The following is a 61,810-nucleotide window of genomic DNA, read 5'->3' as shown; positions in this document are numbered from 1 at the left end:
GTATGCGTGGTTCCTTTGTACATGGTGTGTTTGTGTGTTTGTGTTTGTGTTTGTGTGTGCGTGTGCGTGTGCGGTTGTGTGTGTATGTGTGTGTGCAAACATACCAATAAAGACAGCTGCCTTTATTCTGAACTGTAATGAACACAAGCAGACACACAAAAACACGGTCATGCTAAAAGAAGCACAACAGCCCTCACAATCAATCTTCAACTGAAAGTACATATAACTACGAATGTTCGTTTTTTTTTGTAAAGCAGCTCAAAAGACACAAGTACTGTTTGTGCAAGTATTTATATTTCTACTTTTTCTTCAGTTTTTGTTAATACGCTAGATCAATCACAGACTGAGAGGCACTTTTGTATGTTTCGTCTCGTCTCATCATCATCATCATCATCGTTTGTGAGGTAGTTTGTGATTAAAGAATTTAGTCCCAGAACTAAAAAAATGATGTAGACGGAAACTAAATTCCTGAAAGCACTGAGATAGAAATGCATGATGTAAAGAAACATTTTAGAAGATGTTTTTGTTTGTGGAAGAATGTCACTTCACCTGTGTGGGAAAAAAAAGAAACAATCTTTTTAATAATTTTTTAATATTTCAAATTGTTTTGATTTTATTTTATAAAACACTGGGATGTATGGTTTGTGTGTGAATGTGGACGTGTGTGTGTTTGATGATATAGATGTTGATCGGAAATCCAGAGAGAAACAATCTACACAGGCAACATGAAGCACTGTGAAAAAAAGTCTGGTAATAATAATGAACCACGGAACACCTTCACTTTTTTCATTTGAGAGAATTTAATAATAATAATAATAATAATAATGACAACAATAAAACGTCAAAATTCAAACAGTGTGCTTTAACTCGTTGGCATGAGCAGCTGAACACTCCATTCATATCAGAAACGTGTCACATGTCATCTGTGTGTACTCATTCTCTCACTGTCTGCCTGCCTTGAGATAAATGTCTGTTTTTACAATGAGTCCCAGTGGAGTGCTATGTTGTAGTATGTCTATGCATTGTAATGAAGGGGTTAAAAACAATAACTGTTGGATTCAGTCTGTGTTTTTATTGACAATTACAGTCAAACTGTCATTTTAACAAACAATGATTTAATTGAACTGACTTGTTAATTTCATGCCTATTAAAATATGTTTTCTTTCCCTTTAAATCGTACGTTTCTGTGACTTCTTCTTCATGTGGCACGCTGAGTTGAAACTGACTTACTGGAGTAACACAAGTGGGGGTACTTGGTTGGAAATGTTACACTTTTAATAGATAATGGGTGAATATGAATAACAAGTGAATATAAAACAACTGATTTCGCAAATATGTTCAACATTTCATTGCTGAACATATACATCGCCACCCTGTGGACAAAATGTCCTCAAAGATGCCATCACTTCAACAGTCTTTAGTTTATTGCTCCCCAATAAAATGCGTATATGAATGGTATGAATATGAAAGTGCACGTGTGTGTGTGTGTGTGTGTGTGTGTGTGTCAGCGTTACACATCAGTGCTCTCCCTCTCTGCGGTGTTGCCAGTTTCCCATTGGCTGTGGGAGCGCAGGTTGTGTTCAGGGGCCATGACTTGACCAATAGGAATGCGGTACGATGCTAAACTGCCGGTCAGCAGTAACATCAGTGTGGCTGTCAGAGTAGCTGCCCAGCTGCATGCTGGGACACCAATCTAGGGAAAGAGAGAGAGAGAGAGTTCTTAAGAAATATGAGTAACAAAAGAGAGTCAGTTTGAGTGAGAGCAAACTCTGTACAAAAAAAAAGGGTTGAAGAGTTTTAGCTTTAGCATCAGTCCAGTTTTGTTGAAGAAGGTATGCAAGATAAGTAAATGTAAATACTTGGAAATGAATACACTGGTTGGCAACTCCTGTTAATCTGCAGTATTTTATTTTTTGCTTTAGTAAGAATCGACTAAATCAAATGGACCTGTCCTCTGCATTGTGGATTGACACATCTGTGAAACGGTAGCGCCTCAGCCTTTTATGTCAAACGGCTGTATAAGTGACTAATCTCAAATAAACATGTAACACTGAAGTGTTGAAATACTGGTTAAAATCCTGATTTTTACTATAACCGGAATATGTTGAATATAGTAGTTTAGTATTTTTTTCCTAAATGTTGACTTTATGCTTAGGAGTTTTCAGTAAGTTCTGGGAGTGAACTACTGGCTGTGGCTCAGTCATAGAGTGAGTGGGCCTCCAATTGAGAGATCGGCGGTTCGTTCCCCCCCTTTCCCGGTCCACATGCCGAAGTGTCCTTGGGCAAGACACTGAACCTCGACTTGCTCAAATTGCTCCCCGTGCTGCGCATGGGTGTGTAAATGGTGTGTAAATGGGGTGTGAATGGGGTGTGAATGGTTAGATGAGATGGTATGTAGATGTCCACTGCTCTCTGTGTGAATGGGTGAATGTGACAAACACTGTGAAAGCACCTTGAGTAGACAGAAGACTAGAAAGGCGCTATATAAGTCCATTTCAACATACTTGCTCTAATGTCTTTTTGGTATGATTTCTTTTTATTCGTATATATGTTTTTTCATTGTTGATCTTTTTTTATTTTGGTTTAATCTAGTTCTTTGTAACCAATTTATTTAAATGTGTATATATTTAAATAATTTTTATTATCATTTATATTATATTATTTTTTTTACTCCAATGAGTCAATGAGTAATCGTGTTCAATAACTTTGATCTCAGTGTTGACCAAATAATTGTGATTATGATTCTTGCCATAATCAAGTATAGCCCTACACTACATATTTAAATAGGACATGACCTCTGAGTGCAGCAGACTTATCACTTTCAGCAAGATAGAAAAGTGCACCCAGGCTTTTCTGCCATGTCACCACTCTTTGGCATTTAGCATCTTGTTCCCCCCAACTGGAAGCTCTATATTGTTAAAAATCAGAGGCTAGAATTAAACCACCCCCAGCTTAAAGAATGGAAATAAACGGTGCACTTCATATACACATGTCTTGAGGTGTGTGTACTTACAGTTCCCAGCAGATTGCTCAGAGCGATGTCAGCATATGCAGAGAGGAAGGCTGCGTGCAGAGGAAAAGAAATTAAGCTAAATATATCCTCGCCACACTCACTCTGTATCTTTTTTCAGGTTGCTGACGTTCTGTGTAATCAGTGCTGGGTCAGAGGCTGGCTACACCTGGTCCTGATAGGAGACAGACTGAAAGCTCCAATTAAGACCAATTTACCTAATGTGAATAGATTAGCTCCCTGCCAAAGTGCTCAGCACTAATGTCAATGGTGCTTCAGCTGATATTTCAGGTGTGTTGTGAATGTGTTCATCAGTATTCAAGAAGGAGAGCAGAGGGAGGAAGGAGAACCCATTCTAAATCGATCCATTCAATCAAGCTTTTTATTGACAAATGACATGAATTATTAACCAATTAAAATACTTTGGTGCAGAGAAGTGTGCCTTGTTTGATTGGTTGGAGATAGTGAGTCTCCAGGAAGTCTTTATAGATCAAACAATATTGAGCTGAGTGTTTTTGTATGAGTTTATATGGAATCCAGTCAACAACCATAACGAGGGGCCTGCATTAGTGACTTTATTACGAAAACATTCTGAAAAATCACTAAAGCTATTTGAATTAAATATTTGAAAGTTCAATGTACTTGTTGAAAGGCTAAAGGTTAAGTTTGTAGGATTTCAAAGAGTGTTAGTTTAAAGATTCCGATACTATTATTGTCTATTTAATATGCATTGCATTGTTTTTCAGCTCCATGGACTGAGACAATGTGAAAGATTGCATTTGTTTCAGCACCATGGACAGAACATGTTGAAGCAGCTTATTGCTTTCTCTCGCCCTCCAGTGGTGAAGTACTTTTATGACAGAAGCAAAAAGATTTAACTCCTAACATCCATCACACTTCAACCGCTTCACTCTATCAGGGTCGTGCGGGGGTGGGGGGGTTGGGCTGGAGCCAGTCCCAGCTGACATCAGACGTGAGGTGGGGTACACCCTGGACAGGACGCCAGTCTAGAGACAAACAGAGACAGACAACCATTCACACTCACATTCACACCTATGGGCAATTTAGAGTCATCAATTGTCAACCTGCATGTCTTTGGACTGTGGGAGAACCCCGGAGAAAACCCACGCAGACACAGGGAGAACATACAGCCGGGAACTCCTAACATGCCTAAGGTAATTCATTTAAAGCAGATATTACACATATATGTATTTTTGCTGCTCTGAGCAAAGTATTTTTGATTTGGTGCTGTACTATCCCTTAAAATTCACCGTTGTCATAGACTCATTAACAATGTCATTATGCACAATAGATAGTCACTGCATGGGTGCTTGTGTTTTACCGCTGGCGATGGCAAAGAGGTGGGTCCTCCAGTTGAAGGTGAAGAAGAGTCCTCCAACAGCCATGCAACCCAGAGCTCCGTTAAACCCAGACAGACCTGAGTACAGAGAATCATGACGCACCGCCATGGATAAACCTGAGAGAGAGACACACACACACATACACACACACACACACACACACACACACACACAGCTTGATAAATCTAATTCCAAAAAACAATGAGTCACTGCTGGGAATCACACAGACCGACATACACTTGTGCTGATACAGGAACTTGAATCTGCTCTACTAGAAATATCCATGTGGTGGTGCTGGACACAAACTGTTGTATGGTTGCCTTCGGTACAAATGAATTGAATTAATTTGCGTGTAACCTAATAACATCCTAATAAGGAAATGTTGGTTTTCCCTTTCTATCCCCCTTTAACTACGTAGGAGGAATGTGAGAGTCTGATCCAACACAAAAGATGACCTTTTTGTTAAGTCCTACTAAAAACATAATTTGATCACAGGCCTGAGAATAGCTGTTAGTTTGGATGCTTGTGTAACAGTGTTTACAGGATATGGCGTGCCACTAAGGAGGAGCTAAGATGCCATTTTCAAGCGTCATATTAAGGTTTTTACAGCCCCCTCTGATCCTCTGTTCCCCTGTGGGGGTCTAATTCAGAGTTAATTCAAAAACTACAGCCAGTAGTCATGTGATGATGGTAAGAAGGGCTGGGTAGTGGAAGCGCTAACAAAAGCCCAGCATGTCTTCTCTCAGTGAGCCTGAAATAAATGCTTTCACTTTTCTTTTTTTTTCACTGTAAGGAGAGAATGAGACAGACTTCAGTTGAAATAAATCACACAGGACTAAGAACCTCTAATGGGACTTTAAGTGCATAATAAGATTAATTTTCACATTTCCTAAGTTTCAGTCAATAACATTTTAACAACCTTACAATAACAACTTCAGTATCAATGTTTTCTATTACATTTTTTATGATTCCATCACCGAGGCTCCGTGGTACTGCTGCAGTATTGATGTGGTAGGAGGGTGAACAGCAGGTCAATGTCTCACATCTGCACAAAACAAACACTACACTGAGAAGCTGAAGCTAGATGAAGACTGCGGGCTACGCATGTGGACCCAAATAAATCTCAGTGAGGCCAGAAGCATTGACCTTTTCTCCTCTGGCCTTCGGCAGCAGCTGCACCGTGTATTTCAGAACACACACGTGAGGGAGAACAACCATCAGAAAGAGTAGGGCCACTTCAGCTGCAAAGGCCAGTGAGCTTCATTCAGTATCTGCAGGCAGCATGATGCTGAGCAAAGGGAGATGGTTTGGCCCTCTGGTTGAAGGTTTCAAGCTTGTTTCCACCCAGTGTCACTGATGGGTGGGGTCAGAAGTGAGCTGTGTTGCACCTAACCGGCTGTTAAGTCGTAACGTAACGCCCTTTCAAAGTAAGATTTCCGGGTCCAAGCCGGTCCGAGCCTCGTATTTCTAAAACGTGGCAGTGCCTAATGTGTTTAAACAGATCTGAGTTTAAAAAAAAACAACGTAATTGTCAGCTTACCCCTTTCTTATCGATGAAAAAGAGGTCTAACTGTTATTGTTCACATGTGCAGCTGTTGTTGTCTGTTTTGTATCAACAGAGCGTTTGGACCCCAAATTCATATTTTTAAAGTTACGTCAGACTTGACAGCCTGATAACCTTGCCTGATATCAGATAGAACCTTCATCGTTTTACATTTCCATCTTCAGTCTGACATTGCCTGCACTCTTGTGATTGTTCCCCCATGGAAATAAGTTAGAGTTCAGCTATCACTGGTAACACTTTAATTAAGCTTACGTGTCAATAAGACTATATAATTGTTGATAAAAGCATCAAAAACATGCCCCTAACGATGAATGGCTAATCGTCAATCGAGGAACCACTGTTTCATATCACAATGCCATGTCTATAGACCTAAGCAACCTATGACCACACCAAACAGGGATGTCACAGTGTGCTGACACACCCTGGAGTCCACTTCTACTTCACTGCAGCAAGGTGGGAAGTTACACCACTGGAGGTTAGCAAACATATGATTTCCCGCAGCTGCTAATATGTAGGTTGCTCCTGAATATGTAGGTTTCCATTTTTTTGTGTGTGTGCATTTTCAATTTGCATGTTACCAAACCTGATTGGAAACACTGGAAACAATATATTGCAAAACTAGGGTTGACAAAATATTATATATACGGTATATATAAAACACCTTTACAAAGATTCTGACCACACCGGTTGAACCAACTCAGTGTCGACTCTAAATAACTAGTAGCCCTGTAAAGTTGCATTTTTGGCATTTCTGGGTGAGAAGTGAGAAGACTGCATCTGTGTGTGCATGTGTGTGTGTGTGTGTGTGTGTGTGTGTGTGTGTGTGTGTGCGTGCGTGTGTGTGTGTGTGTGTGTGGGAGTGTGTGCGTGTGTGTGTGCGTGTGTGTGTGCGTGTGTGTGTGTGTGTGCGTGATCAGTCCTGTAGCCCCACCCAGAGCAGCTGTCACTGCTCAGCTGTGAACAGAAATGAGCAATAAAGCTGCTCTCTCACTGTTTCATTGTTATATCCAGCACTTACATTTGTGGGAACATGACCTCTACAGCAGAAATGGTTTTTACCTTCAGATATTTTTACCTTTCTTGGTAAAAGCAATATCATAAGAAATTACTGAATGCTGCCTGACTGTGCAGAACAGTGACCGCGAGTAACCCCCCCCCCCCCCCCCCCCCCCCCCACACACACACACACACACACAGCAAGCTGAACGTGCTCCAGGGCGAGTTGGAAGGAATGAGCCTGGTTGCATTTATATATCACAATGTCGTCATTAGCACATAGAAGAAGCCCGTTCAGAGCCATTTAAAGCTAAAATGCATAGCAGTCAAGATGAAAATGTACGACCTAAAATATATATTAGCCCCTGCATCTTCCCTGTATTGATACTGCAGGATTTTCCAAAGAATTCAGCCGTAGTAAATTTTGGAAGCTCTCCTGAAGATATATGACCCTCGGGCGGTGCTGTGATTGATTTCCTTATTACCAGTGTGTTGCAGTTTGGCAGTCTGGTCCTGAAGCAGGCTGACCACACCCCAGCACTGTCTCCCCACTCTGTTTCTGCCTGGCTACTCTGCCGCTCCCTCACGCAGCTACCCTCTTCTGCAGCCTACCTTTAACGCGCTGGCTCCCTCTGCACTCATCTAGTCTCTTCCTCGTTCCACAATTAGTTGTCTTCCACTATTCTTCCTGTTAAGGTCACCATTTCCCCGTTGTTTCTCAATGCCAGTACTTCCCTTGTTCCCTTCCTTGATTCCTTCATCACACCCTCTCACTCTGCTACCCCTGTTCCCTCCCCACATAAGGGTGTTATTAAAGACTAACGACAATGTGGGAGGGAGGCCCCAGAGGATACTACAATTTCTTTTAAGGTTTTTTCCAATATGTGTGTATGTGTGTGTGAGTGAGTCTCTCCAGTGTGATATTTTCTATGCTAATAGAGTGAGTCAGGAAGCTCTTATCATATCAAACCCCATATCTCCTCTCCTCTCCTCCAGTTTGCTCTCTGCATCAAACCACAGTGACAAGCTGCAGAGTAAATGAAGGACAGGGCAATAGGTTGGAATAAACAAATGAAATGAACCGTACATAATGTCTTGTTTTCCGGTGTTAGTGCGTTAGTATCATGGCGAACTGTGCATTCAGGCCTTTGCTCTTCATTCAGCGGGTGCATCCATCATTCTGTCCTCTGATGGATTCGAGGGGAAACTGTTTGCGGATGCAGCTAAATGGATTGCTCTGTAGGTTACTGTATGGGGATATGAGCTTACTTCTACAACCCCCTGTCTATGTGAATGCTTCTAAAGCTTCTGATCTAATGTGTGCTTAGAATATTATTCTTTTTTTAAGTTAAGAAGTTTAATCTTTGCTGTAAAAAGCCCTATTAAACCAACTGTACAGAAAGTGGAATATGTTAAGATGAATAAGTGTCTACAGCGATGTGGTTCTATGAGCCAAATGCTAACATTAGCATGCTAACATGCTCGCAATGTTACAACAACATGCCGAGGCTGATGGCAATTCTATCCTCTCTGTGTCTTTGACTTTGAGGGGAATGACTGAAACAGCACTGTAGCTGCACTTTCTCCCCATATGTTGTATAGTTGTGACATCACAAACATACAGAAGTCCTGACGGCTCGTTTAAAGGCACCGTTGTTGCATGCATTTCTCTGAGGACTAAGTGTTTGGATGATTTACAATATCTTATCAGCACCATAACTTGCTTTATAATAATGATAAAACTTGGAAATCCACTTTTCTTATTCACAGAGAACTGTCAAGACTATAAGTGCTATGGTCTTATTTTGTATTATGACATTGTCTTTTAGAACAGGTCATAAATACAAATATTTTTTCACTAAACTCGGGGGCAGACAAAGTCGCCCGCTTCTTTTTCCTGTCTGATGCTTCACCTACATTATGTCAAACCAACGATGGCAGTTACATGAAAAACTTACTTTTATTTGTTATGCCACATCCTAAATACAAAGCTACTCAAAAAAAAAACCCCAGTAGAGTTCACTGACTGCCTCTCTTTCTCATCCCTCCCATATTTGATCCCCCTTTAATAAAATGAATGCAGCAGGAGGTGGAGGTTCTGGCCTAGATACAGCCACTTATTTCCTGCTCTGCAAACCCCTTATGGGAATAGTTCACGACACAGTGCTTTGACTTACAGCTCTAAATGTGGCCTCACGCCTGTTCCAGACCACCTCCTCGCCCTCTGACCCATGCCACTGTGTCTCTGTCATTCTCACTCCTCCTTACAGACAAAGCATGCAGCAGTAAGAGGTGATGAGGCAGATTACTCAGAGAGCCACAGTGATTCTTTTCATTTTTCATTTTCATTTTCATTTTCTTCCAAACAAAGTTTCAAAGAGCCTAACAACAACAAAACTATAAAGATAGGAATACGGATTATTAAAATATGATGTTAAAAACATGAAATTCCCTACGTATATAGCAGAATTTTTAATAAGTGATATAAAGTTAGTGAGCAACTTATGAGATGCTAATGTATGAACAGAGAAAGCTCTGTTGAAATGGCCCCAGAATGACACTGCCTGAGGATCTCAAGCTGCACAGTGCATCACAGAGGGCTCATGAACTGCATCTAAAATGTAGTTGCAAGCTTTTTCTTGCAAAGCCTTAAAGGGTGAGGTTAATGTTGAGTAATGCACTAACGATATTACTTGAAGAATAAAACAGATATTAATGTTTACTCAGTTCTGCATTTCGGCTGCTTTCGGTTAACTGCTGAAATACAACAAATTGCTTGTTGATAATCATCTCCAACAATATTTTATTGGAAACTGATGTGAACACATAAGGCACATTTAAAAGATGAATGATACATTTTAAAGTGCAGTTTTCCACTAATATACCCTAGCTAGTATTCTATATTTTCTTATTGCCAACAAATGCCATAAAAAGTCAGTCCCTTTAAATTTCACTTAATTAAGGATTTCCTAAAACATCTTATAGCAAATGCTGCAGGAGTACATAGTGCATTTGCTGGGGGCTATTTTCAGCTGTGGATAATATACGTTTGGTGCTCAAGTGAGTATATACAGCAAGCTTTTGTTTGTGAGTTTTACTCTTAATGAACTACAGTAAATTGCTAATGTTCATCGTAATGAGAGGGAGCATCACCTCATATGTGCCATGTGCTTTAATAACTCTGCAGAGAAACTCTAAGGTACAGAGTCATACGCTATAACAGCCTTTGGATACACAGACAATACTCAATAGGTTAGAATACAAAAGGCCTTGCAAGGCTTATCCATCATACATTCAAAGCAACAGCAACTAGATCAACACTCCAACTCTCAGGCAGCCAGAGCGGAGGAGGAGACTTAATGGAAAAGTTTACAGCAGCATTTTAGATTTGGGGAAGATAAAAGATTATATCTGGTGGAGCCCTGAATTACAAGCATCCAAATGAAAGAAATACAATTGTGGTTGGCCTTTTTCAAGATCAGTGACAGCTACAAATGGTTGAATTTGGGCTATTATAGTTAAAACGAAGCTCACTGGAGAAAACATGGAAAGACATGATAGGGAAGAAGAGAGAAAGAAGAGAGAATAAATGACAGCCATACAGAGAGCATGTTCTCTATATTTTTCTTTATTCTTCCTGTTGTTGCTTCCTCTCAGTTCTGGTGCCTACACAAGCTCATTAAAGTCACATCTCTTTGATCGCATTGTTTTTATAGCAGCATTGTGTGTGTGTGTGTGTGTGTGTGTGTGTGTATGTCCAAGGGTTTGTGCAAGTGTGTGTATGTACAAGCTCACTCCCACTTCTCAGTTTCTTACAAAATGACTCATAGCCCCCCCCCCCCCCCCCCCCCCCCCCCCCCCATACACACACACACACACCAAAGTATTTTAGAAAACTACTGTATATTTAGCAGCAGACAGAAGCAGGGCGCTGAAGTCTTTTAAACTTCTAGCATTTCTCATTCGCTCTCTCTGAATGGAGTCACAGTGATGCAGATGTGAAAGGCGCACAGAGCCACAGGCCTGTGCGTTTGTACAGAATCCAGTGAGTTTTAGTGCCCGGCTAATTGCTCGGTGTCTTTTACAGCTGCCCACAGGCTGCTGCTGCTGCTGCTGCTGCTGCTGCCTGTCTTACACTTCCATATTTACTGTAAATGCACTGCTGACATTCTGTCATACATACATACTGCCAGAAGGCTTTAACAAACCTTACTTTAACCTTGTTAAAACATACTGTCATTCAACATTTGCCATACAGGGAGCTGAGCTTGCAATCTATGTGAGGCCCTGACCTAATGGTTTGATAAATGGAAGGTTGATACTTCTACTAAGTCAAAGGTTTTCTGCATCCTGATAGCATTTTGATGTTGGCACAGGTGGGTGATGGTGGCTTGTGGCTGCAAGTATGGTGTTAGTTTTATGACCTGTTAAAAAGACTATATGTCCGGGATGGAGAAACAACATGAAACAATGCTATCTACTGTAATTGTATTTGTGCTGACAGCTCCCTGGTGACCAGCAGACCTTTTGTCTTTTAGAGGCTGTTGTGGGCTCCACTGGTACCAACCATGTCACACTAGCTAGTTGGGACGTGGGGCTAAATAACGCACCCAAAGTTAGATATGATTTTGGTGAAGAAAAAACTGGCACGACTATTTTCAAAGTGTCCCTTGTCTTATGACCTTAAAAATATAACAAGTACTCACTGTCCAATCACTGAAAAATGCACCTGCAGAAACCTTAAAATATTTTGATACCAAATCACATCTTCTCTAATGTGGTATTTTGGAGGGAGGTTTGACCACTTTTATTCATTATCAAGTGGTAACAAATGGTTAAATTTGGTAAAACAAATGATACTGGAGACATAATAGAAGAATGGGAATCTTAAAGGTGCGTTCAGACCAGACGCAATAGGCGCGATAGAAGCAGCGCGATGATTGGACTTGAAGTTGAAAAAATTTAACTTGCTGAGTAGTACTCTCCATTAATGCGTTAAATGTTTCCCACAGCCAAGGACAATTATTATATGTAGATATATAGAGATACTGGCACTGAAAATGTGTGGTGCCCCTAGACACTGAATAATGTGAAACTAGTTCAACCTATTAAACACCACCATCATAATATGCAGTCAGTACAGTACAGTATGAGTTACAAAATAATACAATAATATTCCCACTTTGCTAACTCTCCCACTCCTCCCACATACACGCACACACACACACACACACACACACACACACACACACACACACACACACACACACACACACACACACACAGACGGAGACTCACCGGCCAATGTTCCAACTGCTGATCCCAGCAGAGCATGGGCGGCCAGCAGGGGGGAGTAGAGCAGAACAGCTCCCAGGATGAGGAGGGAGGGCCCCATAGCTCCACAGGCAAAGATCTGACCCACACCCAGAGGGATGCCACGCATCACCTGAACAAGAGAGAGAAGTCAGGAGGGTTTTGAGAAGAGTTTACACTACGGAGCATATTGCAAATTATTATACCCAAGTTTTTAAATACAAATAAATATAAATACAGTTCCATGAGCAGAAACACACTCACGGAACATAATGACAAAATGTGTGTAATATACAGTCAGTGACAAGTGAAGAGTTTCCATGGCAACAGAATGGGTGCACCTGCTTGTCGCTGCTATTTACAAGTCATAAATGGTGTTTATTTATATCGGCACCAAACACAACTCTTGTGCATGCGTGCTTCTATGTAAGTGTACACGTGTGTGTGTATATGCACTATGCACGTGTGTGTTTGTCTGCAGAAAGATTAAATATGCCGTCTACTGTGGCAGTGCAGCCAGAGCGCCCTCTTTAGCAAAGTGAAAGCTGAAGACATTAAATATAAATAGGACCGACGTCATCGCCGTCTCCAGAGAGAACCAGAGGAAAGACAAAGAGGAGAAGAGGAGGAAGGTGGAAATGGAGATGGGTGGAGGAAAAGGAAGGCAATAGAGAAGAAAAATGGGACGAAAGGGGAAACTAGAAGGAGAGAAAGAGAAGAGATGGTTTCAAATCCCCCGTTATTCTGCTGTCCTTCAAATATTGCTTACCTTCACTAGTTATTTATTGTAAGTTGATATATGAGGAAGGAGAGCGAAGGAGGAAGTGATGAAAGAAGATGTAGAGAGTGGGAGACGGAGGAGGCAGAGCTGCATGGCAGAGCAGAGACATGGGTAGAGACAGGGGAGAACGATGCAGAGAGATAAAAAGAAGGATTAAGAGGTTTCAGATCGCCAAAGTAACAAACCAAAGGGAATTTCTGAAATGAAAAGGAGAGCATTTATAGGACGAGGGGCGGACAGATGGGAAGAGAAAAAAGAGAGAAACTCTGAAATAGTGGTAGAGAAAGAGAGAGAGAGAGACATAATTTGAGATGAAGGGCCTGAAACTTGTGGAAAGTAATTATTTAGTGTGAGGGACATACTGTGCCACAGGGTGTGATGCTTTTTCACAGAATACTGTGTAAATCTTGATTCTATATTCAGGACACCTAACAGCGCTGAGAGGGTTTAGTCAGTGTAACTAATGTAGTTATGACAGTGCAGGAATACGTTTCTATGACATCCTTCTGCACTCCTGGAGGAACAGAAACTTCTTAACTTATAGATCCTTTTCTGGAAGCCACGGGGTGTTAGAACCTAATTTAGAACAATGAACAGTTCTTAAATCGATGTTCTTATCGCAGCTTGAGAAAGGAAAAGTGTATTACACAAGCATCCTTACTACCAAAAATCTTAAATAAACTCTCCCAACTGTATGTTAACCGTTGAACTGTGCTAACTTTAAGTTAACTTTTTTCAATGGGGGCCTATGTGACACATGCAACACCACATGACATACTTTCCCCTGCGTGGTGATACGGTTGTGTAGTTCCGTAGAAAGAAAAATAGTTCCTACATGAAACTGCTCACAACAGGTCTGTGGATTATCTTGAGTAACTGGCTCAGGATTTCTCTGGTACCATTTAGCTCCATTATATAGTATATAGGCAAACATCTCTACAGCCAATATCTCCAACACTGAGCAACTCAGTATACTTTACGGGCGTGGGCTAACAAACTACTAATACGAATGAACTACTTTGCTAATGTACATCATAAGGAGAGGGAGCATCACCTCTTATGTGCCATGTGTTTTGAGTAACTCTCGTTACATTTGAAAGATGACATTGCTTTTTTTAAATTCGGATCACGTTACCAAACAAAATGTTTGGAACGCTTCAGCCACCAAATTGAAATAAAATTCAGTCGCTCCTCAAGCATTGTGATGCCAACTATCTCACAGAGATCAAAAGCAGCAGCTGGTGAATCTGGAATCTCGTGAGAAGCACCTCAAGCCCAATTTGGTGGCTGAAGCGTTCCAAACGTTTTTTTTCACAGGGCGACTGTGCAACTGCTTGCATCCTAAGTGGACTTTCATTGCCATAAATTTAGACCTAAAGGTTTTATTGGTTTGCAGTTTTCTCCTTGGCTTTGTAAAGGTAACCGCAGCTATAAAATCCCCCTCGACCTGACTGAAACACACGCTCCACACAAATGGAACAAAATAACACTTTATCTCGAATGCAACAACCTTACTTCCACTATGACTTCAAATCACCAAGAATTGTTAATTAAAACAGTTTGGGCTGATTATAATTTCCAAGCAGAAGCTCCATCAGTTAACTGTTGCTAAGTAACTGTGAGTCATAGCTGGCAGGTATTATACATATTGTGCTCCTATCAGTTACTTGTTCGCTCTGGCTGCAACAAAGCTAAGAAACACAGAGGATAACTGGTCTTAATTCAGCTCTCTTTTTGTTTGTCTTCCTTCATCATATATCCTGTCACTCCTAATAGTCCCCTTTGAGACTGCTAATGATCTGCACCTGTTTGCTAACAGGTGTGACTTGATGGGCTTTCTCTGTTCAAATATCTCTGCAAGTGGTGGAATGCTGATGAAGACAAAATGCAAATTGAGTGCTCTTTCCAATCTGAGCAGGCAAAAGTGCTGCAAACATATAAGCGAACTGATAGAAATCATTATAATACTTGTTATAATAACCTCCAATGAATGAAGTTAAGACATCTTAAATCCAACAACTGACTAATTCCCAAACCCAGGTACAGATGATACTTTGGTGTGGCTATAGATACCATACATGGGTTGCAGTATATAAATAGGCATGTGAATATGAATTTGCACACATAAACAGCTGAAGCTAAGTACTGTCTTATGTGGAATAAGCTCACTGGCCATTTACTGCCAAGCTCCAACACGTTCTAAATGTCTCATTTTAATTTCTACAGGTGGACCAGCGACAACCTTACCCAGCGTCTATGGGGCGTCTACTCTACCACTGAGCCACTAGGTGCCCCATATAAATAATAATACATTTTATTTATGGGCACCTTTCATGACACTCAAGGTCACCTAACATATACAAAAAAATAATAATAAAACAACGAAACAGAAGTAGAAAAAAACAAACCGTGGGTTACAACCGGGCAGGAGCTGTGGTGAGGGGCATGGAGGAGGAAGAGCGGAGAGTGTGGGTAGGTGTGTAGTTGTGGAGCAGGTCAGAGAGGTGAGGAGGTGCTTTGTTGTGGAGAGCTTTAAAGGTGTGGAGGAGAATCTTGAAGTCATTGTAGTTGTTGGAGGACAGGGATGATGTATTTAATGGTTCGGGTTCTGCAGATGATCCGGGCAGCTGCGTTCTGGTTCAGTTTAAAGTTTATGGAGGAGTTTGAGTGGGAGATCGGAGAGGAGAGAGTTGCAATAGTCAAAATGGGAGGTGTGCTGGTGAGATGGACGGAGGCAGTAAATATTGCGTAGGTGGAAATATGCAGACTGAGAAATGTCATCGATATGGGATTCAAATGATAGAGTGCTGTCAAGGACGTTGCGGAGACAAGGAGATATTATGTTTTACTGCAGTTAAGTTGAGGAAATTTTTTAGTGAACCAAGATTTGATTTCTAAGAGGCAATCAGAGAGAAGATGGTGGGAGGGTGGTGTTGGGGTGGGCGGACAGATAGAGCTGGGTGAAGTCTGCATAGCAGTGTAAATGAAAACCAAATTTCTTAAAGATGTGATCAAGTGGAAGGAGTTATGATGAAGAGGAGAGGGCCTAGAACTGAACCATGAGGAATGCCGTTTGTAACTGGGGAAAGCTGTGATTGAAGTTTTTGAGTTGAACAAACTGGTAGCTGCCCGAAATAAATGATTTGATCCAGGTGAGTGAAGTGCCAGTGAAACTGATGGAAACTAACCTGTGAAGGGAGGATGTGATGAGAAATGGTATGAAATGCTGCGCTGAGGTCGGGGAGGATGAGTAGTGTTAATATCCAGAGTCTGCAGCCATCAATAGATCATCAGTAATTTTTTACCAGGGCTGAAAATCCTAAAAAGTTTATCTATTATCTATTAACCAAGGTGTTATATTGTGGGTACCCAGATGTCCCCGAGTCTTTTACTCTTTTACCAAATATTGGTAGAAGCCACTAGATCCAGTGGATGTGTTCCTTTAGAGCTTGAGTTCCTACTGATAGAAGAGTGGCTCCTGGCTTTCATATCAATGAACTCAACCAAAAAACTATGGATCAGACACGAGACGGTCCAACTGGCAGTCATTTCCTCTGTGTCACATGCGATTGGTCACATGTGACCCTTAGCCACATAATCACTGAAGTAAATACTGGACTCATTTTTCACAAGCCACATCCGTACTGAACATTCTAAACACACCAAAACTTTTCAGACGGTCGATCAAGAGAAAGTTAACTTTGTTTGAAACCTGTTTCTGTCTCGTGAGATTGGCAAACAAAGCAAAGTTAATGTCTACTTACGTTTGTGAATGCCTCAGATAAATACGCCTTGCAGTGTTTAACATGGCTCTGTGAATATCTAATGTCAGTGAAAAAAAAAAAAAACTATGTACATATAACTTTTCATCCTTTCACATGAAGTTCACTACACTTTCAAACAAGGCTGCGGCCACTTAGGAGACAGGAAGTGATTACCATTTTGTTACATTGGTGCTGTCTGATGTGCGCTAACTGCTGTGTAGAGAATATTTGACTCAACATACGGACGTTAAATTAAATGTTGGATCGGCTCACCTCTACTGCAATGAGCCCGGTGCCATTGGGCTCCAGCGCCCCCGGTGGTATAGACGAGTGGTGTGGAAAGTAGGGGTTGTTTGGGCCAGTACAAAGGAGGTAGAGGAAAATGGTGATGTTGAAGGGGAACACAGCGACGGGCAAGTCCCAGCGGTCCAACACTGGGGAGAGACCACTAGACAGAAAGACACTGGAGATGGGGGACAGGGGTGGGGGTGGGGGGGAGTGGAGGTGATGATCATTTTTTAACGAAATGCACTTTATTTACACGTTGCAATAAATGGTATGCAGACTGTTTATATTCACACTGAATGTGTTGGCAATAGTGTCTTTTGGTTCCCTTGGAGACAGGAGTGATCGCTACTGTAAATGACTCACACTACTGTTGCAAAATCTGCAAAACCTAAAAAAGAAATATGATTACTTATATGAATTCACTTTTTTCAATCAAGAGAAATAGGCTGCAACTAATCATTTTTCTAATTAATTAGAAGTCTGTTTATCTTGATTAACTATTGAGAGTGTTGTTCCAACCCCGTCACAGTGTTAACTATTTTACACTTTCAAAAAGTGTTGTTTTAACTCGATCTAGAAAGGACCAATATAGACACTTTGAAAGTGTTGAATTTAACTCCCAGGGAGATGAATTAACACTTCCAAATTTGCTGTGTGAAGTGTTTGTAATATTATGGCATACAATATTACCAGAGACTGTCCTCACGGTTAACAGCATTGGTGAGTTGTTTAAAATGACCTACATTGTGTTCCATAAAAGCACCCCGTGTCCTTGTGTCTCACCATGTAGCTGACCCCAAGCAGACAGGCAACAGCAGCCACCAGTACCAGTCTCCAGCTGAGCTGAACACTCCCATCAGCAAACTCACCAACATGCCGTTAAAACCATGGAGACCTCCTGACACCTCCGTGCTAAACACACACACACACACACACACACACACACGCACACACACACACACACACACACACACACACACACACACACACACACACACACACACACACACACACACACACACACACACACACACACACACACACACAAAATCACACTAATGTCTTTCATTTTGTATTCTAAAGATATACACAGTAAGATGTATTTCATGATCAAAACACACATTTGTGTATTGTTTATGGATCCTCCTTAAAAAAAAAAACAATTCCGTTTTAATGAGCAGAGGCTCCAGGGTGACATCTATTCAACATGTCAAACTTCAACACATTAGGAGCCCCAGTTCAGCTGGAATTATTTTTAAAACCTTAAAACAAGGTTATGTATTAGCACATCATAGGCTGCTGTGCATGGCTTACAGTAAGTATTGGGACATTAACCAAAGTAAGAATTGCCTGGTGTAGGTGAACACAGCAGTCATGAAGTTGTTCTCATGAATTTTAAGATCCCTCAATCAACCTCAGTCATAAGGTCGAGCAAATTATAGGCTTGAGTTACAGGGTCTGCTTCCAAGCAACAGGCAGGTTTTTAATGAGGGTTCGGTTATCTACAAGGTACATTCTTCTGTTGTGTGGTTTCAAGATACACAGATCATTAAATATGTACATACAAATGTACACTTTATGAGCTTCTGTGTCATTTCTGTGTGTGTTTATGAATATATTAATATCGTTCCACCTGTCTTGCCCCATTATAACTGCTGTTAGTGTAGAGGCCAGTACACCCAGAGTTCCCAGCAGGGCCTGCCAGGGGGAGGCCCAGTACAGAGCTGCCATAATGAGAGCACCGCTCAGCGGGTTGTTGGCTAGGATCACTCTGGTCACCCCTCTCAGGCCCCACACGGCCAGCTGCAGCACATACAGCTTGTCTGAAGACACAGAAAGAACATTTTTGACACATTTTTTTCTCGCCAGCATTTTTCCCCAGACCTTGCTTTGGAAAATGTACATTTCTCAAATGTAGTAAAAGTGAAAATAAAGACGCAAACTGCAACGCAAAGCATATTCCTCGGCTGGATATCTGGATGGCGATACATGGTTTTAAATAAGATTCAAGATGGGAGTTTAATGATGATTATGTTTTATGTTGGAGGAAGAGTGCAGCGTGGGAGTTGTGTGATGATTGCGTCTGCATATTTTAATGGCAACATAAGCATTTCAGTTATTTATTTATGATTATGGCATAAACAATTTCCAGGTGTATTTTAAAAGCTTAATTAAGTTTTGTCTCACATTCTGAGACAACTCATACTTGACTAACTCCCAGACTAATTCTACAGAGGTCATACAATATGATAAAAACAATAAAATGTTATACTTGGGTTCAAGATTAGAAGTAAGAACATGTTTTGAGGTGTAGCAGTGTATTGTGAGAGTTTTCCTACCCTGCATGTACTTATCCAAGTGCTCCATGTCCCCAGTACACGAGAGCAGACCGTTCAGCACACGCCGGCTGAGGCTGGCCCCATTCCTGCTGGCCTCCTTCACCTCTGTTCTGGTATCCATCCACATCCCTGCAGCTGCTGGACTACACCACTACAGAAGTGATAAATATGTTGTAGCAATGTTGGAAAACCCCAGAATTCCACTTGACTTTTTTGCTTCTTTTTTGTTCTTCTTACTCCTCTGTTTGTTCTCCTGTTGCCTCTTCCTCCCCTTTCTCCTCAGTCATCTCTTCTCCCCCTTTTCCTCCTCTCCTCTTCCTCCCTGGTGAGGTTTAAGGGGATGACTTATAAACTTCCCTCCGCTTTCGACCGGCCGTGCCACATATGAACAAAGTCCAACACCTTCAGGACTAATGAAGAAGAGGAAGGTTGATGAACCCCTGGCCCCAGCTCTTTTTCTTTTCTTTTTTACCCAATTCACAATCACATTGTCCCTCTGTCCTCTCTTTGCGCTTTCTCTCCAAGCCTCACTGTGACATCTCTTTACCTATTGTTTGTCCATTTAAGCCACTCATCTACTTTTTACTGCAGGGAGCGCATGAATTGTTTGTCTTTCCTTCATTCGTAAAGCCATTAGTGCGTGTCGTGTTATCTCAAGTCTTTCCCAAAGGTGTAATATATAACCCAGCTATCTCTGCCGCTCAGAACAAAACAGATGCACTAAAAGAAGAATACTGACACCAGGTTCTTCTTAAACTTCTCAGAGGCAATTCTTTTGCTTTTGACTTTCTTTTGACGTCAGTCTTTACAAGCTCCTCACACTGCTTGTGCCTTTGAAAGATTTTTTCTGTTTATTTTGTTCCCGCTTGAAGAAAAGTTGCGAGTTCTTCTTCCTGTCACCTTCCTCCAGTTTTTAGTGCGCACATCTTTGTTTGTTACATCCAATAGAGAATCTTTTGGGGATCAGTGGGGATTCAAAAGCCTTGTTTTTGCAGGTGAAAATTGGGGTGCCATTCAAGAGCCCCTGACAACTCATCTCTCTCTCTCTCTCTCTCTCTCTCTCTCTCTCTCTCTCTCTCTCTCTCTCTCTCTCTCTCTCTCTCTCTCTCTCTCTCTCTCTTTTTCTCTCTCTCTATCTCTCTCACTTCCTCGGTCTCCCTCGCTCTATCCATCTTTTACTGTATTTGCTTCAATAAATACATCCGCGTCCCTCTGTTGGTGCTCAGCTCCTTCCATCAATCACAGACTGTGAAGCAAGGGAAGAGAGCTACAGATGGACATGCACGCCAGAGTGGCCTTTAATAAGAGGAAGAGATGCAGGTAAATGTTCGCAGATTACACCTCGACCTGCAAATGTTTTGTTAAGGGGAAACACACAGACACACGCAGCTGCACATGAACACCACATCAGTGCAAGTCAGCGTACAGATGCTACGTTAAATTGAGATATTCATGTTCAATATTCACAGAGGGCTAATTTACAACAATTTAGTAACACGTACTACTTAAAATATTCAGTAAAGGATGTTGGTTTGTATTGCAATGAGAGTCAAAAAAGACAAAAACAAACTCTCATTATTACCCTGTAAAGCACATTGAATCAGCCCGGTGCAGGAACCTGACATGTACTAATGAACTACATACCCACAATAATTCACAGTTAAACTCACATTATATGAGCTAAATCAATGCATTTACAGTGTCTTTAGAGCCACAATGATACACTAGACTTGATGATTGCTACCTGGTTCCAGATATAGCAATCCCAATAGTACTCCTGTCACATTAAAATCCACAGACAATAGAGGAACACAGAAGTATCAGCAACTGTCCAGAACTTCAAATGGATACAATGTTATTTACAAATATTATTGTATTAACCTCAGGCAGAGTTTAAATTTAAAATAAACTAGATGACAATCAAAACTAATGTGAGTATTTGGATCGGTTCACAGAAACTCCCCAAAGCAACTAAAATATCTAATTACTGGAGCGGCTGAAGAATCCAATCTCCACCGCAAATGAAGCATGAGGCCCTCATAACATCACAGATGAGGTGCTGAAACTACAGCCCATCTGGACACCAAGACGTACTGATCATACTGTTCATCCAACACTTAAATGCTGCTCATATTGACACACTTCACATTTAACCCATTGATAAAAGGCAGGATAAAGGATTATTGTGTTATTTAGTAGAGAGACTTCCTTACAATGATGATGGACATTTTTCTCTTTGCTCTTTCGCTCACTCCCTCTCTTTCCTCTCCTGTTATGAATCGCATTGTGGAAGAGGGAAAATTGTGACACACTGCATTTATTCTATTTTCATTTGAGGTTATGTTTCGTTTGTCCTGGGCACAAAGAGATATTTGAAATAATAAAAACGTAACATTTTCAATTCAGGGCAAAATGTCAGCATCTTTAACACTGGCTTATGTGCACGAGTATCATTGCAATAGGCTCTTCTTCTTCTTCACAGTCTACTGGAAAAAGGTAAGAAGAGTAAACAGGCTGATTGATCATGTTTGCCACCATAATTATTATCATTTTCATATTCTGTCACCTTAGCTGTGCTTGTTTCTACTATTCTGTTGTATTAACTGTCTTAACATATACGTTATATTCACATTACTATAAATATTATAGTTACTCTTAGGCTTTGCTTGCATCTCTGGAAGTGTGTCTGTCTGTCTCTCTCTGTCCATCTGTACGTCTTTTCTCTCTCTCTCTCTCTCCTTTTCTTCCTCCCCAACCGGTGCAGACAGATGTCCGTCCTCCACAGAGCTGGGTCTGTCTGACGTTCCTGCCTGTTATAGTGAAGGTTTTCGTTGCCACTGTACTCTACAGAGGAATTGTTGGGTCTATGTAAATCATAAAAAGTCATTGAGTGTGGTCTTTACCTACTCTGTAAAGTGTCCTGAGATAACTTTTGTTATGATTCGACACTATAAATAAAATTGAATTGAATTGAATTGAATTGATTGGCTGCAGGTATTATGAGGCCTCATTTCACTGCAAAAAGCTAAAATACCCCCAACTTTTAGTTTTGCTGCCTTTTCATTACCAGTCCTCTCAGCTCCTTAAAGGAGAAAATGTTAAGCTGAATGAGGCTCTGCTGTCACGCACAGCAGAAAGAGAGGGTTCAGAAAGAGAGGGTTCAGAAAGGCCTGAAAAATCACACTGAAGGTAAAAGTTCCTGAGTGAAAGCTGAAGTTACAGCTGGATGATCCATTATGACCATGTCAATAAGAAGAATGTTAGCTGGACACACTCGCTTCTATAGGGAATGTGAATGTCAAATAGCTAGGCGTCATCGTGTGAGTTTTAAGTGATTTTAACAACTATTTAACAAATAAATCCAAAGGTTAGCAGTAACTACTGTAGAAGGCACAGGGAAACGGAGTGGATCCTCACAAAATTGCGAACCGAAAAAAAAATTCAACAAAGACTGATGTCAGCTTTACATTCTCCAAATTCTGTAATACTGCATTTTGGGTGTGCCATAAATTATACTAGCAAAAACAAACAAAAAAAAAGAGCATTGGGGCAGTCTGGTGTTCCATATCTTCCCTAGCAGACTGCACAGAATATATCCCTGTTCTGATAGGCAGAAGTGGTTTATTCAAACCATGCCTAATTTCCTGGGTGGATATGGAGAAATGACTATTTTCCAAGCTAAAGCTAGAAGGTGATACAAACTCAGTAACACTGCATTCCAGTCTGCAACAAACCATCCTACAGTGCGAAAAAAAATTGAAGCAATTTGTTGCTCCATATTTTGCCGTAGAAAATGTAGATCACAGAGCCAGGGGAATGAACCACCAACCTTCTCCATCAATGTCTGACTTCTCTTTTTCCTGAGCCCCTATACAACTGAGGATCTACTGGGAAATCAAATTGGCTGTGGCACAGTCGCAGAGTAGATCGTCCTCCATGAGAGGGATGGGCGTTTGATCCCCAGCTCCCCAGGTCCGCATGTCGGAGCGTCCTTGGGCAAGACACTGAACCCCGAATTGCTCTCTGTGCTGCGTATGGGTGTGTAAATGTGGTGTGAATGGTTAGATAAGATGGTGTGTAAATGTTCACTACCATCAGTGTGAATGTGACAAGTGTGAAAGTGCCTTCAGTTGTCAGAAGACTAGAAAGGTACTGTACAAGTCCAAAACATTCCTAAATAAATTGAGGGATACATATTCTGCCAGATTGTATTGTTCAACCTGCCATTTAATGTCTCCCACCTCTATAATGCACAATCTCTGCCCTACCCTCAAGAGTATTTATTTTGCATTCTGGTAATGTCCTTGGTGAATATGGAGAAGTGTCTTCTTTCCTATCAAAAGTTATACGGGGGATACAAATTCTATCATGCTGCAATTTCAACCTGCCACAAAATATATCCCCGTTCTAAAATGCAGAGACATCGCTCTATCAAGTGGTTTATTTCAACCGTGCCTAATATCCTGAGTGAATATGGAGAAGTGACTACTTTCCTAGCTAAAGATAAAAGGAGATACAAATTCTGTAATACTGCTTTTCCAGTCTGCCACAAACCATCCTACAATGCTAAATCATTGGAGCAATTTGTTGCTCCATATCTGGCCATAGAAAATGTAGACCACAGTGTTAGGGGATTGAACCACCAACCTTCTACATCGATTAGTGGTGTCAGTGTTTAAATCATAAATGTAAACTATAATGCGACATCGATGTTCTAAATAGTTCTGATCAAGTTAAGTTGTTTGACTTGCTTTGACATTTAACGTCATAATCACTAAGAATTGAGATATGTTGTGGGGCAAGCTCTCCATCTTGTCATTTGCCGTTGCTCTGCGTGTTGAGTTTTTTTTCTTTTTTTTGCTCTTTTGTAAACCTTTTTGATGCACATTCACCTCTCTACTGTCCGGTCCGTCCTCTATTTGTTTCCCTCTTGAATCCATACACACACACGTTCCTATTACACTTGACATGCCGCCATGTTAGTGATGCTGCTGAGCATTTGGTTTTCAAGTGGATCTTGTCACTGCTGGTTATGCCGTGTGTCATTATTATTGGATATCGGGAACTTCCAACTTCTGAGTCAGGCTTGTAGGGAGGGAATGTCGCCACAGACACAGACTGGAATGCTCGGCAAAAAGGCAACAAGTGCTTTCATTAGTGGGTCTTATCATCAGTCACCATTGTTTGAACTCACTTGTTGGTAGATAGTAATTTAAAAGACAATTAACTTGATGAAAGTCTCATGGATTATATCTTTAAAGAAGAATATGCAAGGTGTCCCGATGGTTCATTCTTTCACTTTATGAATCCCACAGTGGGTTCAGTTTCCGTCCCTTTGAACATGACACCCGTCTAAGGTACCCTGACCTCACCACGGAAGCTCATCAAAGTTTGAAGCTCTGTAGAATTCAGAACATACTCCAATCTGTTGATTTACACACATGTGCTCAGCAGAAAGACCTCAAATATTTAAAACCTTTATTTACCACTTCTTTAGCGTTCTTTCATTTTGTTTGACTTCAAGTTGTTGTTTATTTTTTTATTTATTTTTTTGAAAGATTGTTCTTTGGTAGCAGTGGCAGGTGCATAGCCTGTAGAGTATTGAGAATTTCGTCCTTGTATTGCAGGTATAGCAGGTCAAGGTCATCTCCACCATTTCTTTCTCTATAGTTCGGACAGACTGGTATTTTCACAGTATTTGTCCTTTAAAAAACGCAATAAAACATGTGCCACAGTATCTGTGCTGTGAGGAATTTCTGCTCTGCTGAGTCTTAACTGTATTTTGCATAAAAAAATAATTGTCTGTAGCTTTTCAAGACTCAAACCTTCAATATGAAGTCCTGAATCTTACTTTATTTTTTTTATTTATTAAATTTATGTCAGCTATTTGATCTCAGGCTGCGAAACCAGCAGTTTTCAGTGAAAGCCTGACAGGGAGTTTGGGATGCTCGTCCCCAGAAGACACACACATTTGATCAGCATTTTATCTTCCTTCCTCTGCTGAAAAATGAAGCTGAATGGAAATAAATGAATAACCTGAAGCCTCTCTCGAGAGAAATTTCTCATTTTGGCTTTCACTTTATGTTTTCTTGTGTTTCCAGCTTGTTTATTAATTTCAGAAGCAATTCAAATCCTAACAGGTGAGATGCTCTTGCCTCGAAAAAAAAACATTTTTTATATATATATATATATATATATATATATATATATATATATATATATATATCACTTTTTAATGACCGAAAGAACGAGGTCTGTGGTCCCCTGCTAAAGCTGCTGCCCTCGCGACCCGACCCCGGATAAGAGGCTGAAGATGAGATGAGATGAGATATATCACTAAGTGCTTTCCGAATTTAAAAGAGAGAAGTTAACTGGTGGAAGATTACCAGAAGAAGTTTGCACATTTACACCCAAAGTGGAAATGTAGGTGGTGCTGTCATGAAACATACAATGGAGATCAAAATTAGAGAACAAATTAAAAATAATTGAATAATTCCGTTCAGAATTTGATAGAATATCAGTTGTGTCTATACAACTGCTTTACTAGCATGTTTTTTTTAATAAACAAGGCACTTCAACAAAAACCTTTATTTTGTGAAAAAAAAAAACAGTGAGCAAAAATTAGAGAACAGTGACCATTGTAGAGAATCTCTGGAAAATCCTTGGCTACAAAGTAATGTCTAAGAAACCCACTACAGTTACTTAATTGTGAAAGAGACTGAAGAAGAATAGGCCAAGATCAAACCAGAGCAGTGTGAGAAACTAGTGATGTCCTGTGGGTGCAGATGTGCGGAAGTCATTCAAAGCTGTGGCCTCTACACTTCCTGTTCACTTTTGAATCCTATAGACGAAAACAGTGTTGAAATATTCTCTTCTGACACAATGGTTACTGTTCTCTCATTTTGCTCACTGTTTTTTCACAAATAAATAAATAAAAATATCCGTATTTCATAATAAATCAAGTTTTTATAATGTGTTCTCTAATTTTGATCTCCAGTGTAAATAATCAAATTGTTCCCCAATGAATAATAATGAAAAAATGAAGGAAAAAAATGAGCTTTTACTCCCCTTAATTAACTGCACATCCGACCAACCCCATCTTCTGTTACAGTATCTACCCACATATCCTCTTTCAGCTACAAATATCACAGAAACAACATGCTCTTGAAATTCATTTCATTTTCTTGAGACCAGGTTTCATAGCCTAAACTGCTCATCCAAAAACATGATGCACTCCCTCAGCAGCTTTAAAAAGGCATTGCCACATGATAAAACATCGTTACTTTAGATACCCATGGCAATTTCTTCAGAACACCATGAAGATATGTTTTAATCTTGCATGGCCCAACCTTTTTCTAAGAGAGTGATCGAGATTAGATACTGTTGTGTCAAGCCGGTCGATAACCTTCAGTCATCCCTCCAGTGGCTGAGCAATTAAGCAGCAGCAGCAGATGAAGACAAGGGATCATTACGGAGGCTAAGCCCTAACGATCAACTCTGCATGTGTGTGTGTGTGTGTGTGTGTGAGTGAGTGTTTGTCTGCTTGCTGTCTGTGTTTGTGTATCTCTATGTCAGTAAATGTGTAGGTGAAGCAGCCGTTTACACAGAAAATCATTAAACCCTGCTGTGCTTCTCTAACTCCAGATCATATATTCTCCATATATATGCAAGGCTGGATTTAATACAATGTCAAGTTGGACATTGATTTAAAGTGTAGCATTTAAAGTGGCAGATATAACGCCATACGACTGCATGAGAAAAGGTTGAGAAAATATGCTCATTCCATGAAAATTTCATAAGAAAATGCAGATTTCGTCTTGTCAATGCCAGACAAACCAGCCCTGGCCCTTCATTAAGTCAGCACTGACCCTTCACAAAAGCTGCCTGTCTCTGGGGTTCCCGGCGCAGACTTACCCCCTCAAATCCAGGTTGTCTCTGCTAAATCTGGAGAACACGAAGTGGAGGAGGATGGATTAGTGGTGTCAGTGTGAGAGTCCCCGGAAACCTCAAAAGAACTCAATTTGTAGCCTCAATTTACATCCACTCAGACTGAGGATTTTGTTTTTGTTTTTGTTTAGCTTCACTGAGAATCTGTTGCCTGTTTCTGTGTCTCAGCTGCTTAAACTGAAAGACTGAAAGGGCACGACAGTGTTCACTTCTACTTTTATGCAAATCAAGGTTGTGGCACAAACAACTGCCTGCAAACAGCTTCTTCAACACCGAATGCAATAGCATGCTTCAGCTGCTAGTCCACTGTACCCAGCACCGGTGAACTCCAAAGAGCCTTTTATAACTGAAGTGTTCTGTGATTTGATCCGACCTCCACAATGTCAGACATCCCAGCAGTCACTCTGATGGTTGTTCATTGTGCTGCGTGTGAAAAGACAGGAAGTCTTTTAAGGATGAAGTGAAAGAAAAAGAGACTAATATCCATGAGTCTGTTACCCCAGTGAATGCTAGGAGGCTGGGATGCTACAATACAAACGCGTACAAACTTTGATGGCAAGTTGATGAAGGAGAATTACATATTTTGTAGAAATGTATATGTGAAGTACCAGTCAAACGTTTGGACACGTTTTCTCAATGAAAAACTATAATGTTGTAAACTACAGTCAGCCTCTATGGCTTTTTAAAAACTTCATTAATATTGTGTTTGTTTGAAGCTACATAATTATCAATGAAGGTTTTCCTGTGATGGGATATCACTGTAGACAATAACGGAAGACATGTATGAACGGTTTTATGACCATTTGATCTGTGTGGGAAAAGTATTCCAGCTTATACTGTTACTGTAATATAGTACGCCTAGACTGACTCATCGGGTGGGGACTGTTAGGTTAAAGCCTGCCTTTGGCCACCTGTTTCAGCAAGCATTCTCCTTTTTTTAAATATCCCCTTCTATCTATTTTGCAAGGGCACTGTTGCTGCATCCAGTTCTTAGTGCAGCCAAGGACGACTGTGATTGTTTTAAAGAAATGCAAAGAAACCATAAAAAAAGTTTCCCTGAGGATACAGGAGATAGGTCTGTGGAGATAGATCTGGCAATGAAAGACTATTGATAGGGAGCCAAGAACATGCTACAGGTGATTACACTGAGCTGTGTGTATGTCTGTGTGTGTGTGTGTGTGTGTGTGTGTGTGTGTGTGTGTGTGTATGTCTGTGTGTGTGTGTGTGTGTGTGTGCTCGCGTGTGTGTGTGTGTGTGTGTGTGTGTGTGTGTGTGTGTGTGTTTGTGTGTGTGTGTGTGTGTGTGTGTCCTGCCTGTGTGTTGATTTCTTTCTGGTTGTAATGCACAGTAGTTTGTGTGTATTTCATGTATTTTATTTGTGTTTGTTTCACATATTCATTACTAAAGAAATCAATGCCTTGTAATTCATGTGTATTCCATGTATCTTTTTTAGGAGTATTTCTTAGTGCAGTATTTAAAAAGGGGGATGCATGAGGCAGCTGATCTCTGCTTAACAAGGAAGTGTGGGGTGGTTCATGAGTCCCAAAACACAGGACTTTCACCTGAATGACCAGGGTTCATGTTCGAGAGAGACTAAACCAAACCACGACCTTTCTTTCTAATCCTAACAAAGTTGTTTTGATGCCTAACCCTAACAGTCACCATTTGTTGCCTAAACTTAACCGCTAACGTAATGGTAGTTTAGGTACCAACACAAAAACGTAATCTCTGCGGTTCACTTTCATTTGTTTTTCATCTGGCGGTTATGCGTAACTTTCCGTAAGATATCATATGAACCTTTTGATGAGAATAGTTTCGTAAGTGGTTATGAACTCTGTTTTGACAACAGAGATTGTATGTGTGTTTGTAGCTGTAGCATCTTACGTCATCTTAATCAATCCTTATGTATTAATACATTTACTATCCTTCAGTAAATGTAAAGGAATATCATATTGTATGTTACTGTATATTACAGTGTGTATGAGTGCATGTGTGTTCCACTCAAACAGAGAGTCAGATGGGAAAGAATGATGACACGTCTGAGCAGTGACAGAAGGATGAGAAATGAATGGCAATCTATTGAGGATTTGTGACTTCTGTGGTTTTACAGTGGGGCAGGAGAGGAAAGAGAGCAGGGTCAGTGTGTGTGTGTGTGTGTGTGTGTGTGTGTGTGTGTGTGTGTGTGTGTGTGTGTGTGTGTGTGTGTGTGTGTGTGTGTGTGTGTGTGTGTGTGCGTGTGTGTGTGACTGATGGCTCTCCATGGCAGGCCACTACTGTCCACAGGGAATGTGGTGAGAAAGGCAGAGAGCAGAGTGGTAACAATAGGCCGCATCTGAAAGATGATGCAGTGAGCAAGAGGAGAAGATGTTCTGAGAACTGAGTTCTGAGAGAGAGTGGTCAAATGAGAGTGATAAATAAAAGAGATGAAGGGAAAACTGGGGAGAGAGAGGGGGTGAGCAAATCAAAAAGGAGTTTTTCTTTCCTTTCATCTGTCGCCTTGGGCTGTAAAACGTCTGTTAACAACACATGAAATTCGCACCAATCTCAGACGCTCACACAATCCTCCATGTTCAGATTTGGTCGATCTTTTGATCTTCCTCTGCCTTCCTCCCCGCAGACCATTAACCACACCTTTTCTCTGTCGGCTTCCAGCCGTGAGATAAAGAGATAAAGTAAAGGATAAAGATAATGAGAGTCCGTCAGAGTGGAGATTCAATCTGAAAAACTAATTCTGCTTTTCTTTTTGCTTACAGATTAATGTCTGTGCATTGATCCTAAAGAATTCAATTAAACTACTGAGCACACACACACACACACACACACACACACACACACACACACACACACACACACACACACACACACACACACACACACACACACACACACACACACACACACACACACACACACACACACACGTTAGAGATACATGTAGATTCTTGAATCTTTACACTGAATCATCATGTTAATGTCTTCTTTTGATTTCAGAACATTTAATGCTTTCTGGGAGAATATTACAGTATAGAGTAAAAAGAGTGCCATGCTAAAATAAGGTGTAAATGTGCTACGGTATAGGCAAATGATAGTGCTAGTTGTTGCTACATTAAGTGTATCATATTGGCATGATTGAAGACGGGACAGAAAAAAGGGCATTCAAGAGAATGAATGACCACATTCAGTTTGCATGTTCTCCCTGTATCTGCATGGGTTTTCTCCAGGTTCTCCAGTTTCCTCCCACAGTCCAAAGACATGCATATGTAAGGTTAATTGATGACTCTAGATTGCACGTAGGTGTGAATGTGAGTGTGAATGGTTGTTTGTCTCTATGTGCCCTGTGATAGTCTGGCGTCCTTTCCAGGGTTGAGCCCGCCTGACGCCGATGTCAGCTGACTATGTTCCTATTTTATGTACAGTATTTACTGTATATTTAAAAAATGCTATGCTTATGTAAAAACAAGGGGTAGACTGTCAGCTGTGAATTATCAGTGAAAGCAAAAATTCTTACTATCAGTGCCAACCTTTTCTTTTCATACCCATTATCTCACGCTGCCTCCTTTCTATTTCTTCTGCCTCCTCTCGAGGCCGACAGAGCGAGACCGCTCAGTTATCCACCCCCTCAGTCTCTCCTGTCCACCTGTTTCCCTGCTCCATCAATCGCCTGACAGTCCTCTTCCTTCTCCTCCAACTTATTGTCCTCCATTTATTAACCCCCACCCTACCATCTCTCATGCTCTCCCCCATCCTCCAATTGCAGAAACACGACAGCGCTCTGTTGCCATGACAGCAAAGGTAATGTCAAGGCTAGAGATCAGAGAACCTGTTTTTAACACACACACACACACACACACACACACACACACACACACACACACACACACACACACACACACACACACACACACACACACACACACACAGATACTCCAGCTGTGGCTGTAGCTTTTCTAGGCTCTGTGTCGTAAACCCGACAGGATTTTGGTGTCCATCTCGTTTGCTGCTGTTCTTATGGACAGGCAGCTGTGACCGTCTTGCCGTTGCTATGGTAACCCACATGGATCCTTTACTTGATCCTTCATTGGTTGAAATGCCCAAGGTTGTGTCTTGATTGGTTAAGTGTGGCGGCTGCAACTCATTAACAACCTCTTCAAATACTTCTTTGGTTTTGGTCAGATTGTTTTTTCTATCCACAGAGGGAGACGAGACGATTGCTATTGGAAGGTTTATTTCTGTTTGACATTCAAGATGAAAACAGACTATTTGAAAAACTGCTATAAAGTGAAAACATAACTTGTTTGTAAAATGTCTGCTAAGCCATACTGTAGCAGAACATCACCTTACTTGACAGTTGGTTTACGCCATTTGTATATGAGGATGGTGATTTTGGTCCTTTGTTTTTGCTTAACAACATTTCCCATAAGCCCAGACCAGAGGCTTCCAAACTGTAAGGTGTGCCTTCCTAAGGGGGCACATGAGATGGATAGGAGGCTATGCATACAGGGATTTGTATTTTTTTGCCAGGAACTATGTTGAAAGAGTCGTCAGTTTTTATAAATTTATACACACATAATTATAAATGTTATTCTCTAATATATATTTTAATTTTGCCATTTGTGTTGATTGTAATGGTTAATGAACTAGCTGTGCTTAAAGGAACGGTTCACCCAAAAATGAAAAATAAATACTTTTTCTCTGTCCTGTAGTGCTATTTTTGATCTAGATTGTCTTGGTTGTCTGGTTTGGTTATCTAGAGCTGCCCAGTGTTAGAGATATCTGCCTTCTCCCCATAATGGAACTAGATGGTACTTGGCTTGTGGTGCACAAAGTTCCAAAAAATACATTTTGAAATCTCAACAGCTGGATGTCTTTCCAGAAATCATGTCCCTTGTTACTTAAGATAATCCACAGGTCTGGTTGGTAACGGTTTCATGTAAGTAACTATTTTCTTTCCACCAAATTACACCTGCACACCATATTCCCTTGCAGAAGGAAGCGTACTCATCGACCAGACGGATGTGGTCCGATATTGCTAGCTTGTGGAGATACTGACAGCTCACCCAAGTTAGCTAGTGTTACAGCTCAGCTGAGGAGGATTTCCAACTTCCTTCTGTGTGGTGATACGGTTGTAGGGTGTAGTTCTATATTGCCATCGAGTTCCATTATATTGGAGAGAAGGTAGACACCTCTCCAGCACTGGGCAACTCACACCAAAACTACCGAGATAGATAAACAGCACTACAGGTAAGAGGAAATATATATGTTTGTTTTTATTTTGGGGTGAACTGTCCCTTTAAGGACACAGCTAATAGGTATCCTATGATAAAACTAAACTAAAACTAAGAGAGGGACATGAGGGAAAGAAACTGGGTAAGATAAAGTGAAGAGATGCATGCTGGTGTAACAAAAACAACAACAGTTTAGTTACTTTAGTTTGTCCTGCTGATTTGGTCAACTCTTCAACATGGTCAGCAGTTGGAGCCGCGGCAGTGCCTGTGACACACAGCTCATCGAGGTGATTAAGTTACTTTAAAACGGGGCTCGAGTTGTAGTGCACATCTTACTCACTGACTCCACGGAAACATACTTCCCTTCTCATTTTTTTCTGAGGGGGGCCCAGACTTTGAAATCTTCTGCCTTAAAAAGGGATTGAAAGAGGAATATGTAATATGGAAGAACCAACCATGATGAAACGTGCCCAGAATCCCAGAATTTTTAGTTCCTCCTTGCAGGGCTGTTAATTGGTGAGACTGCTGTCTGTTATGGAAACCTGCACACTGTCAGTCAGCACAATAGCTGCCTACCTTAGATTAACAGAATATTCAAATGAAGCTCTTCCATTCACATTGAGTAATTAAGATAAAGAGAAATAGTCTATTACTAATATTTTAATGTGGTGTGACATTCTGTTCTTGTCATTTGAGCAGCTACTGTAACTCCCTGAACGTAATTGTTTGCTCTCATTAACAAATGCCAGCCTTTCCCCCTTTAATGCATTCAACCCCAAACTAATATATTTCTCTGGGCTTTCACAGCCGGAATAATAGGCAGCCTTTGGTGTGCGTGTGTGTGTGTGTGTGTGTGTGTGTGTGTGTGTGTGTGTGTGTGTGTGTGTGTGTGTGTGTGTGTGTGTGTGTGTGTGTGTGTGTGTGTGTGTGGTGTGTGTGTGTGTGTGTGTGTGTCTTACCCAAATGTAAAGGTCTCAGTAAAACTTTTAATTGTCTGTCTGCTTGAAGGTCATTGCCAAGATGACTCATCACCTCTATTGCACGGTGCATTTGGGACAGCTAGAAAGACAGACAGACAGACAGACAGACAGACAGACAGACAGACAGACAGACAGACAGACAGACAGGCAGATGGTTTGAAAGAGGAGCACACTGTCAGATTAGAATGACTCTCAAGGACAGAACAATGATGATTGTGACTCAGAGTGGGTTGAATCTTACGGTGGGGGTAGCCGAGCGCAGGGCAAACCTTCAAAATGAAATCATTACTAATGTGAACAGAAAAGAGCTTGCATAGGTATTCTTTCGGCATCCTCATACTGTACCTGTAGAGATTCCAATTAGGAGAAATCAATCGTAAGTATTAACATGGATTAGTGTCAGCATTAGTGTCACAAAACAAAATATATTATGTCCGTGAGAGAATGAGTAAAAATGTGTATGCTGCACTGTTCTCATACTTAACAGAATTCTACCTCTTGTTTAATATCACAGTGTGCACATGGGACAAATCCACAGTGGGGTCATTAGACATTAGAGACAGATAGCACAATGGTCAGCATTGTTGCCTCACAGAAAGAAGGTCCTGGGTGTGGGTTTGATTTGGCCCCGTTTTCCCAGTGTTCTCCCAAGAACATGAAGGTCAAGTGCAGGTCAAGTCCTATCTAATAGTTATCATGCATTGTCATTATCTTGGCCAGGAGTGCAAATTGTGAGGCTTTACCCTGGCCAACACAACGACAGTGCATGATGATATAAGCTTTGGCAAAGTACTCTCATCGACAGGTTTGTAGGATATCGTACATAAAGTTATGGACAAAAATCTGTGTGACCACAATGGTTGCTTTTGGTTTGCTTTACGTGCCCGGTTTTAGCCTACAAAAGGTGGTAGTTAGGGTTATGGATCAAAGCGACTTGGTTAGGATTAGAAAAAAGGTTGTGGGGTGGCTTAATACGTCTGTGACATGGGTGGCAATGGGAAAGGAACCCTGTTCGCCAGGGGTGAAGGTTTTTTTTGTTTTTGTTTTGGGACCCATCCACTACGCCAACCTACTTCCTTAAGGGGAGATTCGCCGTCTTATACGTTCCCTGCTTTTCATACATGGAATAGCCATGAAATAAATACATGGAAACCACACAAATGCCTGCACATAACATGTCATTGCTATATGTATGAACAATGAACGAGAACAGCCTGACTCTGGCGCAGACACATCACACAGAGACACCTACAGTACGACCGGGTATCACATACTTTGCCATGGCTGAAAAGTAAGAAATTACACTTCCTTTTCATGGTTTTTCTATCTTGATGAGCTCAGGGTAAAAATGCAGCTATAGGCAGCACGAGAGAGATGCTCATTTGAAACCAGCAAAGACTTTCTAATATGGAATCTTACGTAAGAATGTCCCTATTAATAATCTCCGGCGCCTTTGAAGTTTTGTCACCAAAGATGCTTTCTCCTTCCCCCCCTTTGTCTCTCACTTTCTCCTGCTCTTTCTTTGCTGCTTGTCTTGTCTCTCCCACTGTGCACTGGCACACTGATAATAGCTTATATAAATATGTTTCTTCTCACTGTTCTACTTGGCCTTTTGTTGCTTCAAAATAGGGCAGCCTTACGGGAATTGTTACACAAAATGGAATATTTGAAAAATACTGTACATACACAAACAAACAACAGCTTTCTTTATATCTTGCATAACTATGATGCCTTGGATCGGTTTGGATTTTGTTGCAAAACAGATGGACTATGGTATGTATATATAGGTATATTTGCGATTGATATGAGACAATATCATATGCATATTAACCACAAATAGTCACATTTATATCAACTCACACAAAGCAAATGAGATATTATTTGACAGTTTTATTACTGAGCTCTTCCAGATGTTTAAATGAAAAAACAAACTATTCTTTGAAGAAGAAATATTAAGTGGGGATATCAAAATATAGCCGTGTCTTCTCACGCCGACGATGTTCTCTGTATCTAACCTGTACTAACACACTAACATCCTGACACTTATTCTACCTGTACTAACACACTAACATCCTGACACTTATTCTACCTGTACTAACACACTAACATCCTGACACTTATTGTACCTGTACTAACACACTAACATCCTGACACTAACTCTTCTTTTACACTTTATTCTTGTGTTAGGTTAAAATGTTTTTGTATAATTGCACTGTCGTTATTTGCTGCTCTGTGTGCCCTGAATTGCCCCCCGGGGACAAATAAAGTTTTTTGAATTGAATTGAATTGAATTGAATTGTGTCTTAAAGATGATATCTGGATATTTTCCCTTTGCATCCATAATATAGGATAAGTTTGTTGAGTGTTAGCGTCTGTGTTACGTCAGTTATTCACTTAACTAGCATAAATGTGTGCACCACCAGTTCCTTAGATTCTCCGGTGATGTTGGAAGTCATTGATTATGGGAGTTATTAATCCGATGTTTATCTCTTAATATGCACTAGATTGGATAGCTGTATGTTAAAGCTGACTTATTGGTTTATCATGTTGTTGTGTGTGTTAACTGTGATAAGCTAATAGATCGACTGTATTCCTAATGTCTTCTTGAAACTGCCAGCTAAGAAAAGGTAAGAGGACATCCTTACCAGATAACTAACTTTAACTTTCAAAATGTGATAAGCTAATTGAATCAGCATGATGTTTATGAGGCTAATGTATACTGTGTGTAACTAGCTAAATGTGTTCATGTGGTAATACTAGCAACTGTGTTTTGTACCTGCATGTGTATTTTATTTGCTTGTGGAGAGTCATGTACCACTTTCCTTTTCTTTATTCAATTACAGAGACGTTCCCCATTGTACACAACAACTTGTGTTCAATGTAATACAGTTCAATTGAATGAGTAGAACCAGCTAAACTCTCACTGGTGACTCTGTCTCTGTGAGCGAAGCCCTGTGCGGCTTAAATATTACTCTGCCAGCTCATATTAATCAAAATCAATCTTAACAAGGATCATTGATCATCGGATTGATCATCACATTAATAATAACTGCAAGAAGATTAAATCATTTACCTTGTGGCACAAACATGTATGTAATAAGTATTATTACAATAAAGATTGAATAATGGATAAAAGATAACACACATTTCTCCTGTTTTTTTTTAATGTTTTTGTTAAGGCGACAATTAGATAATCCATAGTGAATAAATGATTTATCACACCATATTCCATGCATACATTTGTAACTTTGTCGGTTAAATTTACGTTCTTTTTTCACAACACTGTCTCATAAGCAAATACTGTTGAACAGCACTCTTTCTATCTATCACCTTTGCCCATTCCATCATCAGGTTCAGGTCTCAGTCATCCAGGCTCTTATTCGATTTCCTTGCTGTCGTTTAATTATCCGCAAATAACTCTCGGATATCCTCCTCGACGACTGCCTGCACCCCCACACGCATCAGCTATTCAGCGACTCATCTCACTGCGTCCCACACTAACTCTCCCCCTGACCGTCTTTCTCATTTCAGTCCACTTTGCCTCGACTTCATATCTCAACATGGTGACATGTCATCCCTCTCCACGCCTCCCTCCATTCCTGTCAGACTGTCTGACTCTTGTCTCACCTCCCACTCCCTCAGGTCATCTATCTACCCACTCCTCCACTCCAAAGTCTTACTTTGAAAACTTTCCCTTTTCTCATTCCATCACTTCCCTTTGCAGATTGATCTTTACTCGGTCTATCATATATACTTAGCACTTAAAATGTCAGGTGTGTCTCACAGTATATTTTATGGCAATTTCAGAGACCGGGAACCATGAGGTGCTTTGAATCATGGTCGACATATTTGACCTGGCACAATGCTGTTCAATTATGATGCAGACTGGTTATGATCTTAAAATTATAATGCACAAACTCCAAAAAAAAAACTCCACTGCAGTTCCACTGCAACCCGTCATATACTATGGCTGCTTACTCAGGACCCTTTTGGCATGAACGTGTGGAGTATTGTTAGGCTTAAGCAACACAACTTGTTAATTAAGTTTAGGAAAATAAATTGTGATTTCAATTGACTCACCCGGGTCTTACTAACTGAACCAACTACCTACTACCTGTCTTACCCTCTCTCTCTATTGTTCGTCTCAGTTCTCACGACCCTCTCCCCCTAACCCTTCTGTAGGATTTGAGCAGCATAACTGAATCTAGAGTCGGACCAAATTTCAGCTCCTCTGGGTGTCTTTTGCCATGCAGGGAAGAGAGGGGAGCGGTTATGGCCCGACCAACTGCTTCCAACCGTCCATTTGGATGAATTTCTGACATGTCAGAAATTTTGGTCGCCCGTCATTAAGCTCTTGCACAATTGAAGCAGAGATACGAGTTGATTCATTACGGTCAGTTTCATTCCCACTGCAGCTGCGCGAAGTGGCAGAATTTCTGAAAGTGTCGTGGCGACATGCCTGCGAGAGGGACAGGAAGCTGAAAAAAAGCTGCTAAAAATCTACACTGGTGTCTCCCGTTTGTTAGCTCTTTACTGTACAGTATTGTATCATGTTACAAGTGATTATTACTGTTGTTAAAATGTAACAGACCGTACTTTCTATTTCACACATACAGCATGAGTATTCAGGCCGTGGCTTGATGGCCAGACTGTAAAGTGTGAGCAGATAAATTGTGAGCTTTGGCTTTACATCACAGATGATTTACTTGTACAGTACAGGGTGGATGATGGACAACATTTTCTAAAATACAGCTTATGCCCAGCTTAAGCAGTCAGCACCACTGCCTTACAACTAGAAGCTTCTGGTCATGAACCCAGGGGGATGATGAAGCAGTAGAAATCGACAGTCAACCCCATTATTCATCCCTCTGCTCAACCCTCAACATCAAACCTAACATGACTCTCGCCACATTTTTATTCCACATTAATACTTTAGTACTGTACAATGGTGGGACTTTGTTAGTGAAACAGATTTTGTCATTCTTTATACTACATCATTTCACCGCTCCACAGTTGAGGTGTATAAGACTCTGGGGGCCACTGATCAAGCTGTATTTAATGAGATGGGGGCGATAATGGGTTGTTTCTCCATATAATAGCTCCACCTACAAAGGGTGGAGAGTAAAGTTTAATAAATAACTCAGTCCCTACACTGAGATCTCCGACAGTTATGTTACAGCCCATAATGATTTGTGTTCACTCTTGTCTTTGATTAAACTCTTGCTACAACTGTTTCTAGGCAGACAATTTGAACATTATCAAAATTTTTAAGAGCTCATATGTTTTACTGAAGAAACCCAACTAGGAAATCAGTTTAGTCTAGTTCAAAACTAGCTAGTAGTAGAGGAAGATTTTAGGGAGGACTTTACACACAGTAATACGCTGGTGCAACCCTGTTCACAAAAAACTCGAGACTGTAGCTTGATAAGATCATGGTCATTAGGAGTAAGGCATGTTAGTGATGAGACATTAATAAGAACAGATATATCTCATTTGGTTTATGTGCTTTATCAGAAGTTCCCTAATTGGGACAAATGTCCCTCTTCTTCACAATGATATGCACACACACACTAACACACACTAACACACACAAACACACACAAACACACACACATGTGCACACACACACGCACACACACACACAAACACACACACACACACACACACACACACACACACACACACACACACACACACACACACACACACACACACACACACATACACAAACACACAGTCTCAATTTCTTGAGTGTGAGCTGAAGTAGCTCTGAAATAACTATGAAATCTGAAGGACATGTGAACAAGTATGTCTGGCTGTTTCAGGGAGGCTGACGAGGAGGATGTCCTTGCACCGTCTGTCTGACTTTTAAATCAATGTGAAAACAAGAAGCAAAAATAAACCTTGCTGCACTGAAAAGTCAAAAACAGTAATTGCTTGGGCATAATGAAACATTTGCTATCAAAAGGAAACGTTGGGATGTGTAGTACACCTAATCGGTAGGATTAATAATGGCAATTTGTAACATTTATTTATGATACTGATTATCTGCTCATCATCTGCTGCTTGTTGTACACATCAGTTTGGTATGTGTTTATATTTTTCATCACAATGGGGGGGGGGGGGGGGGGGGGGGGCGACATTTAGAGCATTTGGACTCCCTACGACTGCCTTGGACAAACACCCTCTGGCCCAGGAGGTTGTCGTGCACATTGGCAATGACATTCCCAACCAGTCCTCTGAATTACTCAAACATGATCTAAGCAAACTCCTCGATGCCCTTGTGGTCCAGGGTAAACATGGTTTTTATCAGGGGAGCCAGTGGCACAGTGGTTAGAGCAGTCACTCCATGTAAAGAGGCTGAAGGTCCTCGAGGCAGCGGCCGCGGCTTTGACTCCGACCTGCAGCCCTTTGCTGCATGTCTCCCCCTCTATCACCCCATTTCCTGTCCGTCCTATCTAATAAAGGCTTGAAAAATTGCCAAAAAATAATCTTAAAAAAAAACAAAAAAAATCAATGGACCCCTCCGCCCTAAACCCTGGAGTTGCTCATTTTAGCTGCACACATGTGCAGCTTGCAAAGGAGACTCTATTGACAATTCTAACCTCTTCTGGAAACATCCATACATACTCTCACTGACAATATACTCTACTCTGTTTGGATCTCTCAATCTCAACTGACTATTCCTATATTCCCGCACAGGATGTCCTCATCGTCCACACCTGGTCAGCTCTGGTCATCATTAAACAAGCCTCTTCCTCCCCTACAAACAATGCTAGAACCCCCCTGTGGCGAGGTGGGTTTACTACCACTATGCCCCAAGTCTCTGTTGCTGCTCCCATACCTATTCCAGTAACAATCACCAACCTGCACTCACACCCTTTTACTCCCACAGTTTCCAGGGCTGATGATGGTGTGGCTGTGTCCCCCTCAAAAATATGTTAAATAAATGCACGCTTTATAGCATACTATAAAGAGTGAAAAAGGGGCTTTTTGAGAGAACTGGCAACATAATATGGAGATTATCCATTTAAATGTATTGTGCCTTATTGATTGTTCATTTAATGGGACTCATGTCTGTCAGGCTATGGTGGTGGTCTCCCCGTGGTCTGGAGTAATTAATGAGCACATTTGGACTACATCTGACTGAAGTTGGTCAGCAAAATATGTTTTATTGGGATTTCATCCACCGACCTCCTTGTCCAGTTTAATTAGACACTATTAACAACATTGTTTCACCACTGCTTTTTACATTACCATGTTTGTTTTTGTGTTTTTTTGTGTTTTTTTTCTAAGTTACTTACCTTCTTTGTTGATAAGGTAATGGCAATTAAGTCAAGCATTCACTCTGGGGCTCTAGCTCTTCTCCATCTCCTACTGTTTCCAAGATCTGATGGATGAAAATCATTCTAATGCTATGCCTGAATGATCAGAATTTTAGGATCAATGGTGTTGAATGCAGCGCTGAGGTCAAGAAGTACCAACACAGAACAATCACCAGCATCAGAGGGCATTAAAACATTTTTAAACCCTCAGAAGAGCTGTTTCAGTGGAGTGCTGTTTCTGAAACCCAGACTGAAACTTATCTTAGATGTCGTGTCTCTTCAACACAGCTGTAAGTTGGTCGGCAGTGACCTGCTATATCTCTGTATGCTTTCATTCAAATGGGCTGGACGGTAGCGTGCTTAAAATCAAAAAGGGACACATCCTGTAGACAAAGAGGAATTTACAACAGCTGCAACAGCAGGGCCAATAACTGGTAAACCAGTAAAAATAGAAAGGATGGTAAAACATCAAGACACAAATAAAGTGTGAGGCTTGGTTATTTGGTTATTTTCTTCCCCCTAGTCAGAAAAAAAGACAAGTTAAGGAACCAAATTTCCCCAATAGAGCTCTTAAAATGGACCAGTACTGTAAAAAATGATTACTCGTGATTTTTAGATAGAGGATGTGAGGAATAGCAGGACGGTAGCAAAGTTACACATTGCGCTGGTCTATTTTAGTGCTTCACAGATGACAGCGGAAGGTTAAAATAGGAAGCAGTCTAAAAGAGGGAGCACCCAGGTCAGAACCACTGAGGCAGGGCAGAGCGACAACCCGCTTCTCCAGAGGCTTCACCAACAAACACATGATGTAACTAGAGAGTGCAGCAGAGGGGGCAGGGGCAGAATACAGAGAGAGGTTTTAAAGATACATTTCGTAGTTTTAATCCATATTTGTATGGAACAAAGAAGGGTTGTTTGGGGTTAAATCAGCATGCTGAGCCAGCTGCCCTCCCTCACCGAACCACTTAGCTGATATTAAATTCAGACACGATGACTTCATCCCGGAGCACTCAGCCACGCAGCAGTTACTACATCATCAGACTTGGAAAGAGGCCCGATGATGTCATCTCCAGGGAGCTGGAGGTGAGGACGCACACACATCCATGCGCACTGAGTATGTACTGTAGTATTATGATATTACAAGAGGCCTTTACCGTGTACAGAACTATCAATTCTGTGAAATGGAGCTGTTTGAAGTGACAATATATATTTTTCTTTCTTATTACATTAACCATAAATTAGCTAAAATGCTTCTGGTGGTAATACTGTTATTCACACACACACACACACACACACACACACACACACACACGCACACGCACACGCACACGCACACGCACACACACACACACACACTAACTTCATGAAATAAATACTTCAAACTCGTTTTCTTTCTCAGAACTTGCCATATTTTATAGTAAGGTACATACATTTACATTTCAGCTGTCTTTGTGCTCACAGTAAGGGGGACAAAATACCTACAGTAAACGTTATGTGGCTCACATCTCTTCAGAGCTAACTCACACACAAAAGCACACACACACACACACACACACACACACACACACACTCACACACACATACACACACACACACACACACACACACACACACACACACACACACAGACATGCATCCCCAGTTAACTGTCCCCAGTGCACTTAGTCTGTTCCACTCTTTTCTCAAACCACCTAATTTAGGCTTTCTTGTTCTTAAGTAATCATATATGAAATACCACTTATACTTACAAAACACGTTCAACAAATCAACCATAAGAGTACAAAACAAGAACATAAATAAAAACAATCTACATCTTTATGAAGAAAACGTTGTCGTTATAAAATAAACTTTAATAATCCACATTTTTTACAGAATTGTCAGATGTGGTTCATTCTGGTTTTCATACAATGGACTAGGTTACTATTTATAGGAGGAAGAGCCGAAGAGAGAGAAGAAGGAGTAGAGGAAGAAAAGAAGAAGAGCAATAGCGACGTTTAAGACATTCTGCACTGCACACAGTAACAGTGACAATTGGTTGTTGCCATGGATGCATGTTACCAGGTGATTTTTCAGTGACAGTCTTTGGGATCCTTAAAGCCGTGGGGTTCCCTTTGTCATGCCCTGCCCTCCCCTGCTGAACCCCAATAACTTCAAAGATAAGTGATTAAATGATTGATTGAATGATGACATCACTTCAAATTACCCTCCCCACAACATTAAATTCCCCTCCCCCTTGTTTCCCACCCACCCTCACTGAAAGTCCAATGGGTACTGGTGAGCAGGACGTTAGATACCGCCCATCCTCATTCCATCCTTCTCATGGTTAGAACAGATTGGACATGGACGACAGAATCCACCAACATCCCCACATTCTAATCCTCTGACAAGGCGTGCCACTTGGCAATCTGGCGACGCGGGTGGTCACAGATTTCCCTCCAGTGCTCGCCGGGTGTGCCTGCCACAGACGTGCCCAGCACCAGGCGCCCGAGGACAGTGTTGGGGCAGCGTGAGTGGCCTGTGTCTGAGTCCATCAGCAGCAGCTCCACGCTGGTGTCCCTCAGGCCCTCGTCGGAGGGCAGATCAAAGACAAAGAGCTCGTTGAAGACCGGGTTTGGGGAGCACTTCTTCACGTGGGTCTTCTTCTTGCACACTCGCTTCTTTCCTTGGTACATGTTCACCTTGACGTACGGATCTAGAGAAGATCATGACAAGAGCAGATGAAGGAAGTAAGGACAAAAGCAAAGGAACCATAGTGAATATCCAAAAAGCAGTTGCAGAGTGGCATATTATACCTAAACCAGATCAATACAGCAATCGATAGAGAGGAAATGATGGATGTTAGTGATGAGGACAAAAGAGGCTGGCTGTGTAAACACTTTGTGTGTGTATGTGTGTTTGTGTGTGTGTGTGTGTGTGTGTGTGTGTGTGTGTGTGCTTGTCACTAAAGTGCTCTCGATCACATCCTGATCTGATTACTTGAGTGCGCTAGCCTTGTCATTATAGCAGCTATCACAGCATCCAAAGTAATCCGGCCCATTTGGCAGGAATGGATTGCATTTTCAAAGGCTCTGATAAATGTGTATGTACCTGTAGGTCCATTGTTTTCAGTCTTGGGCAGGTGGCGAGCTTTGAGGACGACCACAGTCAGAGTGTTGGTGGTGGACTGGTAACACAGGGAAAGCAGTAGCTCACCTCGACCTGAGGACTTCTGGGGAGAGACAGGGGAGGGGTTAATGGTGGTGATGGCAATGGAGGGTGATGAAAAAGACATGGCAGGTGTGAAAGGAGACGGATAAAGTAGAGACTTTCAGACATGAAGTCGCACCTAAAAATATAATTGAGGGAGCAGATAAAAAAGCAAAAACATGTTCTACTTTTGAAATGATTGTTCCACTTGCCACATTTTCATTGAAAAGAAGGCGTCTGTCCTAGTACACACTGTATTTCTTTCTCAATTAATGATTTTTCTTTTGTTAAAAAGAACAAAATAATACATGCACTTGAAAGAACTATAGGGATTAATGACAAATCTATGTATTATAAAAAAACTTAGCAAATAATTAGCTACCAATAACAATGTTGTGGAGAAACCTGCAGCTGCTTGTACTGCAAATGGTGTCAGCGCTGACAATTAAATGGCTGTCAACTAAATAATCATCACCTGCTGAAGGGGTGTTCTCTTATCATAACAGGCACAAACGTGTAATTGAGAAGCTCCCTTTTCTGCACTATATTGGCGACACACAAACACATCCACGTCTGTATCCACTCCCAAGAGAGTTGACGCCTCGGATGCTGCGATCACACCTAACAGGATGTCATGCCTCAGCCCACGGTTGCCATGGCAATGGGAAGTAGCACACAGACAAAGACAACGTCTACCCCTGACCTGGTGTTAAGGTCTCTGAAAATACAGATGTGAGTGTGCTGCAGATGTGTGTGGACATTGTAGATTATTTGTAGATGAAAGATCAAGTGACCGAAAAAATACCACACTCTTCTAATGCTTTTTTGTGTCCGGGTTGAAAACAGGGCGATGGCTATGCTGCTTGCGACGTGCTGTATTGATTCCCAGAACTGCTGTGTGCTCACACACACACACACACACACACACACACACACACACACACACACACACACACACACACACACACACACACACACACACACACACACACACACACATACCCACATACACACACATACCCACACACAGCAGGAAGATAAAATCTATGCCATGCAGACAAAGAGAGCCACCACCCTTTAAGCAAAGGGCTGCTTCTAATCGGAGAGAACAATAGACAGCTCACATTGAGAGAATTCAGCCAAATATTTGTTTTTTAAGACAAGTCTCATTGCACATCATACACATGACCACATGGATATAATAAATACAGGATGTAACATTAGAGAACTATTTGGTTTAACTCTTTTCTTTATTTTGCCCGGCTTGTAATGAATCCAAAATGGTGGTTTGCTCTTTTATTTGCAGATAAAGTGGATATCTTTCTAATGCACAAGTACTCGTGCCAAAATATTCTTTATATAAAGATAACACTTAAGGACAGCTGATGCACTGTATATAACTGCAGTTAAAGAAGCTGAACATTTTTTTTCATTTTTCTTTTCGCCTGAAATAACACAAGAGAATCCAGAAACAGAATTCCACTGCAAAGCAATATCATGGATTCCACAACACATTTTCCATTGAACGCACTAAAAAGCGCTCAGACACAGCAGACCCCTCCCTACAATAGGGGTTTATAAGATTTGTCTCTCCTGGGACCCAAAAGAGAAATAGAATTGAAATAATATGGTAAGTCTTAGGGTGGAGAGAGCCAGCAGAACAGAGTTTATATCCTCTTGATGATATAAAAAAGAACTTCCGACTGAGCTCCGCTGAGGGGGAATGAACCCGATATATTTCTCACAATCTGAGCCACATTTCCCAGCACTTCTCTGGAGTACTATATCGTATCAGAGATCTTTAAAGATATTACGGATAGCTCACATTCCTCCTGAGAAGGTACAAACACGCATGGGCAGTTGTTCCTTTAAAGCATATCATTAGCCCACAAACTATAATTACATTGATATCATCTCACATTCCACCTGCAAATGGAAAAATGCTCATGTACCGCCAAACCATCTACCAGACCACAGACCTATGATAACGATAGAGATATCATGTTACAATCAATTATTTAAATTCACCACTACACTGGATGTAATACAGTCACCCATGCTGCCATAATAAAAGTCAAATGCATTTTCAGGAAATATACTCCTGGATCTTTTCTGTCACAGTTATCACAGCCCACATCTCAACAACTGGCTCTGATACAACAGTGCTGGAAAGAAATGTCATACTGGAAATGAGCTTAAGTACATTTGTGGTCCTCACAGTTTCCAGGAACAGCCAGCCAGAAGCAGACGTGTACTGACCACCAGCGCATTGATCCATAATGATGTGGTGTTGATATCAATCCATCTATTCAATACACTACTGGGAATATAATTGATTCTATTTCGGATTGGCCATCCCTGCATTATAGTTTTAATCATGCCATGCTTCTTGGATATAAAGTTCTTTACTGAATGAAACACAAACAAACTATGATTCAAATAATTTGACAGTCTTGTTTGCTAAGTAGCAGGTATTTTGAGAGGAAACACGTCAAAATCTATTCCATCTGTTAAATACATTTCAAGATGTTCAGCTCTTTAGTAATTTTAGTTCATTTAGTAAAAGAAGGGAGAAAAACTAAAACAAATACTGATTAGATGAATAAGAAAAGACACACCAATGGCTTTCACATATCCAAACCCACAGCAGTCAATTTGAGAAAAACACCAGACCTCAGTATCCAATTTCAAATCCATCGAGGTGCAGCAGATCTCCTTCTCTCCACAGAGGGCTACACTTCCTATCTGTCTTTATTCAACAGTCACACTTTTCTAACTTAACCAGAGATAGATACAATGAAAGCAAATTGCTTCAATTCATTTGCAAATGTATTATTTAGATCCAAATGAAATGTTTTATTCAAGATGCAGATTATGTCATTGGAGCTAAATTAGCACTCGAAATATGATATGCTTCACCGAGGGTTTGAAGAAAAACAATAAGACGCATTTGCTTTTAGGTGAGTTAGAGAAAGCTCCATGATTTATATATCATTATATTTTAATAAGTAAACTGATTTCAGGATGAATATTTGTGCTGATTTGTGTAATGTAACAGTGCAATATACTCTAACACTTTTGATGATGAGAAAAACCGATGAGTCATTATAGGAGAAGTTTTGCATTTTAAGTGATTTCCTTTTTAGTTTGACTGTATCAAAAAGCCTTAAAATCAATGGGTTGCACGATACTGTATGCATCATAAATCTTGCACCCAAAGAAAACTGATTACTGGTAACAAAGTAGAAAAAAAACAGATAAAAATTGTGAATTCAAACATCCAAATTGTTCGAGATCTTACCTTGACATTCTTCTTGATGATCTCTCGGTTCATCAGGACACGGCCCTCTGATAAGTCGATCCCAGACAGGGGTACAAGGGTCTCTCCGATGACCTCATCACGGGAGAACCTATCAAAGCTCAGCACCATGAAGTGAAGGGCCAACTCCGACACGCGGGCCAACGGGATACCGTAGAAGCTGAAGGTCTCGTCAAAGGCGGGGTCCAGAGTCTTCCTCAGGACTCTGGTCTTCACCCGGTGCTTTTTCTCCGGCAGCAGGGTCAGCTTGATGTAAGGGTCTGAGGTCATTGACTGTTCATCAGTTGGGGTCAGGCCATGGGCTTCCTGGATCAAAAAGTCAGATCAATCAGTCAAGACTGTGTGAAACCATGTTTAATCACATTTCCATCAGAAATATGATTGTAAAGATACACATAAACACATAGAGTACCTTGATATGGACAATGAATGCTTTCTTCTCTGGCTGGTATTCCAGGGAGAAGTGGAGGGTCCCTAGGCCACTCTCCCTCTCCTCTCTCTGGGGCTTGTCCACAGCCGGGGTGGGCGCCTGGCTGGAGAGAGTGCTGGATGGGGAAGGGAGGTCACGGCGGTCCATCACCCCAGGTTGGGTGAACCCTGCATGGGGAGAGGGCAGCTCTAGGTCTGGGGAGCTGCGCACCTTCTGGTTGTGGTGATGAAATGGTTTGGTGGTGAAGTTGCCATTCAGATCCCGTTTCTCTAGATCCAGATGCAGAGCTGGTCTAGAACCGTTTGGACTTGAAGCCAATTTTCTGGGGCCAGTCGGACTCATTAGCGAAGCAGTCTGGCAATTTCCGTTCACGTCAGTTTTATTAGTGTCATTAGTCGGCATGGTGGCAGCTGCAGCAAACTTCTTCTTGCCACTAAGGCTCTCCGGGTAAATGTCGACTCCTTTGAGCATGTGCACAAACTTGTAGGGAGGTGTCTTCTGGGATTTTGTGTTTTTACGCTGGCAACAGATCCATGCAAAGGCTGACACAGTGAAAACAAGACCGAAGACACTCACCACAGCAACACCTACCGGTACTGCCACTATAGAGGAAGACAGAGAGAGCAGAAGGAGGGAGGGAGAAAATAACTTTCATTTAAAATGTCTGACCACACACCCCAAAAAACACTGTGGAGCAAGCAACGGTAAAACAATGACATATTCAAAAAATGTTGAGATTTTATTGTTGCACTGAGGCAATTGAATCCATTTTGTGTGTATGACTGACGCAGGCTGCAGTCTTGACTCAGATGGAGATGAAAACAACGCAATCTGTTCAGCCCTGATGAAGTACCATCATATTCCAAACATGGCTACAGTAAATCAACAGGAAACTGTTGATGTAATTAATGAACTGCAGTGAAAACCACATAATGTCATCATGAGACTGGCTGATTACTTGATGGCAGGTTTATAGAAAAAAAAGGCCGAGCTCAGAAGCAGAGCATAGAAAAGTGACAAGACGTCGATAACAGCACAAATGGAGAAAAATACTCCAATGTCATGTTTTCTCTTATCTGGTTTCGTGGCAGTCATGATGACAAGTCTCACATGCTCACCTATAATATAAACAGGTTAGCAAAGATTTTGACTGATGATCAGACTTTAGACAGGAAACGCCAGGGTCATTCTGGTCAATACGGAGAAATAACACCTGCTTAAATATCAAAGCAAACCAGATTTGGTGAGGTGCTGGCACTTTAGGGACCTAATTCCTTTCAATGGTACTTTTGTCCCCATTATTATCACTGAAACGTTACTATGGAGACATAATACTGGGATGTTTTGCCACTCAATGCTTCTGTTCTTTGTTTTGCGGTGACTCAACAGCAATCATGCTGCTTTCTCATGCAGTCAGAGTTAATAAGTCTTCTTCAAAAGAGGAAACGCACACCATTTCCTGCAGTTAAGGGGGCGGCCCAGTGGAAAAGCACCCAGGTTGACACCCATACAAAGAGGGAGGGAGAGGGGTGGGGGGTAATCACTCATGCAGGCCTACTTGTCTTGTGAATCTTTTTCATCTGATAGAATCTGTACTGTAGTTCACTAGGTCCTCAGATTTTTTGCGATCATATTTGAAAACTCCTCTCATATAACAGCCTTGTTGCCTGGGTGATTTTGATGCTGAAACTGTCGTGTTAACACCCATCAAACAACATGTCGAGCCAATATGTATGTTCCTACTTATTTTCCTATAACTGTCACACATGCCCTCGCAGGTTTTACATTTTTGTTGCCACATCACCTATGATATTTTCCAGTATGCCTACATATGTATTTCAAGTGTAGGCCTGTAGACTGTTTTTCTGTAATAGTTGTATTCATAGAGTCTGTGTTACTAATCTGAAGTGGTTACGCCTCAAAACTCAGGCACAATAAGCTAATTTCCACTTGTACATACTGCTTTCTCCATTATCTTTCATTAATATTTCATATCATCGTCCTGGGTGGAGTTGTTTTCAAGGCAACAACAGACAGTCGGATGTGGCAACGGGAGGGCAGTGAGGGGGCTGCTGAACCCAAAGGTGCTTCCCAGGATTCACCTTTGCTATAGTGAAACCTACGCAAATAATAACAATACATGCATTTTGCTAATATTAATATCGTTAATATAACACATGCCACCTCCACTCTATCTGTTAGTTCTCCGGACAATAAGCAGTCGCCGTTAAGCTAGAAGCAAAATGGAGGCTGGAGGTTTTTCCATAGAATAATACATCCTCAGCAAATACCTGTACTGTCGTGGTTGTTTTTTGTTTTGTTCTGTCTTTTAAAAGTAACCAAAATAGAGCATGCGTAAAAATGAAACGTTAGCTTATTCTCATTTGTAGCCTATGTATTAGCGACGAACGAGGCTAGCTAATACTTTTGAGACGAGTCACGTGAATAACTGGAAACTTTACGAGGACTGACAGACCCGAGGCTAGAACCGACAGCCTCACTCGCTCGCACCTGTATCATCGGAAGTGACTGAGTGAGAGCGGTCAGACTCACCGAGCTGAGCTCCCGCCTCCACCATTGGAGCCATGTTCGCTGTCCGAGGTGCTGAAACGGACCACCTGCTTTCACGCCGAGCTCTCTTCTCTGCGGTGGACTCGCTCTCCTGACGACGGGGCGCCGTATATCTCCGCAATATCTCGGCTTTGATTCTGTTGAATAATGTAAAAGGGCTTCGCACGGCTTCAATAATTGAAAAAGCAGTCTTGTTTTCCCAGAGAGAAGGACGAAGGGATGCTCTGCCCTCACCCTGCTGCTGTTACTCTGTGATGCGTGAGTGTGTCTCAGAGGCGGCAACACCCAGTTTCTTCTCTCCCTCTCTCTCTCTCTCTCTCTCTCTCTCTCTCTCTCTCTCTCTCTCTCTCTCTCTCTCTCTCTCTCTCTCTCTCTCTCTCTCTCCCCCCACCTCCCTACCGGTAAAGCTGAGCTCATCAGTGCTGACGCAGTAGTGACGGAGGATGGTTGTGAAATCAGGACCCCGGAGTAGCAGCACAACAGGGCTGCCAATTTCCCTGATTGATTGTTAGGGAATGAACGGTATGGTCTGTATCTCACTCCTTCTGTGTGTGTGTGTGTGTGTGTGTGTGTGTGTGTGTGAGTACTTCCCTATCATTCATTCAAGTAAGTGGTAATTTGGCTGATAGGTTCGTATGCAGTGATGCTTTCCTCTTATATAGATGGATAGGGATTACAGTAAGGGTAAGAGGTTTTCGATTGTAAAGGGTTGACTATTGGCACCTCATTTAATAGTCTAAACTGTATAATAGGCCACAAACAACAATAATTCATCGGCCAATGCTGTGTGCAAACTGTACTGTAAGGCAGGTATTCCTACTGACATCATGCAAAACTGCCCTATTGTGTATTGTTAACATACTCAAGCCTATGTTTCACTTCACAATTTAGAATACAGAAAAATCAGATTTCCCTGTTTGTGATAAAGCTTTAATACAGTATGATTATTGATAGGTAGTGTGCAAAGTCTTCGTAATTCACTGCAGTCCTTGAACACATATTTTGTCACTCCATACCTTCCCAAATTAATCTGGACTGAGTGATCCATTGTCACTTGTAATAGTATGAATTAAACGTGTGTAACTATAATCAGTTAACGTTTTATTTTGCAGGTAACATACTGGTCACACTCAATGGCACTGTGCCTGACAAGGGGGGAAACACAAGTGAATAGCTGGAAAAAGACAGCATGCACAAGTCGACAGGTTTAACGTTTAATATAATCTAATACTGACCCCTGGTGTTAATAGTAAAGAATGCATTTTCAAAAAAAAGATCAAGCTTGAGGAAATTAAAGAATTCATCATAGACACTGAGAGTTGGAACCAATTAAGATCTGAAACCCATATTGAAAGAGCCTGTGGGAAGAAAATAGTAAATCTCTTGCCATAAATTCATATAGTGAATCAATACATAGGAAAGGTGTATGTTTTCTTAGGATTTTTAAATGTTACAAAACATGGTGGAAAACAAAGTTGATTGAGTCCCCATTAGCTTGTCCATCAGAGAGTTGGTCTTAATGTCAGGTATCACAGGGTGATGCGTACTGTAAATGACTAGGCTTTCTGCTTTAAACTACGTGGCAGCTCCTATATGGACAAAGATATGTCAGGCCACAAATGAAATTACTCTCTTGAATCTTTTCCAATGTCATTATTTGCATTTCCAGATTTAATACAAAAAACAGACCTCCTGTAAGACGTTACGGTATATGTAAGAATGGCCGCAACTTCAAGGAATTCAGGCGAAATTGACAGAGGTTTAATGTTATTGATATCTACATTAATTATAGTTATTTGATTTTCATTAGACTCATTTATTTAGACTTATTCATAATAGAGATCATCCAGCCATTTTTTTTTATTTGGCAATGATTTCAAGTTATTAAAGCATAAACCAAAGTGAGACTGCGACAGAGACAAATAATGCGGGACAAGACAAAGACAAGTTGGACTGGAAAGCTCAATGGGCTCCTAAAGTACATTACAGTACATTTTCTGTACTGTGAGCTCATGAAAGACCTGTGTCGCAAAAAGCACCACCTTGGGAATCGTTGAATGAAATGTGGAAATTTGGTGATGCATTTGTGGGACTGATTCATTTCAACCATCAAGCAATTGGTCCGGCTTTCTGTAGCCGAAAGCTTGAAGTCTTTCTCGTAGAGCTTGTACAGTTTCCTCCTGTCCACCAGTCCAACAAAGAACCAGCGCTAGTCACGTCCTCATAGGAGGAAGGGAATTTAATGTCGTCCTCCAGCCCCAAAAGCTTCAGCAGGTGATCAGCATCCTCCTGAAGAGTCTCCTGATGGCCAACAAAATCATACCTGACAGGCAGAAAAACCCATTTTAGCATTGTATTGAATTCATTGGAAGTTTATAGATTTTAAAGGAACAAATTTACTCATAAAGATCAGTTTACTCATCACAAGAAGTGATATTCATCCAGTTATCATTATCAATTATACCAGCAGTCGCTATATTTGAAACCGTCTACCAGCAATATATACTGGTTTGGCCAAAACGTAGCATGGAAAAGTAAATTTTGAAGCACAACAAAACTACATATGAAATGACATGCATGTTTGACAGTAGTATGTCGTATACAGCTGTCTGGACATCATACAGATGTAGGGCCCGGGAGTCAGGACTGAACTGGGCTTAAAGGCTTATAAATCTTCTGCCCCATCTGCCTGGAACGATGTCCAGAAAGAATTGAAATTAACACATCTCATATCTCAATTGGATCTTGTCACTGCACTGTGTAATCCCATTTTTTTGGTAGTGTGTCACATATTTTATTTGTGTGTTGTGAAACCATTCTGCTTCTTTGCTGCCTCCTTGGCCAGGTCACTCTTGGAAAGGAGGATTTAATCCCAATTAGTGTTTACCTGGTTAAATAAAGGATATTGATTTAATTATACCTTTTAATAAGTTATGTCTCTTACACGCAAACACTCCTTACTTGTCACACCTGACCACATGCAGCATGAATAAAGTATAATTGATGGATTGATAGATTGATAGATTTATTTATTTATTGATTGATTGATTGATTGATTGATTGATATTGCTTACTTTTACTTGTACATTCTAAACACGTTGATGATGTAGAAAAGAAAACCCTCAAAATGTGCTAGTTTATATTCTAACACTCACACTTATTTTCTACAGGTCCTTCTCAGGTATTTTTACCAAGGGCAAAGGAAGGAGGTGCTTTCCTGCAGCAAATCTTGTTCCTGCTAAGAAAGCTAAACCGCTTGAAGTGTCTTTCTTTTTGCTGCCAAAGCGTGTGTGTGTGTGTGTGTGTGTGTGTGTGTGTGTGTGTGTGTGTGTGTGTGTGTGTGTATGTGTATGTGTGTGTGTGTGTGTGTGTTTGTGTGCTTATTGAAATGGTTGGGATGTCAATGGTGGTTTGTTTTATTCTGTTTTTAAATGTAAAGCACTGCATTTTATATGTATTTAAGGTGCTATATAAATAAAGCTGATTTGAGAAACTTGGACACACAAACAATACGTTTTTTCCTCTATAATTCTAGCTGGCTTGATGTCTCTAACCGGACTCTCACCAGATGCATTTTGTTCCTCCTTGCTTCACTCATACATCTGGGATCGCTCCATAGGAATGTGATTTCAGGAGGCTGGGCTTTATAAAAAACCCTAGCATATGATTGGATAAACCAAATTGTCCGTCACCTTTATTGAAGTGCTACTTCAACCACTCACAACTAAACCAACCCATGACGCTGACGAGAGTGACGCAGGGAAAAGCGAAACCAAGTCGGGAGAAGGTTGAAAATATGGTTTCCTCCAACGCCTTCAAAACCGTTTTCTGGTGTTCTTTTAAAGAAGAAATATTAACTAGATTGGACAACATGGATAAAATAGCAGCATCAACGTTGACGCCTGATTCTTCGATGCGAGCCGCCATTGTTGTCTAAATCACAACAGTCGCTTCCCTGCTACATCAGATGTATAAAACCCCACCCGGCGGTCCTGATAGGCCTGACCATTTTTTGTGGACCCTGAAATCATTCAGCTATGGAGCGATCCCAAATGGTTGAGTGGAGCTAGGCGGAGTCAAGACAGAAGCATGGAGCAACAAAAGTCATCTGGCGAGAGTCAGGTTGGTCACTCTCTGGTTGTCTAGGAAACTTAAACGTCACACTCAAAGCTTCTATCTCATTGGTTGCGCTTTTGAAAGGTCAATGGCAACTAAGTCAAAGTTAAACTGATTTGAACTTTGAGCGCAGCAGCAGAGAAGCAAATCTCAACGTTGCTACCTTGGGTGCAGTCACACTCCTTCTCCATAGGCAATTAATGAAACGGCCAGGGCAAAGTGTTTCAACAGCGTGTCTTGTGTAAGGTGCATTTAAGGCAACGAGAGGCAAACCTCCCTTGTGGCGGAAATCGGGATAGCAATATAAAAGGCTCTCTTACAGGGAAATACATATACAAAATATATCAAATACACTAAATTGAATCACATAATGTGACCGCACATTGCTGGGCATCACATTAACCCTAGTTATCATAAGCCTTTTATAAGCCAAGCAACAATAAAGTTATATTATTATTATATGTTTTTTAACTTTTTTTTTTATACTTTCAATACTTAAGTAAATTTAATATCGGTTAATTACTTTTGATACTTAAGTACAGTAAGACATTTACTCAAGTAATATAGTCATTTCTTTTTAATTCAGTGACAGATCACAATCTCTGCCTCACATCTGTAAAGTCGTACGGGATAACAATTCAATTCAATTTTATTCATAGTGTCGAATCATAACAAAAGTTATCTCAGGAAACTTTACAGAGTAGGTAAAGAGCACACTCAATGACTTATTTATGATTTACATAGACCCAACAATTCCTCTGTAGAGTACGGTGGCAACGAAAACCTTCCCTATTACAGCCAGGAACGTTGGACAGACCCAGCTCTGTGGAGGACGGCCATCTGTCTGCACCGGTTGGGGATGAAGAAAAGGAGAGAGAAAGAGAGAAAAGACGTACAGATGGACAGGGAGAGACAGACAGACACACTTCCAGAGATGCAAGCAAGCAAAGCCTGACAGTAACTATAGTAATATCTATAGTAATGTGAATATAACATATATGTTAAGACAGTTAGTACAACAGAATAGTAGTATCTCATTTAACTTACGCATAGTTTGTGTCCAATAAAATCTGTTAATGTACTCATGTCAGGTATTGTCTATTACTGAATCTTACACAAACAAACCATGTTAATGGCATATAGAAGAGTTATTACACTCACCAAAGCCCCAGCCGTTGTTGGACATGGCTAAAATCCGGTCACAATACTAGTCGACTTCCTGCATTGGTATCAGGTGACTCCCGTTGCTCTTGGATCTAGAATCAATTGCTTTTCCTTGGAATGTTAAGACTGAATTTTAAACCTTGAATTTTGCAGTTGAATATGGCATGTTGAATTTTTGAATGCAAAACTGAGTTTGAACCTCCAAGCAGTTTTCGTACCTATAAGGACGAAAAACCTAAAACACAGGAACTTCCCGTCTGTACTAAAACAATCCACGGCCCTTTTTCTGATGCCAACCAAGTGTTTTTCATGCCTAACCATAACCGTCAGCTTTTGTTGGCTAAAATTTGTTCACATAAGGTTGTTGTTTGTGCTGCCACATGGATTAGGATCCCTGTCTTTCCTCTTGTCTTCTTCAGTAGCAATGAAATAGATGCCTCATACAAGGTCGCTGGCAGTCTGCCTTCAATAAAGGAGTCGTTTAACATTCTCACAAGCTATTAGCATCGAGTACGCCTTAAAGAACTCAACCTTAAAACCATCAGGACCAGGAGATTTCCTGTTCTGCTAGTCTTGATCGCTTCATGCACCTCCAACAGGGGTCTACCAAGGTCCCTTGAGGTGTTTATATCAATCTGATGGTACATTAAGTCTAAGGGGTTGGGGGTGACTGCAGTAATTGGGCTGCATTCAGAAGTTTATAATGCGATGTAAAAATCAGAAAAAGACTTGTTGATCATCACTGGGTCAGAAGTGAGGCTAAAGTCTGGTAGTTGAATTTTAGAGATTAGTCTGGAAGCACTAGCTGCGTGGACCTGCTGCGCCAGGAGTCTCCCTGCCTTATCTCCCTACTCAAAAAGGTTTTGTTTAGATTGTCGTAGCTGTCTCTCCACTATGCGTGTCATTAAGAGGCTGTGTTCCGAATGTAGTACTAGCCGTTTCTTACATAGAGGGGGGGATGGAGAGATGGAGTAAGTTCCATGAAGTTTTACCAGTTCCTCCGCAATTTCCACAAGCCTGGCCCATACAGCCCTTCTCATTTGAGAAATATAAGATATCACTTGTCCTCGAACAGTAGCTTTAAGTGCTTCCCACAGATTGCCGCTGCTGACTTCAGGGGTGTCATTAAACTCTATGTAAGAGCGGATTTGAGTCGCAACAAAATCTTTAAACTTACTATTCAACAACAAGTGTGAGCTGAACCTCCACGGTGAATGTGGAATTGTATCTTGTGGAAAACGTCAACTATGGTAGGAGAAGGTTGTTATTAATTAAGAAGAAATCAATTCGGGAGAATATGTGCTGTACATGGGAAAAATAGGAGAAAGCTTTCCCATGGGGGTTTCCAAACCACCAGGGATCAGATTTTCCCAACTGTGATGCGTATCATTTTACTGTTTGTGCTGATTTGGATAGTGTAACCTGTGTAGGAGAAGATCTGTCAAGAGTCACATCCTGCACCAGGTTGAAGTCTCCGCCTTTGATAATGTCATGACTATCAGCGTTTGGGATTTTGGAGAATAGCCTTGTAAAAAACTGTTCATCGTCCAAGGTGGGTGCATTAACCGAAACTGAGACGGAGATTTTTACATTTGTCACAATAAAATTAAAGTTGTTTTATAACTATGTGCACACAACAAATTCAAATTTAAATGATTAAACATGATTTTACATTATTATCAATTTAACACAGATGACACACAATTAAAAGATGTTGCAGATAAACCCCAGGTTAAAACTAGGTGCAGTACGAAGAAACGGGATCAGCCCCCAGTAGTGGAAACCGAGTAGGAAGGTTCTTTCAACAGGAACTGGCTGTTCATTGGAGGAACCGTGTTGGATACACCCATGAAACACCACTACACTTTGATATCAACTGTTGGTTATAGATAATTTCCAGGTAAAAGAAATGACTGTGTTCAATGTTCATCGTCTCAAGTCCAAACAGCAATTAGAGCTGTAGAAGGAGAAAAGACAGTCACACTTCATAAGTTTGTTCAACCTATGAAATGTGTCATCTAATCCAAATGTGAGCATCAGAGTTGAGCGAGTCCCTTTGTCCCTGTCATCTCTCTGAATTCTTGAATCATTCCTCCGACATTGTCATGTCAATCACTGCCTTTAACGATCCCCCAAGAAGAAAATACCAAATACCTTCTGTCACAATGATGCTCTGAACAGAGAGCTCCGGGCACTTTAAACCAGTTTGTGACTGTTCAGATGTCGGGCCTTAAAATTCCTGCAAAACCAGTTCCTCTCACAGAGAATCTGCCCTTTTCTCCCGAGGGTTTTCTGGTCTGCTTTAACAACAGTGCCAAAGCAGACGGTTGTTTGTAGAACACTTTAGAGTATTTTTTTTTTTACAATATAATATATATGTTACAATATAATACAAATAATGTGTCGCTGGACCAGTGGTCTAATAGAACAAAGATTCAAACACACACACACACACTGACACACACACACACACACACACACACACACACACACACACACACACACACACACACACACACACACACACACACACACACACACACACACAAACACATTTAGATTCTGTTACGTATGCATAGCTCAAATATTAGGGGGGATAATGCAAGTAAATTATGATTTTGTTTCCTTTGCTTTTTTATTTTCAGTTTTCCTTGCAATAACAGAAACAGTAATAGACTATAATCTATATTCCGATATGTATTACCAGGCTACACAAATAAATCCAATACATGAACAATATTGTTCTTTCTTTGCAATCCCTAAATAGGAAACCCAATAGAAATATCTCTTCTGTAGAGACAATATCATGCTGATAAATTAACTTCTCTGCTCCTTCTAACAAAACCTGTAATGCTAGCCAGCATCTCCTCTGATAAGGATCAATGGTGATGTGTTTGTGGAAATCCTACATGATGGACTGTTGGTGAGAATGAGTTTAGTAACAGTTTGTTGCTGTCACTGTTTTTCATTGCAAAGATCTTGATGTTTTTGTAGATGGTTGATTGGTTAAATTGCAACAGGACCCCTTATGCCCAAAGTACCCTAACATTCCATTTCTATAGACACAGCAATGGGACTTGAACTGTAGCGAAGTAGGCTACAGAAATCTTGTGATAAAAATAAAAATTACTGATCCTTAAAAAAACAAGTTCACAAAAAACTAAATTAAATGTGTGACTTCCACCCTACTGTAGATATACATAAGTACTGGAGCAGAAGCTAGAACCACATTTAAGGACGACTCCATGGAAGAAGTTGAATTGGTAACATGCATTGATGAGACATGAATGATACAGACAGAGAGAGAAGCTCTGAGTATCTGGAAAAGTATTATCCCCTGGCAGACTAGGCCTATAGCAGCATCATTAAGCAGAACAAAATCAGCTTAAAAACATTGCTAAGGGCTCGGAAGTCCTAGCTGTAAGCTTTATCAAAGAGGAAAGTTTTAAGTTTACTTTTAAATATGGGGACTGTGTCTGCCTCCCGAATAACACTTGGGAGTTGGTTCCACAGGAGAGGAGCTTGGTGCTTAAGGCTCTGCCTCCCATTCTACTTTTGGAGACTCTAGGAACGACAAGCAGCCCTGCATTCTCAGAGTGCAGTGAACTAGTCGGTAGCTCATACGGTACTATGAGCTCCTTAAAATACAACAAAGCCTGCCCAATAAGAGCTTTGTAGCTAAGGAGAAGGATTTTAAATTCTATTCTAGTGTCTAGTAAATTCTATTATACAGGTAGCCAGTGCAAAGAGGCTAATACAGAAGACATATGTTCTCTTCGATTTGTTTGTAAGGAGTTGCAGCAGTCCAGCCTAGAAGTAACAAATGCACGGACTACTTTATTGCATCTTTCTGAGACACAATGTTCCTAGTTTTCGCAATATTACGCAGGTGTATATGCATTCCTTATCGTAAATTTTATGTGAGAATCGAAGGAGATATCCTGATCAAAAATAACACCCAGATTCCTTACTGTGGTGCTGGAGAACAACACAACATCATCGCCTTTGGGGCCAAGTACAATGACTTCAGTTTTATCTGAGTTTAACTTCAGAAGATTGCAGGTCATCCAGATTTTTATTTCCTTTACGCACATTTGAAGTTCATCTAACTGATCGGTTTCTTCTGGTTTGATCGACAAATATAATTGTGTATCATCAGCATAACAATGAAAATGTATTGTGTGCTTCCTTATAATATATGCATATATAAGGTGAATAGAATCGGTCCAAGGACAGAACTGACTAACTTGAATGTGTGTGGAGGATTTGTCGTTAACATGTTCAAACTGAGCTCTATCTGATAAATACTCGACCAGAACCAGCTCCTCTCATAGTAAAGTCCATTCAAGTTGATTACAAATACAATCCAAAGGGAAGAAGGCCATTGAGGATTTAATCCGGCAAAACACGTAAACGTTGTGGTTTGTGGCAGTTTGGTGAAATATCTTTACCTCCAGTCCATCCATAGTCATTTGCTGCCCTTGAGCATTCTACTTCAAGTACGCCTTCTTTCGGTCAGAAGCTCTCCTAAGAAATATGAAGTCATACTTTTCCAAATGTTTGCTGCAGACACGTTAATCCCTCTGCCTAAGTGTCTCGATCAGCATCTCAATGTCCAGATTCAAAACAATAAGCCACAGGTTTATCAGAGCATGGTCATTGTACCGCAATGGCAGCCTATGAAAAGTTTCTGGGTTGTAAGCTCTCATTTTTATTTCGCAACCGGGAAAAAATACAAACACGAACCATTCTTTCTCTCTTCACTTCAAGTTGCGGGCTAGTCGTCTTTCCCTGTGCGTCTTCCAGTAAAAAACACCCCTTGACATGTTTCGGTGCTGCGCGGGAAAGCTGTGTGGGACTTTTCTAACCTTTTACCATCTACTATTAACTTATATTTCACCAAACTATCTAACCACAACGTTTACGTGTTTTGCTGGAATAAATCTTCAATGGGTTAATATGTTACAGTACAATCACATGGACGTCTAGCGTAGAAAGTTTTGCCTAAAGATGAGTAGTCCTGAAATAGGAATTCAAAAGTTATGAAATAAGGGTCTGATAAAATGGGATCCTGTAGAAAATAGATTAAGTCTTTAATTTCCACACCATAAGCCAAAGCAAGGTCGAGGGTGTTAAAACAGTGAATAGATTTATGTACACACATTAAAAAGTGCACAACCCTATAAGAGAAAATAAATTGAGGGGTTCCAGGTTCTTGCAATGTCTGGTTGCAGCTCCATAAAGTTTCAAAATGATGTATTTAGTGTAAACAACAGCAGAAAGGAGAGGGAAATCAAATTAAAATAAAAGAAATGAAATAAAAACAGTGGCCACAGAAAAATTGGAGAATTGCCATCTCTGCATATGATTCACTTGAAAAGATACTGAGAAAAGAGTGATACAGTGTGATATAGAGGAGTTTAAGTGTGTATCTATTTTTTTTATACAAATGTCAATTCTTTACTTCTAACCTGTGAAATTATAACAGGTGTGTGTATTGCAGGAGGCAAAAGTACATCACCGTGTAAGGCTACAACAGAAGTCTAATGTATTTGGGGTAATTGTATGAATCCATCAGACTTAACCTAACATTAATGTATTTATACGTAACAATGGCCGCAGCTTCAAGGAATTCAGAATTCACTTCAGAGAAGATTAACATTATTGATATCTACAGTAATTATAAATATTTGATTTTCATTGGACTCATTAATTTAGACTCATTCATAATAGAGTTCATTAAGGGTTTTTTTTATTTGGCAGTGTACCAAATTATGATTTCAAGTCATTAAAGCCTAAAAGTGAAACTGGACAGCCGGATATACAATGGGCTCCTAAAGTACATTACAGTACATTTTCTGTACTGTGAGCTAAGACCTGTGTCGCAAAAAGCACCACCTTGGGAATCGTTGAATGCAATGCGAAAATCTGGTGATGCATTTGTGGGACTGATTCATTTCAACCATCAAAAAATTTGTCCGGCATTCTGTAGCCAAAAAGCTTGAAGTCTTTCTCGTAGAGCTTGTACAGTTTCCTCCTGTCCTCTGGAGGCACTTTACGGAACCAGTCCAACAAAGAACCAGCGCTAGTCACGTTCTCATAGGCGGAAGGAAATTTAATGTCGTCCTCCA

At 40.8% G+C, this 61,810-nt stretch overlaps 3 protein-coding genes across 3 annotated transcripts in view; all 3 read right to left on the bottom strand.

Moving 5' to 3' along the window:
* Positions 1 to 1,510: 1,510 nt before the first annotated feature.
* LOC310963981 (urea transporter 1) lies at positions 1,511 to 19,543 on the bottom strand (the record flags this gene model as incomplete). Its single annotated transcript, XM_083936938.1, has 8 exons — positions 1,511 to 1,693; positions 3,014 to 3,063; positions 4,353 to 4,487; positions 12,230 to 12,377; positions 17,063 to 17,252; positions 17,861 to 17,989; positions 18,711 to 18,900; positions 19,417 to 19,543. The coding sequence occupies 8 exons, from the start codon at positions 19,541 to 19,543 to the stop codon at positions 1,511 to 1,513; spliced, it is 1,152 nt and encodes a 383-aa protein (XP_083793064.1).
* Positions 19,544 to 43,240: 23,697 nt separating this feature from the next.
* Positions 43,241 to 50,511, bottom strand: syt4 (synaptotagmin IV). Its single transcript, XM_083937181.1, has 5 exons — positions 50,382 to 50,511; positions 47,811 to 48,430; positions 47,381 to 47,704; positions 43,981 to 44,101; positions 43,241 to 43,585 (listed from the first exon to the last, which is right to left on the bottom strand). Exons 1-5 carry the CDS (start codon positions 50,413 to 50,415, stop codon positions 43,266 to 43,268), a joined length of 1,419 nt encoding a protein of 472 aa, XP_083793307.1. The 5' UTR covers positions 50,416 to 50,511; the 3' UTR covers positions 43,241 to 43,265.
* Positions 50,512 to 61,637: 11,126 nt separating this feature from the next.
* Positions 61,638 to 61,810, bottom strand: part of LOC310963980 (carbohydrate sulfotransferase 12-like) — a gene marked incomplete at both ends in the record, with an annotated part of 3,537 nt that continues 3,364 nt past the window's right edge. Inside the window, one exon of the mRNA XM_083936937.1 lies at positions 61,638 to 61,810. This exon is cut by the window's right edge and continues 68 nt beyond it. Within this exon, the coding sequence (XP_083793063.1) occupies positions 61,638 to 61,810 (173 nt within the window).

Source organism: Echiichthys vipera (genome assembly GCF_963691815.1).
Source record: "Echiichthys vipera genome assembly, chromosome: 22".
Lineage (NCBI taxonomy): Eukaryota > Metazoa > Chordata > Actinopteri > Perciformes > Trachinidae > Echiichthys > Echiichthys vipera.
This window is presented reverse-complemented; position numbering and strand designations above follow the sequence as displayed.

Coding starts and splice junctions, on each gene's coding strand:
- syt4 (XM_083937181.1), bottom strand. CDS start 50,415: ATGGCTCCAATGGTGGAGGCGGGAGCTCAGCTCG. Junction 48,431..50,381: donor GGAGGCGGGAGCTCAGCTCG/GTGAGTCTGACC, acceptor CTTCCTCTATAG/TGGCAGTACCGGTAGGTGTT. Junction 47,705..47,810: donor CATTCATTGTCCATATCAAG/GTACTCTATGTG, acceptor TTTTTGATCCAG/GAAGCCCATGGCCTGACCCC.